Source organism: Urocitellus parryii, chromosome 3, assembly GCF_045843805.1.
Source record: "Urocitellus parryii isolate mUroPar1 chromosome 3, mUroPar1.hap1, whole genome shotgun sequence".
NCBI classification, from domain to species: Eukaryota; Metazoa; Chordata; class Mammalia; order Rodentia; family Sciuridae; genus Urocitellus; species Urocitellus parryii.
Genome location: NC_135533.1, coordinates 68,483,535 through 68,555,623, shown reverse-complemented (window position 1 = coordinate 68,555,623; position 72,089 = coordinate 68,483,535). Strand labels below are relative to the sequence as shown.

General features: G+C 36.5%; 1 protein-coding gene across 1 annotated transcript; it reads left to right on the top strand.

Moving 5' to 3' along the window:
* The first annotated feature begins 20,846 nt into the window (after positions 1-20,846).
* On the top strand, positions 20,847-65,295 carry Pnpla8 (patatin like domain 8, phospholipase A2). Its single transcript, XM_026408110.2, has 10 exons — positions 20,847-21,041; positions 26,220-27,364; positions 27,512-27,661; positions 37,106-37,257; positions 38,918-39,012; positions 40,735-40,906; positions 46,117-46,174; positions 48,148-48,342; positions 55,733-55,928; positions 63,009-65,295. The coding sequence occupies exons 2-10, from the start codon at positions 26,309-26,311 to the stop codon at positions 63,281-63,283; spliced, it is 2,349 nt and encodes a 782-aa protein (XP_026263895.2). The 5' UTR covers positions 20,847-21,041; positions 26,220-26,308; the 3' UTR covers positions 63,284-65,295.
* Positions 65,296-72,089: the final 6,794 nt, after the last annotated feature.

The following is a 72,089-nucleotide window of genomic DNA, read 5'->3' as shown; positions in this document are numbered from 1 at the left end:
TACTAAAATTTGTGATGAAAAAAAGAAAATATCACAACAAAGACTATTGAAATAGAGAAGATGATTAGAAACTATTTTGAAAATTTATACTCCAGTAAAATAGAAAACCTCAAAGACACAGACAAATTTCTAGAGGTATATGATCAACCCAAACTGAATCAAGAGGACATACACAATTTAAACATCAATTTCAAGAAAGGAAATAGAAGACGCCATCAAAAGCCTACTAACCAAGAAAAGCTTGGGACCAGACGAATTCACAGCTGAGGGGTACAAAACCTACAAAGAAGAATTAATACCGATACTCCTCAAATTATTCCATGAAATAGGAAAGGAAGGAATCCTTCCAAACTCATTTTATGAAGCTAGTATCATCCTGATACCAAAACCAGGCAGAGATACATCAAGGAAAGAAAATTTCCGACCAATATCCCTGATGAACATTGATGCAAAAATTCTCAATAAAATTCTGGCAAATTGCATACAAAAACATATTTTTAAAATTGTGCACCATGATCAAGGGGGTTCATTCCAGGGATGCAAGTTTGCTTCAACATATTCAAATCAATAAATATAATTCATCACATCAATAGACTTAAAGATAAGAATTATATGATTATATCAATTGATGCAGGGAAAGCACTTGATAAAATACAAAACCTTTTCATGTTCAAAACACTAGAAAAACTAAGAATAGTAAGAACATGCCTCAACATTGTAAAAGCTATCTATGCTAAACCCAAGGCTAACATCATTCTAAATGGAGAAAAAATGGAAGCATTCCTTCTAAAACTGGAACAAGACAGGAATGCCCTCTTTCACCACTTCTTTTCAACATAGTTTTTGAAACTCTAGCCAGAACAATTAGTCAAAAGAAACTAAAGGAATACAAATAGGAAAAGAAGAACTCCAGGTATCATTATTTGCTGAAAACATGATTCTGTACTTAGAGGATTAAAAAAAAAAAAAAACTCCACCAGAAAACTTCTAGAATTAATTAATTAATTCAGCAAAGTATCAGGATATAAAATCAATACCCATAAATCAAATGCATTTCTATACATCAGTGATGAATCCTCTGAAAAAAAATTATAAAAACTACCTCATTCACAATAGCCTCTAAAAAAATAAAGTACTTGGGAATCAACTTCACAAAAGAGGTGAAAGACTTCTACAATGAAAATTACACAACACTAAAGAAAGAAATTGAAGAAGACCTTAGAAGATGGAAAGATCTCCCATACTCTTGGATAGGCAAAATTAATATTTTCAAAATAGCCATACTACCCAAAGCTCTATACAGATTCAATATGATTCCAATTAAAATCCTGATGTCATTCCTTACAGAAATAAAAAAAGCAATCATGAAATTCATTTGGAAAAGTAAGAGACTCAGGATAGCCAAAGCAATCCTTAGCAAGAACAGTGAAGCATGAAGCATCGCAATACCAGATGTTAAACTATACTACAAAGCTATAGTAACAAACAGGGCATGGTATTCGTACCAAAATAGACATGTAGACCAATGGTACAGAATAGAAGACACAGAAACAAACCCACATAAATACAGCTATACTAGACAAAGGGACCAAAAACATACAGTGGAGAAAATAGCCTTTTCAACAAATGGTGCTAGAAGAACTGAAAATCTATATGCAGCAAAATGAAAATAAACCCCTATCTCTTACCATGCACAAAACTCAACTCAGAATGGATTAAGGACCTAGGAATTAGTCCAGAGACCCTGAGCCTAACAGAGGAAAAAGTAGGCCCAAATCTTCATCATGTCAGATTAGGCCCTGACTTCCTTAACAATACTCCTAAAGTGCAAGAAATAAAATCAAGAATTAAAAAATGGGATGGACTCACACTAAAAAACTTCTCAGCAAAAGAAACAATCAATGTGGTGAATAGAGAGCCTATCTTTCGGGAGCAAATTTTTGCCACACATGTCAGATAGAGCACTACTCTCCAGGATATATAAAGACTCAAAGACTTAATACCAAAACAAACAAACAACTCAATCAATAAATGGGCTAAGGAGCTGAACACATACTTCTCAGAAGATAATGTACATTCAATCAACAAATATATGAAAAAATGTTCAACATCTCTAGTTATTAGAGAAATGCAAATCAAAAATACTCTAAGATTTCATCTCATGCCAGTCAGAAAGGCAGTTATTAAGAATATAGACAACAATAAATGTTGGTGAGGATGTAGGGGAAACGGCACACTCTTCCATTGCTGGTAGGACTGCAAATTGGTGAAGTCAATCTGGAAAGCTGTTATGGAGATTCATTAGAAAACTTGGAATGGAAACACGTTTTGACCCAGCTATCCCACCCCTCCTTGTCTATACCCAAAGGACTGAAAATCAGCGTACTATAGTAACACAGCCACATCAACGTTCATAGCAGCTCAATTCACAATAACTAAATTGTAGTAGCAACCTAGATGCCCTTCAATAGATGAATGGATAAAGAAACTGTGGTATATATACACAATGGAATATTACTCAGCATTAGAAGAGAATAAAATTATGGCATTTGCAGGTAAATGGATGGAGTTGGAGAAGATAATGATAAGCGAAGTAAGCCAATTCCAAAAAAACCAAAGGCTGAATGTTCTCTCTGATAAGTGGATGCTGATCCATAATGGGGAGGGGGAGGCATGGGGAAAATGGAGGAACTTTGACTGGGCAAAGGGGAGGGAGGGAAGGGAGGGTGCATGGGGGCAGTAAAGATGGTGAAATGAGATGGACATCATTTACTAAGTACACGTTTAACTGCACATATGGTGTGACACTACATCATGTACAACCATAGAAATGTTAAGTTGTGCTGTAATTGGGTACCATGAATCAAAATGCATTGTGCTGCAATATATATCTAATTAAAATAAATTAATTTTTCAAATGCTACTCCAGTGAACACATCAATGTTAAGAAAATGAAACCACTTTACTGATAACAAGGAGACAGTTTTAGTGGGTCTGTACAAAAGATCAAATCAGCTACAACTATTCTCAGCCAATACCTAATCCAGAGCAAGGCTCTAACTCTTTTCAAGTCTATGCAGGCTGAGAAACACTGCCTTTTATTAAATCTTTGAAACATTAATTTTATTATACAATTTGTGAAAAAAAAAATGAGAATAAATTTCTCCCAAAGCATTGGAGAAAGGACAAAGGGTAGGGCAGGGGGAATGTCCAAGGGAAAGTCTCCAGGATGTGTCTTTGCAGGTGGGGGCAGAGGAGACTCCTGGTGGATCCAGATGTGCTCCTTCCTGGAATCTGTGTGGAGAAGCCTGAGCCAGCTGGCACACCTCAGGGTCTTCTGGCTGTCCATTGGTTCTGCTGGTATTGGCTTAGCATTTCCAATGGAACCACTCTGTTCCTCAATGCTGACCTACTGAAGCATGGTAACAGTTGAGCTGTTGAAGGCTGTGGTGATCCTCCTCCTCACCCTCTTCCAACCCCTGCAATTGTACTGTGGAAGTACCTTGGGAGAATGAGCTGCCATCTTCTGCAACCCTTGATGGGTTGGGCCTGCTGGGCACAGGGTCATGCTGAGAGGCTAGGCTAGGAGTGGGTGTGTCCCTGTAGAAAATGCGGAGAGGAATAGCAGGCAAGCTGGCACTGCCACCACCTTTCTGCCAGGGCTGCTTCACCTTCTCAGGCTGTTGTTACTGCTCACAGGACAAGGGAAGGGTAGGCTCACTGGAACACTTCTTGGAGAAGATGCTGGAAAGATGCACAGGGCACAGGCAAAGCCCAACCACCCCACAATTTGCATTCTCCCTCTTGCACTTGGAGTCCTCAACCTGGGTTCTCTGTTGCCTAAACATGAGATATGTAGCCATTGTGTCATCATATTTTTTTTATTTTTCAGGGACACCCCAGGTGTTATAGGAGTCGTAACCCATGTTGAACATGGTTGTTATAATTGAGGGATCTGGGAGGTTGGGGAGGGCATCCCCAGAAGGACTGGGTGAAGCTTCCTCGCCCTGGCTCAGCCATGGGTGCCCCATTATCTGTTCTAGGATGGGAATCTGCAGGGAATCCACCATCAGGATCTCATGGATGAGGCTCCGAGCTCCATCTGAAACATTTTGTTCTCCCCATGATCAGTTTCCTCAGCTGCTGAGCAATGTTGACCATCATTGGGTGCCTCTCCATGAGCATGATATAGAGAATGACACCCAGGCTCCAGGCTTCCGAAGGGGCCCTCATATTCCTCCTGCCAGACAAATTCAGGGAGAAGGGATAGAAGAGTACTCTAGAACCTGTTCACCTTCTGCTCAGCTGTGAGTCTGGTGCTAAGCCAAAGTCAATGAGTTTCACATTACCGTTGGCATCCAGTGCAATGTTCTCCAGCTTGAGGTCTTAAAGCATGATAGCCTTCTTCTGTCAGTTCTGCACGACATGCACCATCTGCCTGAAGAGTCTGTGGGCTTCCTTATCCTGCATGATACCAGGTTCTGAGATGAGGTAGCATAGATGTCCCCCACCTGCATACTCCTTTATAATGTACATATGTTTGATGGTCTCAATGACCTGGATCACATTTGGGTGTCCAAGCCCACCATGAAATCCGGTTCAGACAGGAGGGGGAGATTCGAGGCTATTTTTGCCAAGACCTTCACTGCAACTTCTGGGCAAGTTTCACCTTAGTGCCCAATGCCCTGCACCTCTGCCTAATGCCCTGCCCAATGTTCTGCAGAAATCCATAATGGTCTGTGAAGTTCTGCTCAAAGGAGTGTGGTCCCTGCAGCACTACACTGCTCTGACTATGCTCACTGCTTTTCCTAAAATGGAACACCATCTTAGGATGCTATCTAAAACAAAAATAATAAACCAAAGCAAATAACCAAAAAAAAAAAAACAATAGCAAAAAAAAGTGGGGGTATCCAAATCAAAAAACCAATATCCAAAGACCACAACCACCAGCCAACAACTGCCACCAACCACCACAAAATGCTCTATCTGGGAATCCAATGGGTCACCACCAAGAGATTCCTATACTTATGAACAAAAACCCAATGGCTGCCACTCTCTTATATACCTACTTACAATGTCCATGCTGAATGGACACTCTTTTCTCCTTATAAGGACACAAGCCAAGCCGAACCAGGAAGGGCCCCACTCTGATTTCCTCATAAGGACACAAACCATTCTGAACCAAGGACCAAAGTAAACATCAAAGTCCCACACATGTCACAAAACTTCTCTGCTCTAAGCACTTCTCCTAGCCTATGAACTATCTTCCATGAGAAAGGGACAGGATCTTATTTAATTTTGGATGCCCAGCACCCAGTACAGAACCTAACCCCTAAGAGGTTTTCACTTAATGTTGGTTAGTGGTTTTTTTAGGCTGATTGGTTGGTTGGGTGGATGGATGGAAAAATAGATGATGTGACAGATAAGCAAGTAGGTGCATGCATAGATAGGTAAAAAGACAGATGAAATTGTGGGATGTATGATTGTGATGCCAGTCTTGAAACTCAGGATCAGGTCCTCATTCCCTCAGTGGTGAAGATTAAACACCTGAGAAATGATGAGGCAACAGTGAGAACTAAATTTTATTTAAGAGAACAGGGAGATATATATACAGAGAGACATAAACTTTCCTCTAGACAGTAGGGGACCCAAAGGGGAGTGGGGGGTGTCTTGCCCCTTTATTGATTTTATGTTCCCTTTGTTCTCATGTCTACATTATCCAAAGTGACCAAAAGTAGGAAAGGAATCCACCTGGGTGTGATTGCTTGTGTTCAAAAGTGCATTTTTTCCCCTCCCCAAGAGGTGTTAGCACCCAGTCGATGAAAAAATTCTATCTACTTATTTCCTTTTCTTTGATAAACACCTACCTGTCCTTTGCCCCAGTTTAATTCCCTCCTCTGATTAAGGGAAATTGCAATGTCTGCTCTGGCTGCTTCAGGCTGAGAGGAGGCTGACATTTGGCATATGGTTTGGGTTTCCCTTTTAGGAATGTTTTGGGTCAATTGAGAGATCTGTTATAAAAGTCTGGTTCAGAAAGAACAGGCTGTATAATCATCTCAAAGGAGGTTGCTTCTATGACAGAAACGGGAAGACATGAGTAGTAGAATGTGATTAATACAAATAAATGTCATAGCATCGTGGAACATGTCCACGAATATCATAACAATGATGGAAACTGGCAATTTTTCATCAGGAGTACAAGAGCTAAGAAGTTGTTTCCATGACAAGACTGGTGAGGACATGGTATCTATTTGGAAATGTAAATCTTTAAGGACAATAGTCCTATTCTATAGATCTTCACAGGTAGAAGACAAAGCTACAGATGTTTATTAAAACCTCTATTAGATTTAACTTGTTAGAAATTTTAAAAAAGTCTATCAGACTTTTACATTATTACTTAAATATAGGGAAGTCCTGTATAGTTGGAAATGTTAGGTATAAAGTTTGACAGCCATAGTAGCCACTTGTACTCAATGTCTATTGGATTTATTCTCAACACCATTATGTCTATGTCCTTGTTATTATTTTGTGAAAGGAGATTTTTCCAATGTATTCAAGAGGTGACCCTTAAAAAAGTTATCTTTGAACAAAGACAAAGTATAGAAACCTCTATAATTAGATAAAATAAAACTGATCAGAAAAATATATTTATTTAGTCATGCAGGATCAAATGTGAATTCATCATAAAACCATGAGCCTCAAAATACAGAAATTAAAAAAAAACAGGAGTTCTAAAATCAAGACATAGTAATAATTAGTAAAGGAGCATGCAGAACATCTTTATCAAATCAGCATGCACTTTGGGGTTAGATTAGAGTCACGACAAATATTTAAAGAATGAGAAGGTCCTATCATGTCAGGAAAAGATTCTCAAGGTAAAAAAGACATATATTTGAGATCATTCTATTTCTCCTCCCTGTGCCATAGTATTTAGGGAAGAACTTGTTAAGAAAGCAGGTGGTAGAGTGTAAGAGCAGATAAGATAGGCAGTCCCTTAGGTCCCAGAACTGCTTGAATTTAAAAGTGACACTTTTTTTCCTCTTTGGTCTCAAACTGGTTTTGGATAATCACCTCTGTAGCTTACATTTCAGATGCAATCCTTGGAGAGAGAGCATTCTCGAAGAAGGCTAACAAATACAGTAAGCTAGTGTTTTCAGCTTGAGAGGCAAAACTTGATGCATAGGGCATTTTAACCACTTTTTTCTTTTGCAATATTAGTCTCTTAAGGTGTGGTATTATGGTTTGTTTCCTCTGGAGATCATTTTCTATTCCCCTAGTTTGTAATGAGAGAAGGTTTGGATGCAGAATATTGTAAGACATTTTCTTTTTCTGATTGTAATTAGGTCATTTCCCGGGCCTGGCAGGAGAAGAAAATGAGCACTTTTTTGAGCACTTGTGGGTCAAACTTATCCCAGTTTTTCAGTATGTAGGTTAGTGGTGAACCTGGCATAACTATTAAGAATGAAGTTTCCATGTGAACACATTTTGTTAGGGATGTCTCCCTAGATGAGCTTCTGATGGCCAGCAAACCCATTTCTCACTACCTGGTTCTGCTGGGTTTATTGCTGCTTCACTAACAAGAATGAACCAGGTCCCTGTTTTGTGGCATGACAAAGACCTTGGAGGATTCAGATTCAGCAGCAAGACTGATCTCCTTATGCCACCATTAAACTTCCAAATGTGATGACCCGTGGGGGTGGGGAACAACCTACAGTGGGCTATATCCCTCTGCTCTATGGGCTAAAGGAATCTCCAGAGGAAAAGGAGGACATGTAGTGGTTTTTAGATGCTTAACTTCCTTTCATCAGAGGAGTGAATTGAAAAAGTCTCCCAGGGGCTGGGGATGTGGCTCAAGCGGTAGCACGCTCTCCTGGCATGCGTGCGGCCCTGGTTGGATCCTCAGCACCACATACAAAGATGTTGTGTCTGCCAAATACTAAAAAATAAATATTAAAATTTCTCTCTCTCTCTCTCTCTCTCTCTCTCTCACACACACACACACACACACACACACACACACACACACAGACTTTCTCTTTAAAAAAAAAAAGAAAAAAGAAAACGTCTCCCATTTTGCAGCCAAAGAAATTCAGGGAGCATAGAAACAACAATGGGGGATTCCCTACATTCTTGTAAGGGGCTTAATATGTGAACAAAGGGAACCTAGGCATTTCCTTAGGAACCATGCCATGTAAAATGTCCCTCTCTCAACAGCTGGAGTCTGAACAGCTAGCCTCTGATTGGCAAGGAGTTGATAGGGAGGAGGGGGAGGGAAGTGCTTGGGAGGAGCAAGTGAGGAGAGTGAAGTTCACCTCATATGGAGGTGTATGTCACTGGAGTGTTCACCAACACTGCTGGATGGACCCAGTCACCCTAAGATATGCCCAGAGGAGGTCTGGGGAGAAACTATTGAGATTCACTGGGGAGTTGCTCCAGCCAGAATCTTAGAGTTTGATCCCTTTGTTCATCTCCCTGGGCATCTCAAGGCCAACTGGGATCAGGGACACTGATCCCAGTACTGCCAGACCCATGGCCTGGATAGTGAAGCCAGAATTAGATAGGCAGATAGACAAGGTCAGATCCAGAGGATGGAAGGACTGAAATGCTAATGGCTTCAGAGACCTTCCTCCACTCTTACCAAGGTAACCTGCCCTTGCATCAACCTGTTGATAAGGTAACCTGTCCCTGGGACTGTCACTCCCTACAGGGAGTTATAAACATTATTAATGCAACCTGGGCCCCCTTCCTGCTTGGCCCCTCCAGCCCATCTAATTCTCACCTTTTGGCCATCCCACCTGAGCATCTCTTGGGCCTAGTCACAGCACACAGGAAGGAGAGAGATAAGGGGAAGAGATCTGGACAACAAAGGAAGCCTAGGACATAAAAAATAGTCAAACGCCCATGGTTTGTGCTACCAGGATACCAGCTCTGGCCCCCCCTTCTCCCTCCTGGGAAAAGTCTATGTTACCCCTTTTTAAATAAACCCTCCTTATTTATTTATTTATATTCTAATTTCTTACATGATTGAAGAATGTATTACAATTTATATTACACAAATAGAACACAAGTTTTAATATCTCTGGTTGTACACAAAGTATAGTCACACCATTTGTGTCTTCATACATGTATTTAGGGTAATGATGTCCATCTCATTCCACCGTCTTTTCTACGCCCATGCCCCCTCCTTGCCCTATCAAGAGTTTATCTAATCCTCCCTTGCTCCACTCCCCCCAACCCAGATATGAATCAGCCTCCTTATATCAGAGAAAACATTCTGCATTTGGAAATAAACCCTGTTTTATATGCTTGCTTCCGTGTACTTCTCTAACTTAACATGTGAGGAAGCAGGACTCATCACCAGTAACTGGCAGTATTAATGGGAGTGTGAGGAATGGCTTTGGCAGAACCCAATATTCTTGACCCACAGTACAGGTGTTTAGGAGATAGTAGGCCATGAATCCTCATACCTGAATCTTGTAGAGTGGTGGCTTGCACTGACTGCATTTAATTAGCTGACAGGTCCCCATTATTGTCCTCCAGAAAGAAAGAAAGAGAAAGGCACACCTCAGAATGATGTGGGGTGCAGAGGAGCTTATCTTGGTGACAATCCTGGCAGAGCTTCCATTCGAAACCTGTCTTTAAAAAATCAGGACCTGGACCTTGTTATCCTAGTGTTGAAGATTAAACACCTGAGAAACCCTAAGGCAAATGCAGGAAAGACATCTTTTTAAAGGATGAGAGAGACATAGAGAGACTCCTCAGGAGAGGAGGGGGTCCCAAGCTTGTTCCCGAGGGAGTGGGAGTATCCTGCCACTTTTATAGATTTTAGGTTTTATTCTTCTCATGTCCCCTCTCCTCTTATCCTGCTTATGTGACAAAAAGGGCAGGAAGAGAACTATCCATGATGTGATTGCTTATGTTGGAAAATGTGATCCTTCTCAGCCCCATGGGAGGATGTTAATAACCTGGTATTATGGAATACTATCTACCCATTCCTTTTTATTTTATAATCAGCTACAGTTATGCTCGAATTCAGGACCCCCAAAAGACCACCAGAGACCCAAGATCGATGTAAGCAGCAAAGAGGTGTTTATTGCGAGCTAGCTCAGTCCTCCACACACACACACAGCAACTGGTGACGCTGAGAGGCCCCGAGCCCAGGGTTTGCAGTAGTTTTATACATTCTTTGGAGAGGGCAGGAACTTCACATACATCATAGCAAATCATCACACACCGCGGGAAAATCAAATAACAACTCTAAAACATGATTAGCACATTCACTGGTGGGAACAAGTTGGGTAGGGGTGATTGGTTACTACAAGAGGGGGATTTATTTGAACTGATTGGTTTAAGCCAAGAGGGGTTTATGTGCTGAACTACATGGTTTCCCAACACTTTAAACTACATCAATCACCATAAACTACTGGGAGGGTCATCTGGCATCCCAGGTATTTCCCTATCTCATGCTGATTGGTGGCTGCTAGGGGGTTGCTAAGGATCCCCACCTAGCCTGACTGAGTCAGGGACACCTGGCGCAGCAGATCTCTCCTGTTTATTTGTAGATAAACAACTTAGCAGGTGGGAATGTGCCTAGGAGGGCTCTGTGGGTCCTTCCAAGGACAAAGGACATGTCCCTTCCTTGGACAGGCTTTGCTCTCAGGTAGAGGCTGGTTTTTCACTACCGGTCCTTCACCCCAGTCTCACTGCTTGCTTCTTCTTCACAGATCTGTTTCCTGCAACAATAGTATCAGAGGTCTCAGGCTACAGACAACCAATTCCATTGCTCTGGGCCCAAGATGAGACAATATGGCAAAATGGCAAGGTAGAGGGAAGCTGCTCCCCTCATGGAAGAAGGAAGCCAAAATGAAAAGGGGCTTGCAGGGCACACCCCCAGTGACCCACCTCCTCCAGCCATGACCCACCTGCCTACAGTTACCTCCCAGTGAGTCCATTCAGAGTAGCATGGACTGGAAAACTCATATTCAAATCATAATAAAAAACTGATGTGACTCCATTTTTGAAAAACCAGCCTGTATTTCAGAGCAGGGTCTGTCCAAGGGGGTGGGGGTTGTGACCTGATTGGTCCTTGGAAAACCTGATCCTAGGCACATAAGCTACTCTGCTGAGTCATTTGTCAGTACTAGATGTCCTTGACTCAGCAAATGCAAGTTCCTGAAAAGACCAAAAGAATGCTTGAGGCCTAATTCTCAATCAGAGTGAGACAGGGAAGATACCTGAAATAGCAAGCGACCCTCCCAGGAGTTTCTTGGTGATTGATAAAATGATTAGGCAACCCTGCAAGTTTAGCATACACACTCTTGCAACCCCTCACAGCCTAAACCAATCAGTTCAAACGTATGTACCTACTGAAAGGGAAAAGTTTCTAAGCTGGAAAGCTTGAATTAAAATGTAAAAGATTAGGTATTATTAAGTTCCTCTGTTACACCCAGAACCTGAAATTCCTGAGATAGTTAAGATAATTCCCTACTGGCCATTTAGCCTAGGGCCCTGTGCAGTTTGTCACAGGGCCCGAACCAATCAGTTTGAATGTGTACCCCGCTTAGGAGTGACCAATCACCCCCGCCCAACCTGTTTCCGCCAATGAATGTGCTAATCACGTCTCAGTGTTGTTGTTCAATTTTCCCGAGCCTCATGATGGTTTGTTCTGATGTATGCAAAGCCCACCGCCCTCTCCAGAAAGTGTACTTAAGCTCTGCTTGACCTCTGCTCTGGGCTCTGGGCTGCTCTCCCTTCTTGAGTGAGCACGGAGTTCCAGCGCACTGGAATGGATCCTCAATAAATCCCCTTTTGCCAATTGCATGGAGCCAGTCTCTTGTGTGGTCTCTTTCTCCTAAGCTCCTCAGACGCTCCACCAGACCCTTACACCTACCACTTGAACTAACCAATCACCCTCACCCAACTTGTTTCCGCCAATGAATGTGCTAATCAATGTTAAGAGTTGTTTGACTTTCCTGCAGTGGGAAATGATTTGCTGTGTGATGTAGTGACACATAGAGTATCCCCAAAAACCTATAAATCCTTACTGAACTAAAGGTCAGGACTCACTCCTTGGGACCACTGCATCAGACGGTTGTGAATCCAGGCTTGAGCTTGCAATAAAGACTCTTGTTTGATTGTATCGGATTTGGCTCCTGGAGGTCTACTGGGGTCCCACGAATCTAGCATTACAATAACAGTTGCTTTATTGTAGTGGTCTGAAACTGAACCTGCAATGTCTCCAAGGTCTTCCTGTACAGTTCATGAGGCTAGGACTGCATTTGAATTTTTTTTTTTTTTTTTTTTTTGTACAGGGATTGAACCTAGGGGTGCTTTATCACTGAGTCCCATTCCCAGCTCTTTTTTCATTTTTTATTTTGAGATAGGACCTCTCTAAGTTGCTTGGGGCCTTGCTAAATTGCTGAAGCTGGTCTCAAACTTGCAATCCTCTTGCCTCAGCCTCTTGAGTAGTTGGGATTATGGGGATGTGCCATCATGCCTGGCAATTGTATCTGTTTTGACTGATATGTATCCAAGGACTACCACAATTATCAGGTATACAATAAATATTTTTAATAGATACTGGATATTTTACATGTGGGTTATCACAATTATTGCTCTACAGAACAATATGTGATGGGTATCACTGTGACCATTTTTTTGGATGAGAAAAGTAAGACTAGAGAGGTTATGAGTATTGCTGGCTATCACTTTGAGGGTGACAAAATAATATGTCTGGTTTTATAGCTCTGGAGTCCATTATTGAATAATTTTGTGATACAATACAAGAAACTTTTATAGCCTTTTAAAAATAAACAATCTGACTAGGGGTTTAGCTTAGAGGTAGACTGCATGGTTGGCATGCTTGAGACCCTGAGTTCAATCATCAGCTCCAAAAGGATATGAAAATAGTTAGTCTGGGTCAAATTGGATTCAAATGTCCATGAAAAATTCTGGTAAACAGTATATATTTTAGTTGTTGGAACTGAGACTTAAAAATTAGGTAATTTGTTCAAGTAAATGGCAAAGTTAAAATTGGAATCTAGGGGCTGGGGATGTGGCTCAAGCGGTAGCGCGCTCGCCTGGCATGCGTGCGGCCCGGGTTCGATTCTCAGCACCACATACAAACAAAGATGTAGAGAGCTAAAAAAGAAATAAATATATAAAAATAAATAAATAAAATAAAATTGGAATCTAAGTGTGCTCCACTGTGAAGCAAATGCTATTCATAGACATTCCTCAATGCTGCTGTAAGGGGGGTCTGGCGGAGCGTCCGAGGGAGAGACCACACAAGAGACTTACTCCATGCAATTGGCAAAAGGGGATTTATTGGGGATCCATTCCAGCACGCTGGGGCTCCGTGCTTACTCAAGAAGGGAGAGCAGCCCAGAGCCCAGAGCAAAGGTCAAGCAGAGCTTAAGTACACTTTTTGGGGAGGGCGGGAGGCTTTGCATACATCAGAACAAATCATCATGAGGCGCGGGGAAATTGATCAACAACTCTGAGACGTGATTGGCACATTCATTGGTGGGAACAGATTGGGAGAGGGTGATTGGTCATTCGTAAGCGGGTTACACATTCAAACTGATTGGTTCGGGCCCTGTGACGAACTGCACAGGTCCCTAGGCTAAATGGCCAGTAGGGTGTTGTCTTAACTATCTCAGGAATCTGGGTGTAACAGAGGAACTTAATAATGCCTAATCTTTTACATTCAAGCTTTCCAGCTTAGAAACTTTACCCTTTCACTGCTAGCACCTGGCAAATGTCTAACCACTCATAAATTATGCAAAGCATTATAGGAAAAGTGCCTTTGCTCTGTTGCATCTATGCATGCATTCATTCATACTGCCTATCAGTGTATATTTGCTTGCTCTGTGGCCCTACTTTTTCCCTTCTCTGCTCTGCATTCCTCTTCATCTGAGAAAAACTTTTCTCTGAAGACAAAGTCTGTGTTTTTCTAGGAACTACTGTTTTCTTGAGAAACCCAATATCCTAGGATACTATTGAGGAAATTGGGGTAGCCTACTCACAGTATGCATGCAGTCTACTCACAGTACCTCATACTCTGATCATAGATCATGATGTCCTTAAGGACTGAATTGGGATTTTGAGAAATTTCACTGGTAAGAAAAGGGGGGTTTGCAGAAGTTTTTGCATGACACAGTATTAAAACCAGTAAATTGTGAGGCTGTCCAAATAAACCTGAGCCATGTCCACCAAACCTGCCTTAATTCTGAAGATAATAAATAGAACTATAGATATTTGCTTACAAGAACTTGACAATAGGGCTGGGGATGTGGCTCAAGCGGTAGCGCGCTCGCCTGGCATGCATGTGGTCAGGGTTTGATCCTCAGCACCACATACAAAGATGTTGTGTCCACCGAAAACTAAAAAATAAATATTAAAAATTCTCTCTCTCTCTCTTTCTCTCTCTCCCCTCTCTCACTCTCTCTTTAAAAAAAAAAAAAAGAACTTGACAATAAAATTAAATATTAGGGCATTTTTACATTTTCCCCCAAATTTTAAATGGGTGACATGTTCTATGAATAAGTAAGGCAGGGAATAATTTTGTTGGGTAAAGGGTAAAATATGATTCAAGTTCAAAAGCAAATGAAAGAAAATGCAATTATTTGTGTCCTTAAGATTTAGATTTTGTGTTGTTACTCATGCTGAAATCTGAGATAAAGTTTTTCTGCTAATAAAACCGTTCTTTCTTCACTCAGAAAACTACCATATATAACTAATTTTTATTTTCTCCTTGCTTAATTCATCTGGGGTATTTCCCAGAAGGAAGTTAGATAAACTGATCTCAAACAAGACAGAGAGGCCTGGAGTACAAGTATAGATAGGAAAATTCTTCAAGGTAAATTTTGGGGTGGAAAAAGAATGGTTTTATTAAAAGATTAAATAGGAAAATAATGACAGGCCCCCTTATCTTCAAATCTTGCTTTCTTATGGTGCCAAAAGAAATCTATGTAAGACTTAAATTCTACCACATTGTTCTTTGTCTTAAAGTCTGGGAGTGATTTAGATCAACTAGAAAATAAAGTCCAAGCTCAGTTTCAACTTTCACCCAACTTTCTATCACATTTCCAATATCAGCAACAGGAAGCAAGTAGCTCTTTTCAGCACCTATTAACTCGTTACTGTTGGGAAAAGTATAAACGGCAGCCATACCCCAGAGAAATAACCCCAACATGGCGCCTAAGGACTTCTTCTTCCTACCTTCTCCTTCTCTGCAGTGGCGCGAAAATTTCCCGCCCTTGTGAACTCTCCCGCTTGCGCCAATTTCAAATGTCGCTGGCGGGGAACCTTAGCCCCAATAAGAACTAATTCCTGGGCGCGGGAGCTGATATCTGGAAGAACTTGCCAATAAACGGGTGGCCTGCCATTTATCTAAGCCCTACCATCTCCCCTTTAGTTCTATATAAGCACACAGCTTTTTGCAATAAAATTGGAATTCTCCCGGCTAAGTGTCTTTGCGTGGGGAATTCTTTCAGTTAGTATAATGCCTTTGATCTCATGAGTGGTCCCTTCTCTCTGTTAAAATTTTCTCTTTTCTCCCTCACCTTTACTGCCTCCACTACTGTCATGTACCTTGTCAACAATGTCTTTTTTTTTTTTTTTTTTTGTACTGGGAATTGAACCCAGGGGTGTTTAACCAGTCATATCCCCAGACCTTTTTAATTTGAGACAGTGTCTCACTAAGTTGCTTAGGGCCTTGCTACATTGCTGGGGATGACTTTGAACTTGTGATCCTCCTGCCTCAGCCCCTGGAACCATTGGGATTATAGGCGTGCCCCACTGTGCCCAGCAAGATGTCATTTTTTGACATTTGTCTCAAAGGTCCTCTCCCCCAGTAAGCCTTTCCTCACCCAACAGGCTGTAGGAGTTATCTATGAGTGCCTATAATATCTGATGAATATCTTCATGATACTCTTTACACATTACAAGTATAATTGATACCACCAGTTATCAGTGATGAGTTTTGCTTCCTCATATTTTGAAGTTTGAATATTAGAGAAGCATGCAAGGGCAAGCATATAAAGCAGGGTTTATTTTTAAAAGGGGTAAAATAGACTTCTCCTGGGAGGGAGAAGGGAGCATAGCTGGTATCCTGGTATCCCAAGAAATGAGGTGTTCTGCCCTTTTTATGTCCTAGGCTTCCTTTGTTGTCCTGCCTTCTTCCCCTTATCTTTTCCCCTCCTACTTACATGACTAGGCCCAAGACTAGGGCCAGGAATGCTTGGTGGTGTTACCGCTGTTGACCGGTGGTGACGAGTTCTTGCTTCCCCAATGTTGAAGAATAACACCAGAAAAGCACAAGCTGAGGCAAGGTCAGAGTAGAAATTAGAAGTTTATTAAAGGACAGCAGAAAAGACTTCTCCCGGAGGAAGAAGGGGACTCAAGAGGTGGAATCCGTGGAAGTGCGGTTGTTTCCCCTTTTTATAGTTTTGGTGATGGAATGTAGGTTGAAAGGCCTGAGGGGTGGGACACAGGTGGGCCTAATTATCACCTTTGGGATGGGATTATCACTTCTCTGGGATGTGCTATCTCCAAATCTATTGGGGCTGTTGATTAACACTTCTTTGAGGTGGACTTTGGCCTAGGGCCTTTTCAGGACTTCTTTAACATTCCATGAGTTGTCCTGTTTTCCCTGAGTCATTCTCAGTATGGCCTCCATTTTAGATTTCACTCAGTATTAGACCTATTTACCTAACTACACTGATTACCTAACTTTAAATCTGGCTTCAGTGGGATGGATAAAAGGTGGGAAACTGGTGGGCTGAAGGAGGAAGGGTAGGATGGTGCAGCCCAGGACACAATAATTAACAACTTTATACCTCCTGTAGGGAGGAGAAATTCCTGGAACAGGTTACCTTGGCAACAAGTTGGAGCAGGGGCAGGTTCTTGATAAGGGTGGAAGAAGGGCTCAGATGGAAATAACATTTCAATCCCTAACTTCCTTGGACTCAATCAAAATTAGCCCCCTTGATCAGCCCTAACTCGATTTACCTATCTATACTGACTGCCTAATTTTGGTTTCATAATTACCTAGTTTATTCCTTGAATTCCATGGAATATCTTCAATTTTTTTTATATCCAGAAAATAGTCAATGTCAGGCATATAGTACACACTCAGTAAAGATTGAATTAAAGAATCTAATTCATTCAGTATGCACTCACCAAATATTTAATGAGTGCCTAATAAATGCAAACCTCAGTGCTAAGAACCAAAAGAGATAAAATCTTTGCCTTCTTGTTGAAAGGGTAAAGTTTCTAAGCTGGAAAGCTTGAATGTAAAAGATTAGGCATTATTAAGTTCCTCTGTTACACCCAGATTCCTGAGATAGTTAAGACAACACCCTACTGGCCATTAGCCTAGGGCCCTGTGCAGTTCGTCACAGGGCCCGAACCAATCAGTTTGAATGTGTAACCCGCTTACGAATGACCAATCACCCTCTCCCAATCTGTTCCCACCAATGAATGTGCCAATCACGTCTCAGAGTTGTTGATCAATTTCCCCGCGCCTCATGATGATTTGTTCTGATGTATGCAAAGCCTCCCGCCCTCCCCAAAAAGTGTACTTAAGCTCTGCTTGAACCTCTGCTCGGGGCTGTGGGCCGCTCTCCCTTCCTGAGTGAGCCTTGAGCCTCAGCGCGCTGAATTAGGATTCTCTTCAATAAACTCCCTCCTGCCCATTGCATGAAGCTCGTCTCTTGTGGTCTTTCTCCAACGATTCGCCGGATCCTTACAATGTCTTAAACTACATAAAGCTATTCATATTCACTCTTTGTTGCTGCTGAAAAAAAAATACTACTAATTTACTGACTTAAAACAACTCAAATTCATCTGTCACATTTCTGCTGGTTCCTCTGCTATTGGTGTCACAATAATGAAAACGAGCTGACCTGTGCTTTTAACTGGTGGCTCTACAGAAAAATAAGCTTTCAAGGTTATTTCAGTTGTTGTCAGAGTGGAGTTCCTTGAGGCTATAGAACTGAGTGTATTTTTTCTTGATGGCTTTCAGGTAGAAGCCTCTCTTAGGGTCACCTACATTTCTTATCAAATTGCTCCCTGCCTTCCCCCATACCTCCCTTCTTGAATATCTCTGACTTTCCTTCTGGCACGTCTCTACTGTTTTTAAGGACCAAACAGATTAGATTAGGCCCCCAAGAATAATACAGGATAATTTCCTTTCTTAAAATCTGTAAACTCAATTACATCTGCAAAAGTCCCATTTGCTATAAAAGCAACATATTTATAGGTTCCAGGATTGGGCAAGTGCCTTTTTATTAGATGCCATCATTCAGTTTACCACAATGACCATAATTCTGGAGTATTTTGTAGCTTATCCTTCACTTGGGTAATCTGGAGAAATATTTTACAACAATATGACTAAATTTATTTTGTCTACTGCACTACGTTTTGCTTCAACATTAAAAAGACTAGAAGTTCTCTGAAGAATTATTATGAACTGATCTTAATAGAAAGAGGGATTGATATAGAGGAAGGAAACAAATCTAAAATAGATAACAAAATCAGTAAACCTTGTAAATAAATATGAGCACATAAATAAATGATACAGGAGCAATATGAATGTCTATTTTACCTAGCTACAGAAGACTATAGGGTTAAGCAATTACTGTACTTATCATTATTCCAAATATGGATAGTTTTCTGAAGGAATCGGTCTGCTATTAACACATATAATAATCTTCTATTTTTCATACTACAAATTTTTGGCGGTAAAAAGTAAATAAAATTATCTTTCCCTCTGAAATTTTGCCCAACATCAAAAAAAAAATCATAAGTGGATTTTATTTTCCATTTTCAACTTTTCAAACTAGTAACCTGAATAAAATTAAGTCAATTTAATTATGCAGAAATTTAAAGTATACTATTTGTTGGGTATTATACTAGATCCGGAAGACACAAATATATTTTCCTTACACTCCATGCTTGTATGATGCTTGCCTACATATAAATGAATACATTACAATACTGTGCAGCCAGGGCAATAGTAGAAGCAAGCACAGGCAGAAGAAATGATTTACTCTAGGAAACAGTAAGGTAAGATTTTTCTGGTTGAAGAACATATAAATCATTAGAAGAGGGAGGAAGGGAAGCTGAGCCAACAGCATTGATGGAGGCACTAAATATGAAAAAGCTCAGTATTTTTGTAAGTATAGGTGTAGCTGGAGGGTAAAATAAGAGGCAGTGAGTGGGAAAGTGAAGCCTGGAAGGCTGCAGATCAGAGACTATCTTGCCCTTTTGGTTTATTCTATGACATGCCAGAAAATATTTTTTAATCAGGGAGAATACATAATTGGATTTGAAGTTTTGAAAGATTACTCTGGTTGCACAAAAGAGACTAGGCTAGAGGTTAGTTACTAGCTGTAAAACCAGTTTAGATGAGATTGATGAGTGAGGATGAAAGCCTAAACCGAGGAAGTGAAAATAATATAGAACTGAGAAAACATGCAAGAGGTTCTACAGTGAGATTCATCAGCTTCATGACTAATTAAAGGTAGGTGGTGGGTAAGGCAGGTCAAAAAAGAAGGAGGAGGAGTTGAGAGTTACTTGGAAATTTCAGGGAAAAAAATCTGGATATTTGATATTATCTGATTAAACTGGAGAATGAAGGAAAACAAGGGGAAAGAGTATGATGACAGACTCTATTCTTATCAAACTTTAATTATGCTCCTCTGATCCCTTTTCTCAACTAGGCCTCTGCCTTTGGCCCTGGCCTCATATCTACCTAAATCCAGTTTCAGCAGGAATCCTGTAAGTCAACTTAGAAAGACTCTTCCATCCTGTAATTGATTTCTGGTCATGGGCATGCACCTTCAGCAAGAATCCTGTTAAGCCATTTTAGCAAGAATGTACCTGACTCTTGATGTCACCTCTTAGTAATTTTCAATCCACTGACCAGTCACTTTGCTCATTGACTCTAAATCCCAGCTGTCTTTGTGTTTAGATCAAGCTCAATTTCTCCCTTACTGTCTTGACACCTATTGCAGTAGTCCTATATCGTCTCAATTTATGTTTTAGCAAGGCCAAAATAGTATTTTCTTTAAAAATGGGAAAAAATGTCTCAAGTACTAAAATTATTGCCACTCTGCTCCATGTTTGAATTTGTGGTGTACATCTATTAACTACTGTGTAGCTAAAGATGTCTAGTTTATGTACTGCTGGGATTTACCAGGCATTATGATGCACATAGTCCAGCCATTTGTGCCTCAAGGGCCTAGGAAGTTGGTTTCTCCTCCTTAATTTTTAAAAACTACTATCAGTTTAACACACACTAAATTTGGCAGCTCATATAATCCCCCTTCCTAAAGGACTTTACAATAATCTTACAGCGTGCTATAGCATCGACATCTTGAGAAGGCTATTGTTGAAGGTGGAATTTAACAGTTTTGACAGTTAACACTAGACCTGCTGTGGGTTCCAGTTTGCCTACTTGATACACATAAAATGTCAGAATTCGAAAGCAGTGTCTTAACCACGGGAGAGACAGAATCTGCTAACTTCCAACAATATATGTGAAAGTGCTTTTAAGTGACATTTCGTACGGGTGACTCAAAAGCAAGTCTGGACTCTATTCTGAGATCCGACACCGCTGAAAACCTGTAAGGCTCAGCTCCAGCACCCAGACAAGACCATAATGCCAATACGCCCCTTTGCCAAGCCACGCCTCTCCGGAAGCACGCACGCGTGCACACCAGCACCTCTGCCGCGGCTTTCAGGGCTGGCGCTGTCACGCTCTATTGCGCATGCCTCAGGGCGGGGACGAAGCCGCCATTGACCAGGAGGGCAAGTGCAGGGGGGAGGCAGAGGAACAGTACGGTGTCGGGCGGGTAGACCCGAACGGCCTGTGCGTCACTTCCGCTGGGGCGGGGCGGAGCTGAGTGGGTGGAGCTCCGGCTCCTGCGCTTGTTTGTGCTGGAAGCTCAGCTGATGCGGGCCGGCCAGAGTAGATGTCAAAGCCGGGAAGAGACTAGTATCCACCGTGGCCTGTGATTGCGGCCTGCATCCCGGTAAGTGGCCGCGAGAGGATGGGGACGGGATGAGAAGCAGGCTGGTCGCTCCGGGCACTTGTCTGCCTACGGGGTCCTCCGTCTCTCTATCCTGGGCACTTCAGAGTCAGGGAAGATGCCCGGCTTCGTGGAGGTCCCAGCAGCCAGGCACCCAGTGGCAGCCGGGTCCGGAAGGGGCCGCGGGTCCCGGGGCTGATTGGTGAGCAGCGCCGCCTGCCCCCCTCTGCTTCTTCGGGTGCTGCCGCCTCGGACGCGGTTGGTTTCGCTTGTCCCTCCCTGCGCCTCTTGTCCCACCCCTGCGATTTGCCAGTTTCGCGGAGTCTGTCTCCTCTGGATTGTAGTATTCTCCAGCAGGTCCCTGGTGACTCTCAAAAACAACTTCTCTGTTTTACATTGATCTTGACTGTCACTGTATACCTCGTGCTTTCATTGCTAGATATTTCTTTTTCGCCCCACCCGTATTTGGCCCAGTCACTGCCTGCTTCTACTGCTTAAGCGGATTCAAGTGCGTGTGCTTTTTTTTTTTTTTTTTTTTTCTTTTTTTTAAAGGTGAAGCTGTGTGAATCGTATTGCAATACTTCCTACCTTCTTGCCATTTCTGTGATTATGCTGAGAGGAACCTGGTTCCACCCTAGTACAATGATAACTTTTCTAAGTGGTGACTAAGTGGTGACTCTTCAAGAGTCAGCAGAGATGTGACCTAAGGGACTATCATATAGTAGTTTTAAAAATACTATTTTTATTTCCAGGAACAGTTGTATTCTGGATCCTAATTGTTGAGATGTCAAAAATGACAAAAGTATGTTTCAGGATCTCAAGAAAAAGTCATTAAAATAATGTAATATAAAGAACCTTAAAATCTGAGAATTTTTAAAAAGTACACTAAGCTGTAAACTTAGTTTATGCTTGTGAAGTAGTTGTATCAAGCTTATTTTAGCTATTTTGTTAAATTTCTTATGCAGATTAGTGTTACTTTCAGTATAAGAACATGTTATTTCATAATTTTTATTAATTATACTTTAGTGTTGATCTTATTTTTCTGAGATCTAAAATAAAATCCTGTAAGTAGTGTCCTTTTCATTAGTGATGTTGGATGGTGGATCAGTTTCACTAGTTTATATATTCACTTGTTTTCACATGCAGAGTTGATTCAAGTACAGTTTGTACTTTGAGTTGTTTTTTTCCTTTAATTGAGACAAGGATTGTGCTGAAGCATGGACGTTGCTTCACTTGTGGAACATACATTTATAAAAAGGTCAGAGTTAGAATTCTAGGCCCTAGACACCTTCCTGTCCTGTCATTTCTCTGCTTTGAACTTTCTCTCCTATATCTTGTATTTTATCCTGTTTAATGTCCATTACTTTTTAAAAGTTGCTCCTGAATTTTGGAGGATATCTTTTCTCCCATGCTCTCTCATTTCCTTGGAGGGCGTTTCTTTCTCTTCCTAAACCTGAATGTCACTCAAATCTCTACTACACATGTTCTCTCTAAGCCAGAGCTTTGATATTTGAAACCCAAGGAATACTATAGTAGCTCTGGGAATATTTCTGAAATGTCTCAGAAGATATAATGTATATTTGCAAGTAAGCATTTTCAATAAAGAGGAGCATTTATCAGGTTCAAGAATACTCAGGTAATATATACCATAAACTATCCTTTGGTAAATCTGTGCAGTCTAATGGTTTCAGGTGTCACGCGCTGATAATTCCACATGTGAATCCACAGTCTAGGTACATTTTAATTTATATACCCCAACTTGCATTCTGTAAATCCAAAAGAAAATTCGTTTTTTCCTCATATTAAATTAGCTCTTTCCTAGTTTTTTCATATTCACAATGGTATTTTCCCTCTGTGTCTGATTTAGAACCATAAGTCAATTCTCTTGACACCTACTTCTCCATATCCCATTCTTGGTGTCACCAATCCTGTGTTTCATTATTCAATTAGTTTCCTTGACCTGTTACCAGATGTGGCTTACAGTAGCCCTCTTTTCCATTCCAATACTGTTACTTAGCCAGGACCCTTGTTACCTTTTTGGCTACATTATTGCAATGATTGCATAACATCTGTAATTCATTCTTAGACTTCAATATGGGCCTCCTCCTGGCAAATCCCTTGATTCCTTTAGTTAAAACTCCATTTCTATCTAAGCCTCTTCTTTCTGTTTATTTTTATTTTTTGATATTGGGGATTGAACCCAAAGGCGTTTCACCACTGAGCCACATCTCCAGCCTTTTTTTAAATTTAGAGACAGGGTCTCACCAAATTGCTGAGGCTGGTTTTGAACTCACAATCCTCTTGCCTCAGCCTCCATGCTGATGGGATTATAGGTGTGTGCCACTACGCCTGCTTTTATATAAGCCTCCATTGTATTTTTACCGACTCTATATTTGTTATTCTTTTCTCATTGATGATGGAACTTTGAATTATTTTCCCCATTTTTGCACTCTTGACTTAGGTTTGACTGAATTCACTCTCAAAATATTTATCTTGAATTTCTAGTGTTGGCATTTGGTAACAAGTTAAACTTGTTGATCATCCTCTAAGTTTTGTAATTTTTGCTTGATAGTCATAGTTTTCTGAGAGGAGTATATTAAAATCCCTCATTTGGATTATAAAATCATTCGCCTGCTATGGTTTCCATTTCTTTTCTTTCTTCTTTTTTTTCCCTTTATAGTCTATAGTTCTATGCAAAGTTGAAAGATACCTTTATGATAACTCATGATTATTAAATCTTTTTGGAAAGAGACAATGCACACTTCTTAATCACAGTCTAGTCTTACATTGCTCTGTCTTCGCCTCAATCTTGAACTCATCTCAATGATTAATCCTCTTTCTGACTTCCCTTCATCCACCTTGTGCATGCTGTTTTACTGAAGGCTAATTACTGTCTCCAAAGTTTTGCTTGCTTTTTCCTCTTAGAAAGTTTTCCCCCTAGATTCTCTTAATAATTTACTTCCTCACATAAGATCCTCTAGTAAAATGTCAACTCACTTCTAATTATACTTCTAAAATAGTATTCTCATGTCCTTTTTCTCTTACCTCCTGCTTTATTTTAATTCATAGCACATCTCATTCTGATGATATACATTATTAGTGGTTATTTTTTTTTTATTTTCTAAAATATTGTGTTGGCCCACAAGATTACCTGAAGTTTAATAAGTAAATGGCTCATTCTTTTTATTATTATATAGTTCCCCCTTTTTATGTTTATGTAATGCTTTTCCCTTAAATTTCCTTAAGACTGTGTCCTTTATATTGGTTTTTACATAATTTCCTCTCAATCCTTTATTTACCTATTTTGTCATTAGATTATAAGTGGGTCTCAAAACTAGCATGTAGCTGGTGTTTTCATTCCCAAAATTTTGCTCTTCCTTTTTACTTTTTATCTATGTCTTTTGTTCGCTTTATTTTTGCTTCTGATATATCTCTGAACATTTTAAATCTACTTATTTTTTCTGTATTTCTGAATCTTGGTTGCACATTTTCTTATTGGCTGCATTTGGTGATCCTCTCTGTAGGTGACAGTTCATCTCCTTGCATGTTTTGTAATCTCTGTGCTTAAATTCAATGGTAATTGTTTAGTGTGGGAGTCTAGTTGCCCTGGGCTTTGGAAGTGTCTTTACTTGGTGGCTTCAGTTGACTTGGAATTCCAGTTGTCACCAGCTGACCGGTTTCATTAGGGTCTCTGCACCATGAGGGTAGTTTGACTATATGCCCAGACCTCAAGTTCAACTTGTAGATTTCCCTCCATTGGTATGAATTTTTATCTACAAGTAGTTTAAATATATTTTATCAAGGGCTTTCCTATTAACTTGTTTTCTCACATTGTCTGCAAATCAAGTTCAGATGAGCCAAGAAAGCAGACAGGTTTACATTTTTTTCTGTCCTTTCCCATAAATGTTTTAAAATAATATGTGCACATGCAATATTATTTGAGACTACTATCTGGATAATGACAATAGGTTCTTAGTTTTGTCTTCCTCAATATCATCTTCTACCTTCCCCTCCTGTAATCTCACTAGGTCCTACAGTAAAACTGCACTACTGCACAATTTCTTAGTGTACTCATTGTGGATTTTTTACATGCTTTTGTTCTGTTTACATGTGTTTATTTGCTACCATCTGAACCTAATGCTTTCTGTTTTGGAATGTTATTTAATTATTAACTCAATTCCTTTAATAAATATAGGCCTATTCAGATTGTGTGTTTCTTCTTGTGAGTTTTGGCAGATTGTGTCTTTCAAGGAATAGGTGCATTTCATCTAGGTTATCAAAATTATGGGCATATAGTTATTCATAGTATTTCTGTATTATCCTTCCAAAGTCCATTGGATAGTCATGTTCCTTCTTTCATTTTTGAGGTAGTAATTCATGTTTCTTTCGCTTTCTGTGTCTTCATATATTTTGAGGCTTCCAGTTATCTTTCTGTTATTAATTTCTAGTTTAATTAATTCATGTGGTCTAAGAACAGACATTATATGATCTATGTTCTGTTGTTTTTTATTACCCAGAATATTGTCTTTATTGGTGAATGTTCCACATAGGCATGGTATGAATGTGTGTTTTTCTCTGTGATTTAGTAGTTTAAAAATGTCAATTATATCCAGTTGATTGATGGTGTTGTGAAACTGTCCTTACTGATTCTGTGTGTTTTCCTTTATGAGTGAAAATAACATACCTACTCTTGCTTCCTTTTGATTAGTGTTAGCATGGCATATTTTTCTAATCTTTATGTGTCTTTATATTTAAAATGGGTTTTTTACAAACCCATTGGGTTTTGTTTGTTTTGTTTTATTCACTCTGATAGTTGGTCTTGTCTTCAAAGCACTTAAAGTCTGGTGTCACATAAACTAATCAAATAATTAACAATAGGAAGAAAAAATAGCATAATATCTAAGTTGCATATTAAATTGTGTGTTATAGAAAAAAAATCTACCTATTGGGAAACTTTCCTAGATTAGCTTCTTTTCTAAACATCTTATTACTCAAGCTAAAAAGGGGAATTATTTTCTATTAGTTTAAAAGTGAAATCTGTATCAGGTATATTGGAAATATATTCTTTTTTCTTTTGAGGCAGTTTGCTAAGTATGGTTCAAATTTTATATTATACTCAATTTTGATTTTAACTTAAATCCTAATTTTTCTTTTTTTTTTTTTTTGTGTTTGCCATTTTAGGTAAGACCATGAATTATGGCATTTCTTAAATGAAGCATTCACAAATGAAGTGAGAGAATGTCATATAGAAAATAAGTGATTTTTAAGTTATGTCTTTTAGTTTGACTATAGATATATATATTTACCTCCTTAGTAATGCAAGAAGTCTTTGTGGGAAGCAGAGAAGCAAGCAGCTGCCTTTTGGGTGTTTACCTAAACATTTCTGGAGGATAAGCCATATCAGTCTACAAAGAGGTTTCCATGCCAGCAAAGTAAGATGTAAATGGACCAAAAATGAAGCTTATTCTTGGAGTAAGCACTATTACTCCCCAAGCAACCATGGTTTACATAGTGGAATTTTGAAACTCAGTACTTCTGCTCCTAAGGGACTTACAAAAGTAAGCATTCATATGTCCCGTATTAAAAGTACTTTGAACTCTGTTTCAAAGGCTGTTTTTGGCAATCACGATGAAATGATTTCACGTTTAGCTCAATTTAAGCCAAGTTCTCGAATATTAAGAAAAGTATCAGATGGTGACTGGTTAAAACAGAAAAATTTTAAACAAGCCATCAAATCTCTGAAAAAATATAGTGATAAATCAGCAGAAAAGTGTCCTGTTGCAGAAGAGAAAAGTCACATTACAGATAAAGAAGATTTAGGTAAACAAAGCCTTTTTCGTTACTCAACTAGCATAACTACAAAATTTGGAGAGTCGTTCTACTTTTTATCAAATCATATTAATTCATACTTCAAACGTGAGGAAAAAATGTCTCCAAAAAAGGGAAATAAACATTTTCAGGTCAAATCCGAACTTGATGGTGAAAAGACTCAAGAAAAGAAGTCCATATCTCCAGATCCTGGCATCCTGACTGATAAGCCAGGCTCTGGATCTTCCATAGATACTGTGGACAAGCCTGCAAGTCAGAGTGGAATGCCTGATGTTCTTCCAGTTTCTACTAAACAAAGTATTGCTAACTTTCTTTCTCGACCCACTGAAGGTGTTCAGGCTTTGGTAGGTGGTTATATTGGTGGACTTGTCCCCAAATTAAAATATGATTCAAAGAGTCAGCCAGAAGAACAGGAAGATCCTACTAAAACTGAGCAGGCTGTCAGCAAAGAAAAAACTGCAGAGGAGAAAAAACACTTATCTCTTCAGCGAGAAAAGGCAAGTGTTTTTCACTGTGATTTGATTGTGTTAATTTTTGTCAGATTTTTAAGTTTCATTTCCTAATAGAACCTAAGAAACATTAGCTATTTGTTAGAACAGTTTCATATTCTAAATATATTATGTATGTATGTTATGTCTTTGTAGATTATTGCAAGAGTGAGTATTGATAACAGAACCCGGGCATTGGTCCAGGCATTAAGAAGAACAGCAGACCCAAAGCTCTGCATTACTAGAGTTGAAGAATTGACTTTTCATCTTCTAGAATTTCCTGAAGGCAAAGGAGTGGCTGTCAAGGTAATTTCTAATTTATTTAATCTAGCTTTGTCTTGGAATAAAAATGTTAATAAACCTTTTTCAATGGAGAAAGCAAGGCCTTTCTCTTTTTTATTTTTTTGAAATTATTTGTAGTTTTGTATGTATTCAGTAATTGCTTCATTGATTCTGTGATATATATTATGCCAATGAATTCCCTAGTCTGTGATATAAATTATACTATTAGTATTGGCATCTATATTTTGAGGTTAAACATTTATAAAATAGAAGGTTAGTATCAGTATATTAGTTGAATTACCTAATAGCTGCCAAAGTTTTCTTACTTGCAGTATAGATGTTTGTACTTTTAACTACTCTTTTTTTTTAAGTTTTTTTTCCCTACCTTTGTTTAATTCATTTATTTTTATGTGGTGCTGAGGATTGAACCCAGTGCCTCACATATGCCAGATAGCCATTCTACTACTGAGCTACAACTACAGCCTACTTCTAACTATTCTTAAGACAAGATACATAATTCATATGTAAAGCGTTTGCTAGTTTTTATTTCATGGCCTCTCCATATTTGAAAGCCTAAGAATTTTAATGACCTTAGTACTAATGGTACTGGTAATCTTAAGTGAAACAATGAGCTTTCCCTTACCTGATTTTTGAAAATCTAAAATAGTGAACATAATTTAGACCTATTTAAATAGACTGTTTTTAGAAAGTTCTCTAAAATGTGTTTGAGTCTCTTTATCTGTAATAATACAATTGTTAAAATTGTATTAGAAATGTGTTAGTGCTTGTGTTTAGCTTGTCATTCAAGAAATTTTTAGTTCACTCATTCACATTTATTCTACTTTTTGACAAATCACCTTGCTGAAAAGGTCTTTGAATAATGCACCTTTCTGTAGTTTTATATTATATAACAAGTATATTATGATACATAAACTTTAATATTTCATGTTCCTAAAATTTGAGGTTGTCTTTCATATTTCAAAATATCCTACTTAAAAGACATTTTCTAAATATACATGTGTTTTTAATTGTTTCACATTTCGGTGATGTATATAGAAATATAATTACCATCTTTTAGTTGATTTGGGATGCTGTAACAATGTACCCTAAACTGGGTAGATTATATATAACAGAAATTTATTTCTCACAGTTCTGGAGGCTGGGAAAACAAGATGAGGAGCTGGCAGATTTGGTATTGGTGAAGGCCTTGTTCCTCAGTATTGTGGCTTGTTGTGGCAAACTTATGGGGCAGGAGGGGCAAGGACACTAATCTCATTCATGAGGCAAAGATCTCATGACTATCACTTTCCAAAAGGCCCTCCTACCTCTTAATTGTGTTGCACTGGGTACTAGGTGCTAGGTGTCAACCTATGATTTTTTTTTTTTTTAGAAAAAAGGAAATAGAAGGTTTATTGCTTTGCTAGCAAAGGAGAAACACAGGGACTCCTCCCAGAGGCTATAATTCCACCCTTCAGCAGGAACTGGGGTACTTATAAAGAGATGATTCAAAGGCTAGATTCCCATCTTCTCTGTTGGCATTGTAATTTCCTTGTTAATTTGGGAGGTAGTCATTTCTGAGATCTTCAGATACTATCCCCTAAGTCTGGATTACTTCCTTCCTAGCTTAGGTGAGTGCTCAAGGACAGATAACTCTGTCTAGGATGGGGAAGAAAGGTAATCCTGTTTCCCCTGAGATTAGGGAGGAGCTGGGAGAGGAAGAATTAGAAAACCAACAGATATGGAGTAGAAATAATAAATTGAAATCCTGTTTGAAATAAAGTCTATCCAAAAAAGTCTCTAAAAAAAGAAAAAAAAAGAAAACCAACAGATGAATTTTAGGGAGAGACTAATATTAAAGAACCATTTTAAACATTCAAGTATCACACACATACATTTGTAAGGATAAAGTTCACAAATTGAACCCAGATGAAGAAGCAGAATATTACCAGTGCCTCAGAAGTCTCTCTTGTATCCCTTTTAGTCAGTCTCCCAAAAAGGCAATCACAGATTAGTTTTGGCTAATTGACTTCTTTTACTCAGTGTATTGTGTGGTCGTTGTCAATTATTCATTCTCATTTTTTCATGTTTCATTGTGTGTCACATTTGTTGTAATGTTGTTGGATTTCTGAGTAGTTTTCAGTTTTAGTCTGCAATGAAAATTCTTGCTAATTGAAACTTTGGGGATTCTCTTAATGTTTCACAACTGATCTCAAATCTAAGGACTCTGCAATACCAAGAAAAAAGGGGTTTTGGAAATGGATATTCAGGTCAATTAATACTTTAGATAGTTTGAAGAAAATTATTGTTCTTCCCTAAATAATAAGCATCTGAAAACAGTGAACTCTATAAATTGCTTAAGGCAAGACAGTGTCATATGCTCTGCTGAGAACTTTCCCAGCTAAAGTTTTTACCCATTTTTTGGGGGGTGGGAGGTTAGCCAGCTTTTTATTATTGATTTGTATAGTTTCCTTATTTGTTATGGCTAGGTATGTGTGTGTCTTGAAAATATATTCTTCCACTCTGGGATGTATCTTTTTCTTTAATTTTTTTTATTTTTTTTTTTTAGTTTTAGGTAGACACAGTATCTTTATTTTATTTATATGTGGTGCTGAGGATTGAACTCAGTGCCTCACGCATGCTAGGTGAGTGCTCTACCTCTGAGCCCCAGCCCCAGCCCCTTCTGTTGTTTTTTGAGGAATGGATATTAGTCCAATTTATATTTGTCTTTGTGTTCTGTTGAATAAATTTTTTGGTTTTGTATTTTCTTCTAAAATTTTGTTTTACCTTTCCTGCTTTTATTTACTGTTTATCTAGAATAGATTTGGTTGCAGTGTGTGAGATGAGAGTTCTGCCCTTTTTTTCTAAATATACATGTCCAAGTGACACAGAACCATTTATTAAAAAGACTTGTCATAAATGTGGTCACTAATATGAGTCTGTTTCTGGACACTGGATTTTGTTCCATTGGCATATTTATGTGTTTTTGCTTTAATACTATGCTGCCTAAATTATTGTAGGTTTACAATAAATTTAACATTTGGTAGTATAAATCCCCTAACTTTGTTCTTCCTCTTAATATTACCTTGGTTATTCTTGGCCTGTCATTTCCTTATGAATTTTCAAATTAATTTATCCATAAAAATAAAAGAGAATAAAATCATGTGGAAATTGCTTTGAATCTATGGAACAATTTAGGGTAAATTTTATCTTTGTAATATGGAGTTTTCCATGCCTTGAATTTGGTATATTATTCCATTTTGGTAGGTCATCTTTATGTTCCCCCAGTATTTTCATTGAGCATCTTGCACATCTTTCATTGAATTTACTTTGTAGATATCTGTTGCTTTTTTTTTTTTATTGTTGGTCATTCAAAACATTACATAGTTCTTAATACATCATATTTCACAGTTTGATTCAAGTGGGTTATGAACTCCCAATTTTACCCCGTATACAGATTGCTGTATCACATCAGTTACCCTTCCATTGATTGACATATTGCCTTTCTAGTGTCTGATGTATTCTGCTGTCTGTCCTATTCTCTACTATCCCCCCTCCCCTCCCCTCCCCTCCCCTCCCCTTTTCTCTCTCTACCCCTTCTACTGTAAATCATTTCTTCCATTTGTATTATCTTGTCTTACCCCTCCTTTCCTCTTATATGTCATTTTGTATAACCCTGAAGATCGCCTTCCATTACCATGCGATTTCCCTTCTCACTTCCTTTCCCTCCCACCTCTCAACCCTGTTAATGTAAATCTTCGTCTCAAGCTCTTCGTCCCTACCCTGTCCTTGTTTCCTCCCCTTATATCAAAGGAGTCATTTGGTATTTGTTTTTTAAAGATTGACTAGCTTCACTTAGCATAATCTGCTCTAATGCCATCCATTTCCCTCCAAATTCTATGATTTTGTCATTTTTTAATGCAGAGTAATACTCCATTGTGTATAAATGCCACATTTTTTTTATCCATTCATCTATTGAAGGGCATCTAGGCTGATTCCACAGTCTTGCTATCGTGAATTGAGCTGCTATGAACATCGATGTAGCAGTGTCCCTGTAGCATGCTCTTATTAGGTCTTTGGGGAATAGACCGAGAAGGGGAATAGCTGGGTCAAATGGTGGTTCCATTCCCAGCTTTCCAAGAAATCTCCATACTGCTTTCCAAATTGGCTGCACCAATTTGCAGTCCCACCAGCAATGAACAAGAGTGCCCTTTTCCCCGCATCCTCTCCAGCACTTATTGTTGTTTGACTTCCTAATGGCTGCCAATCTTACTGGAGTGAGATGGTACCTTAGGGTGGTTTTGATTTGCATTTCTCTGACTGCTAGCGATGGTGAGCATTTTTTCATGTACTTATTGATTGATTGTATGTCCTCCTCTGAGAAGTGTGTGTTCAGGTCCTTTGCCCATTTATTGATTGGGTTATTTGTTATCTTATTGTCTAATTTTTTGAGTTCTTTATATATTCTGGTTATTAGGGCTCTATCTGAAGTGTGTGGAGTAAGATTTGTTCCCAGGATGTAGGCTCCCTGTTTATCTCTCTTATTGTTTCTTTTGCTGAGAAAAAACTTTTTAGTTTGAGTAAGTCCCATTTGTTGATTCTAGTTGTTAACTCTTGCGCTATGGGTGTCCTATTGAGGAATTTGGAGCCTGATCCCACAGTATGTAGATCATAGCCAACTTTTTCTTCTATCAGATGCCGTGTCTCTGATTTAATATCAAGCTCCTTGATCCATTTTGAGTTAACTTTTGTGCATGGCGAGAGATAGGGATTCAGATTCATTTTGATGCAGATGGATTTCCAGTTTTCCCAGCACCATTTGTTGAAGATGCTATCCTTCCTCCATTGCATGCTTTTAGCCCCTTTATCAAATATAAGATAGTTGTAGTTTTGTGGATTGGTTACTGTGTCCTCTATTCTGTACCATTGGTCCACCTGCCTGTTTTGGTACCAGTACCATGCTGTTTTTGTTACTATTGCTCTGTAGTATAGTTTGAAGTCTGGTATCCCTATACCGCCTGATTCACACTTCCTGCTTAGTATTGTTTTTGCTATTTTGGGTCTTTTATTATTCCATATGAATTTCATGATTCTTTTATCTATTTCTACAAGAAATGCTGTTGGGATTTTGATTGGCATTGCATTGAACTTATAGAGAACTTTTGGTAATTTCGCCATTTTGATGATGTTAGTTCTGCCTATCCATGAGCAGGGTATATTTTTCCATCTTCTAAGGTCTTCTTCTATATCTTTCTTTAAGGTTCTGTAATTTTCATTGTATAAATCTTTCACCTCTTTTGTTAGGTTGATTCCCAAGTATTTTATTTTTGGGGGGGATACTGTGAATGGAATAGTTGTCCTCATTTCCGTTTCAGAGGGTTTGTCGCTGATATACAGGAATGCCTTTGATTTATGAGTGTTGATCTTATATCCTGCCACTTTGCTGAATTCATTTATTAGCTCTAATAGCTTCTTTGTAGACCCTTTTGGGTCTGCTAGGTATAGAATCATATCATCTGCAAATAGTGATAATTTAAGTTCTTCTTTTCCTATTTTTATGCCTTTAATTTCTTTCGTCTGTCTAATTGCTCTGGCCAGTGTTTCGAGGACTATGTTGAACAGAAGTGGTGAGAGAGGGCATCCCTGTCTTGTACCAGATCTTAGAGGGAATGCCTTCAATTTTTCTCCATTCAGAATGATGCTGGCCAGTGGCTTATCATAGATTGCTTTTACAATGTTGAGGTATGATCCAGTTATCCCTAATTTTTTTAGAGTTTTGAACATAAAGGGATGCTGTACTTTGTCGAATGCTTTTTCTGCATCTATCGAGATGATCATATGGTTCTTGTTTTTAAGTCTATTGATGTGGTGAATAACATTAATTGATTTCTGTATATTGGACCAGCCTTGCATCCCATGGATGAATCCTACTTGATCATGGTGTATAATTTTTTTGATATGTATTTGAATCTGATTTGCCAGAATTTTATTGAGGATTTTTGCGTCAAGGTTCATTAGAGATATTGGTCTGTAGTTTTCTTTCTTTGAAGTGTCTTTGTCTGGTTTCGGAATCAGGGTGATGTTGGCCTCGTAGAACGAATTTGGAAGTTCTCCCTCTTTTTCTATTTCCTGAAATAGCTTGAAAAGTATTGGTGTTAGTTCCTCTTTAAAGGTTTTGTAAAACTCTGCTGTATACCCATCCGGTCCTGGGCTTTTCTTAGTTGGTAATCTTTTGATGGTTTCTTCTATTTCCTCTATTGTTATTGGTCTGTTTAGGTTGTCTATATCCTCCTGACTCAATCTGGGCAGATCATAAGACTTAAGGAATTTATCTATGCCTTCACTATCTTCTATTTTATTGGAGTATAAGAATTCAAAGTAATTTCTAATTATCTTCTGTATTTCTGAAGTGTCTGCATCCTGACCTCTCTATCTGACATTCCATCTGTTGCACCTATTACCTCTTTTAAAGTTGAGTTGACCTGCATTGCCTGTGGTCCTTTCTTTCCTTGTCTTTTCATACTGCTGGCGTTTCTTTCTGCTTGGTGAAACTGTTGTGTTTTTGAAATTTTCCCTCTATTTATTTATATTGCTCTTGTATGGTTGAAAGATCACCTTGCAGGGCAGGTAGTGGCTGTGATCCTCCTCCAATTTGTGTGATCCGTCTGTTACGCTGGCAGGCCCTAGGTCAAAGGTCCGCCTACCCAGCAGGCACGAGGGGCACCTCTGTCACTCCGCAGGTTGCTGGGCCTGACCTCCCGATGGGTCGAAGATTCGCTTAGCTTGCAGGCACTGGGGGAGGGGCCGGTTCCACCCCTCAGTTGGCCGCTCAGCCCGATCTGCCAGTGGTCACAGCCCCGCCTACCTTGCAGACACTGGGGGAGGGGACGGGCCTGCCCTTCAGCAAGCCGCCGGCCCTGTCCTACTTGTGGGTCCTGTCCGCGTTCCCTGCAGGCGCGCGTAGCTGTTCTCTCACTCGGCAGGTTGCTGGACCTGACCCGCCCGTGGTTTGCAGGTTCGCCTAGCTTGCAGGCCCTGGGGAGGGGCCGGTTCCACCCCTCAGCAGGCCGCTGGGGCCATCCGCCGGTGGTCAGGGTCCCGCCTACCTTGCAGACACTGGAGGAGGGGACGGGCCTGCCCTTCAGCAAGCCGCCGGCCCTGTCCTACTTGTGGGTCCTGTCCGCGTTCCCTGCAGGCGCGCGTAGCTGTTCTCTCACTCAGCGGGTTGCTGGACCTGTATCTATTGCTTTTGAATGATAATTTTATTATTTTTATTTTAGCATCTTTTATTAGTATTTATAATGGGAGGATCACCTCTTGGTCTTTGATCATTTCATGCTGGGACATGCATTCTAGATGTTGGACATCATGAATAAAAACAAATAATAGCAGCAATAACAACAACACTCCATAGGATCCAGATTCCTTTTTCCAGAGAGTTGATTTTGTTCCTGGCTTGGTGTTATGGGGCATTCATTCAGTTAGGGTATAACTGGGTCAAGGCTGGGTTATAGTTTGGTTAATACCCTTAGTTTTCCCTATTTGGGAGCCACCTTCCTCAGGGTTTTCAGTCGAGAGCCTCTGTGTTGACTGCCACCACTCTCATCAGTTATACAATCTCAAGAGTTAAAAAAATGGGGCTGGGGATGTGACTCAAGCGGTAGCGCACTCGCCTGGCATGTGTGCGGCCCGGGTTTGATCCTCAGCACCACATACAAACAAAGATGTTGTGTCCGCCAAAAACTAAAAAATAAATATTGAAAAATTCTCTCTTCTCTCTCTCTCTCTCTCTAAAAAAAAAAAAAAAAAAAAAAAAAAAGAGTTAAAAAAAAAAAGAAAATTCCTACTCTTGAATTCCAGAAGTCCTCATCTTAGCTTTCTCACCTTTTCATATCTCATTGTTTCAGAATTCTGCAAATGTCCGAGGGTGAGCCTTGGGTCTTCAGTTTTGTCATTCTAAACTCCATGAGACTAAATGCTCAGCTCTTCTCTGTTCAGTTGTGGCCCTTTGTCTGATTCAGGCCCAGTTTTTCCATCTTTTTTGTTTCTTCACAGAACCAGCAAGTGCCCTAAGGAAAGAAAGACTATAGTTTATCAGCTCACTTTCCAGCAGTTGTCCCTTCTTCAGATTCCTTCTTTCTCCCATACTCATTGCCTCAGCAGCTCTACGATGCCTTTAAACAGATGGTGCTTTTCTTGCATTTTATCAAGCTGCTCTAGTTTTCTTGGCATGAGCATTGATCTGTAACAAAGTGTTCCATCCTAACCAGAGAAGGAAATTTGCCTTTCTAAACTCCACTGGTTGTTTAAGTTCCTATAAGGGCACTTTGAAACTCATTACTAGTCAGGGACAAAAAAAAAAAAAAAAAAAAAAAAAACCTTTAGAGCAATAGTATTTCAGATTTGATCATAAAAAAAGAAAATGGATGATACATTGAAAAACTATTTCCTGGCCTACAGATTACACAGCAGAAGTGTATCTACCACTTAGCCATTTCCTTAAACCTGGGGTATTGACTATATAAAATGCTCCTGTGTGAGTAAGCTCAGTGTAAAACCCTAAGAGTTAAGCTCTTTTTATATTTTATTTTTTAGTTCTCGGCGGACACAACATCTTTGTTGGTATGTGGTGCTGAGGATCGAACCCGGGCCGCACGCATACCAGGCGAGCGCGCTACCGCTTGAGCCACATCCCCAGCCCCTTAAGCTCTTATCTGTCACTAACAATATGAAGTTTAATATTTAAATCTTGCAGTCCTAGTTTTATTTACATAATTATTTATTTTATTTTATTTTTTATATTAAGAGAGAGTGTCTGGCTGTGTTGCCCAGGCTGGCCCTGAACTCCTGGGCATAACTGATTCTTCTCCCTCAGCCTGTTGAGTAGAGGAACTACAGGCACATGCCAGTGCCCCATCTTAAACTTATTATTTAATTTTAATGGTCATCTTTTATCTTCTGTCTCAGTTTTATTTTATAAGTCAACATTTGCTTATATTCTACTATAAGGTCTCTTTTTGTTCCATGTGCACTATACACAACATGGTTTATTTGTTTTCTTTTGATAACAGTTTAATTTCTAATACTGAATACTATGAAGGAGTTTTATCCTCTTCAGGATTCGGACAAAATATGTATAAAATTTATGATGTTAACCTTTTGTTGTCACAAATAATATTTTTAAATTTGTATTAAGCAAGTTATATTTTCTCTAAATTTTAAACACTGCACATTTTAAAGAAGATATATGGCTAGAAGTTACTTTTTCTCTGTTGTATTAGGACAAATATATCCTAAATACATATTGATATTAACATGTCAAAAACTAAGCTATAATGTAAATTAGTGAGAAAATAATGTATACTTACACCTTTATTTTATGTGATGATCTACTTGAGTTAGTTAAAAATAATCATCCATTTTTCTTCTCGATTTGACAAAAGCAACCAAATATTTTTTCTCTCAATGTAGGAAAAAATTATTCCATATTTATTACGACTGAGACAAATTAAGGATGAAACTCTTCAGGCTGCAGTAAGAGAAATTTTGGCTTTAATTGGCTATGTGGATCCAGTGAAAGGGAGGGGCGTCCGAATTCTCACAATTGATGGTGGAGGAACGAGGTAAGGACAGAAAAATAACTTTTAAAAACCTCAGACTCGATTCAGCCTTAGGCATCAAAAAAACTGATTTGATGTATTTATATTATTCTAAAATCAAATTCTAAACTGCAATATGAAATTGAATTTTTTAATTTACATGAGTCTATGAAACATTTCAACATATGAATCACTTTTATTTTAATTTGATCTAGTATTTATATTTTATTTTGATGTTTTTAAATGTTTTTGGTAGTTCAGGAATTATCAGCCATTATTCTTTAAAAATCTTAGGAATATTTTGTAGTTTCAGCTTTCTTTTATATTTCTTACTCATGTATGTCAGTCACTAATCAATAAAGTGATTGAGTGGCTGGGGATGTGGCTCAAGTGGTAGAGCAATCGCCTGGCATGTGTGCGGCCAGGGTTCGAGCCTCAGAACTGCATACAAACAAAGATGTTGTGTCCACCAAAAACTAAAAATAATAATAATAATAAATATTAAAATTCTAAAAAAAAAGTGATTGCTAGAAAAGGAGTCTATGTCAATAACTCCCTGGTTTCCTGTCTTCCCTTACACATGCTAGTTCTGGTGTTATACAAGAAATAAATGCATTCTTTGTTCAGAAAGAGATAATTTCATTACCAATCTTCAGTCTTACTACTTTGTAAGATTTCTAGTGACTTTCTATTGGCAGAATTAAGGCACAATTTGAAACTCTAAATTTTATTATGTGGTGAGTAAGTGCTTTTTTTGTTCTAGGAATGACCTGGCCTATATCGTGTATTGGGAATAGAACTTTTCATTGAATTTTTTTTTTTTGGATATTGTCCCAATGTTGAGAATTGTCCATATGGTATATATGCCCTAAGTTGACCTATACTTCCTGGGCTATTTTTATCTTCTCACATTCCTTTATGAAGTATGTCAGGCCTTTGGCAAAGATTTAAAAATGAATGAACAAATTCAGCAGCATTAGTGAATACACCTTAATGCAGAGGTTTGTCCTAAATTTACTGAATTTTTAAAAAATAAATGAATGAAAGGGAGCTAAAAAATCTGACTGGGCATGGTGGAGCACAACTATAATCCCAGCAGCTCGAAAGGCTGAGATAGGATTGTTAGCTCAAAGCCAGCCTCAGCAACTCAGAGAAAGGCCCTGTCTCTAGATAAAATATTAAAAAAAAAAATGGGCTAGTGATGTGACTTAGTCTAAGTTTAGTGCCCCTGGGTTCAATCCCCAGAGGGTGTGGGGGAATCTGTTAAACTATGTAAAACACAAATATATAGAAGCATAGGTGACCCATTGTTATGATGAAAGAATAAACCTTTGTATGTCATCCCAAAGTTGGTCAGGTGAGGTTTTAAGTATTTTTCAGAATTGGAGTATTTTAAAAAATATCTTATCCACACATCTTTGTGTTCTAATTCAAATAGATACTAATACACATTTTTAGATGTGCTGCAATACCACAAGTTTGATACCTTTATTTAGATATTGAATTTTTAAAAATAATCCTAAATGTTTGGATGGGCAATTTTTACTAATGCTGATTTGCATATTAGTTTTCATGTTAACACATAAACTATAAAAGCAGTTGATAGGATTATTTTATTCAATGACTTGGATTTATTTTCCTTGAAATAGGAATTCTCATTTTGCTTTTGATTTTTTTCCCATAGGGGTGTAGTTGCTCTTCAGACACTAAGGAAATTAGTTGAACTTACTCAGAAGCCAGTTCATCAGCTCTTTGATTATATTTGTGGCGTAAGCACAGGTAATGATTATTAGGTTAAAGATCGTGGTTATATTATGAAATGTTGGGCATTAGTTTCATGTTTTGATGTGAATAATTTTTCAATTTGCTTAATAAACCTGTAAAGATATTTATTTTAAATAAGTTAACATTCAGAAAGATTTTAATGTGCTTTTATAATATGTTTTCAATAAACCACTATAACAAGGGCAGATTATAAATTATTGCTTTATGGTATATTCATTGTAAGGAAAGCAATGAAGCAGAAGGCAGACATTGTACTTAAACCAATAGAAAATTAAAGGTGAATACTTTTTTTTTTTTCCTCTGAGGGGAGTCTCTCAATTTGAAGATTGCTCCCTTTGTCATTTTTGTATGGATGTTTGAAGGCAGAATTTAAATTGAGAAATCTGAGAACGTGTGTGTTTAAAAAGCTACTTTTAGGGCTGGGGATGTGGCTCAAGTGGTAGCATGCTCGCCTAGCATGCATGAGGCAGTGTATTCGATTCTCAGCACCACGTAAAAATAAAATAAAGGTATTGTGTCTACCTAAAACTAAAAAATAAATACTTTTTTAAAAAGAGCTACTTTTAGCAGGACATTGGGGCACATGCCTGTAATTGCCAGTGACTGGGGCATGAGGATCACAAGTTTACGGCTAGCCTGAGCAACTTAGTGAAACCCTGTCTCAAAATTAAAAATTATAAAACAGCCAGGGATGTAGCTCAGTGGTAGAGTGCCCCTGGGTTCAATCCCAAGTACCAAAAAAGAAAAGTTACCTTTAAATATTGCTAGTTGGGTTGGACATGGTGGAGTATTCCCATAATCCCTCTGAAGTCTGAGGAAGGAGTATTGCAAGGTCAAAGACAGCCTTGGCAATTTAGCAAGGCTCTAAGCAACTTAGTGAGACCTGTTCTCAAAAAACAAAACAAAACAAAAAATGAAACACAAAAAACCAACTAAATAAATAAATAAAGAGCTGGGGACATGATCGGTGGTGAGGTACCCCTGAGTTTAATCCCCAGTAGGAGGGAGAGGCAGGGGATGGGGACCAAGAGGTGGTTGGTATATGTATAGAATTCTTCTATCTTTTTCTTTCATACCCCAAAGCTTTCTCCTCCCTTTTATCTTTATTTAAGGGTTAGGCCAATGAGACACACTAGATGGCAGTGTTTCCTACCAATTACAACTAGTACATGAAATCAGCTATTTAAAAAGAGATCCCAGAGTGTGATTTCTTTAATTACATTGACTCTAGAACCAACTTGAAAGAGTAGTTGCTTACTGAATTCGTGAGTTATTAAATATACTGTGTTCTATGACTAAATCAAAGTAATTATTGTGAGAAATATCTTTAATAACCATGATATCTTTCTTATATATATTTTTTTCTTTCTTATATATTTAATATAAAGAAATATTTTTGTATATTTAAAAATTTTTATAATTACCATCTTGAGGTAGATGTATTTTATCATTTTGGGGACCTGGTAAAGCCCTTTACATGTGTTGTCCCAATACAAGGGGCTTAGGAATTTTAGTTGTTATTTTTTTTGCCATTTTACAGGTAAAAAAAAAAAAAAATGGGATTGAGAAGTTAAGGAACTTGTCCCAGGTGACATAGCTAGAATTGACCCAGTGTTAAAGCTAGAATTTAAGCCAAGTCTATGACCCAGGAGTTCTTAAAATTATAAGTGCAGTAACATCAATGCTCATAAAAACTAAGAATTTTTTTTCTTTTAGGAGCCATATTAGCTTTCATGTTGGGATTGTTTCATATGCCCTTGGACGAATGTGAAGAACTTTATCGAAAATTAGGATCAGATGTATTTTCACAAAATGTCATTGTTGGGACAGTCAAAATGAGTTGGAGCCATGCATTCTATGACAGTCAAACATGGGAAAAGATTCTTAAGTAAGTTATAATTCTTTTTAAAAATGTTCTAATTATGTAGGTATATATGTATATATGTTTTAAAATACAAAAAATATGAAGAAGACTCAAATTACTAATACCATTAATTGGAGATAATCACTGTTCCTATTTTAATGAATCACATTGTAGTCATAAATTCTTGGGTTCATGTGTATGAGATTTGCATATAAATGAGAAAATTACCTTTTTAAAAATTTGAGACTATGTTGTACATAGACCACAGTTGCACACTGTTGTTTCTGAAGTCATTATTCTAAGCTGTTTAATAATTTTTAAATTTCTTTCCAAATACTATGAATCAAAAAGTATAAGTGGAAAGTAGAAACTTAAAATCAACTACAATCCTATTGTTCAAAGCTGTAGACCTTGCAATGTATTTCCTTCTAGGTCTTTCCTAGATTGTATACATTTTTATAAACATTTTGTACAGCTGACATTACAGTTGTAAATTAATATCTTCCCCCCTTTTTCCAATTTTATTAAAATTTCTTGACACATTTTTAAATATTACATTATACTACAGAATGTGACAGTACTGTGATTTCTTAACCATTTCCATATATGATATTTATGGGCATTCAAGACATTTATATTGCTTTTCATTTTTTGTGATTATGAACATTGCTTTGATAGAAAACTTTAAATTTATGTCCATATTTCAGAATAGACCAATAGATCAGTTTGTAAGAACATAATTATTGAATCAAGTGTTGATGTCATTTTAAAATATTCATCATTTGGAAATAGAGAATATATAAAGAAAATTACCAGTAATTCTACTAAGATCACATTTCTTTCTAGAATTTTTTACAGGTAGAGAGAGAGAAAGAGAGAGTGAGTGTGTGTGTGTGTTCATTCCTTTCACAATTTGGGGATGATAATGCACATGTAATTTGATATCTGCATTTTCATTTAGTATTTATCACAGTCTCTCATTAATATTTTTGAAACATTTTGATGGTGTTCACTCTTCCCTTTAATGAATGTACTATTTTTTTATTTTAAAAATTAGCTATTGAAAAAGAAGGATGCTTAAGATGTCATTATATTTCAAAAAGAAAGTTTCCATGGACATCTTACATCTTTACTTTAGCTTTAAGGAAAATTTCTAGAATTACAATTTTGGGTCAGAGGGTATGCATGTTTTAAAAATCTTTTTTTAAAAAAAAAATATTTATGTATCTTTAGTTTTAGATGGACACATTATTTTGTTTTTATTTGGTGCTGAGGATCGAACCCAGTGCCTCATGCATGCTAGGCAAGCGCTCTACCACTGAACCACAACCCCAGCCCATGTTTTAAAAATCTTGACAAGTACATATATATATATATATATATATATATATATATATATATACACTTATCTACCAGAATCAATTTGTATTTATCTTAGGAAATATTTTTTAAAAAAAAGAATTTTTTTTTTTAAGTTGTAGGTGGATACAATACCTTATTTTATTTATTTATATGTGGCACTGAGGATCAAACACAGTGCCTCACATGTGTTAGGCGAGCACTCTACCCTGAGCCACAACCCCAGCCCAGCACTCAACAATTTAATGTTTAAAATGTATCAGTTTGACAGTTTTTGAAACCAGTATTTCAATTGATGTCACTTTGTTTATTAGTAAGTTTCAATATTTTTTGTTTTTTGACTATTAATTTTGAGGGCAAGGTCTTTGCTTATTTTACTGTCAGAATGTGGCACACTACATTGTATTTATAACCATATATTGAAAAAGTACTTTCTAATTAATCATCTGTTTAATGAAGAAAGTTAAAAATTTTAATTTAGCCACATTTTTATAATGATTTTAGCTTTGCTTTCATACTCATAAAGTCTTTTCTACCCTGAAAGTAGGTAAATATCTACATTATTTTCTAGTTCTAAGGTTTTATTAAACTTATATTTTTAGGTCAACTGAAATTCATTTTGAGACATATTGTGAGAGGGTCAAACTGTATTATTTTCTCATTAATTTAAATGTCCCGGTACCATTACCAAATAGTTTTCCTTTTTTTTTCACTGATTTAAAACACCATCTTTATCTGTTTACATGAGAGTATAATGTCCAAGCTTTTTATTTTTCCCTTTGATTTTTTTTTAATTCTGTAAATTTAGTTTTGAGCCTTTGTATAAGGTGTTTTTAAATGAAATAATGAATCTCCTTTATTCTTTTTCATAATTCTGTTAACTATTTTCATTTAATTTTCAAAGTGAATTTTTGGTTACCTTTCTCATAAAAATCTTACTAATATTTTGATGGAAGTTAATGTGAACTGTACAGGTTATATTGTGGAATGTTGACATCTTTCCAGTTGTGAAATCTCTCCATCAATTGTTGCAAATATAAAAATGTTACTTATTTTAGGTCTTTTGCATTTACTAGAAAGAAGAACTCCTATCAGTTCTCATGAAATCATAATACTGCTTCTTAAAGATTTTTAAATAAAGATTTAAAATTTTAACATAAAATAATCACTTTACTGTGAAATTCTTTTTCATTTTGTTTCTCATGAATCTTCATATTTGCATTATTACTATTTCATTTTTGCTTTTTCAGAGACTTCTTTATTTTTAATCATAGCTTTGATAAACTTTTTATCCTTTCTTTGATTTTTCTCTTAATTGTTGTAGCAAAACAAACTAATTCTCAAAGTCAGTAGCTTAAAATAATAATGATTTAGTCTCTGATTCTGTGATTTGATTGGGCATTTCTTCTGTGCTTGCCTGTATTCAGTTTTGCTACTGGCAACTGGTAGCTCAGTTAATATGGCTGGAACAGCTGAGTCTCTCTTCACATGGTCATTTCTATCCTGGGCTTCATCTCTTTTTTTTTTTTTTTTTTGAGAGAGAGAAAGAGAGAGAGAGAATTTTTTAATATTTATTTTATAGTTTTCGGCGGACACAACATCTTTGTTTGTATGTGGTGCTGAAGATCGAACCTGGGCCGCACGCATGCCAGGCAAGCGCGCTACTACTTGAGCCACATCCCCACCCCCCTGGGCTTCATCTCATCATCTCCATCTCAGCATTCTCAGAGGGCAAGCCTCAATGCATAATCACTTATCAAGCCTTGGTCTTATCCCTTGTTTGCTGATATCTCATTGCTTGAAGCTTCTTAAACCAAGGATCTGTGTTGGAAAGGGCAATATATAAGGACATGGATTCGAGGAAATGTGATTCACTGGGGGCACTATTGTTATACTCTGCCGTACCTATCCACTGGTTCTTTTGTTTGTCATGACTTTTTAAATCTTGCTGTTTATTGAGAACACTTTCGTGTTTGTTTTTTCCTATGATGATGACTTTATGTTATTTTGTGGGTACTATTTTGATTATAGAATCAGTAGAATCTGAGATTGCTAAGAATTTTTTTTTCATATGTTGGTCTTTCTGTAATAAGCAATTATCATTCCTTTCTCTTCAAATTTATATTCATAAATCACTAAAGCATTTTAGCTCTTTTAGTAAACCAAGGTTTAAACAACAATAATAAAGTTTGAACTTTGCTTGAAAGTGTGAATGCCCCCAGAATTTCTGTTCCAAATATATATCAAGAGTCTGTAGAACAGTAAAATTGAATTGATCTTCATATAGAAGAAACATATAGATCAGGTTGGGAAAGATAAGGATCTTGTTCATTTTGGAAAGTATTACACTAGTACACTGATGTTTATAAAAGCTTGTAAAGGGTAAATCACCAAGCAGTTTGTAAATATTATGCTTATTTGAGATTTACTAACAGTTGAGAAACTTAAGTGTGATTTGAAAAAACATCATTAGGAAAATACTACTTAGAGGAAGATTGATAAAGCCATAGTATTTGCAAAGCAGAGAGAATAATCTTTAAGACTGAAAAAAGTCTACATTGAAATTAAATTCCCTTGTAATGGAATTGTAAAAATTGCTGCCCATTAATTCAAATACCAATTGAGATGTTTTTACAAGCAATTTTTATAACATTGGCTCTGTGTTACCCACTAAAGCAAGTTTAATGTCTAAATGTAAATGTCTTGACCTGGTTTTTAGGTAAGTATACTGTATAAACACTTCTGTAGACTTTTTAAATTTTACCCTTGGAATTGAACCCAGGGGCACTCTACCATTCAGATAAAACCTTTTGCTCCCACCACTATTTAAAATTTGTATTTGGGACTGGATCTCACTAAGTTGCCCAGGCTGGGCTTGAATTTGTGATCCTCCTGCCTCAGCCTTCTGAGTCACTGGGGTTACAGGTGTGCACCACTATACCTGGCACTCCTGCAGTCTTAACGAAGCTTCTATATCCTGGCAGCAGGACCCTGAAAAAAATAGATCTATTCTATTTTTATGCCTTTGTTCTTTATAGGTACTGGCTTTTAGGATGTTGCCATCATTCAGTATCTCTCTCAAACTACACTCTATCCTATATTTATTTCTTCACCTCAGAACTATACTTACAGTCTGAATCAGAGATTAATAAATCACTGCATATTGTTTCTTGTGCATTAATTGGATTGTAAGCCTCTTAGGGGAAATTGTTGTACTTCTTTTTGTTCCTTATAGCACCTTAAGAAAGCCATCTGCAAATAATTTCATAGTGCATGTTTTGGGCTGGGGATGTGGCTCAGTGGATGTGGCTCTTCTGTTGCTCTTGAACTCTGGTCTTTCATGTTTTCCTTCCTTGTGCAGTTTATCAACTATGTGCCCCTTGTGGCAGCACTGTACTGGGCACTTTGGATGGATTCATAAGCAACCACAGACATGGAGTTTATAATCTATTCATGCAATAGTCACACAGATGAGATATATTTTTCTGAAATAAGATATGTGAAACACAGAAATGATTTTCTCTGCTTGGCATGGACAAGGCCCTAGTTTGATTCCCCAGCACCGCCAGGAAAAAAAAAAAAAAGGGGCGTGTTTTGCTGGTTGTGGTGGCATATGTCTGTAATCCCAGCAGCTCAGGAGCCTGAGGTAGGAGGATCACAAGTTCAAAGCCAGTCTCAGCAATTTAGTGAAGCCTCAGGCAAATTAAGGAGAACCTGTCTCAAAGTGAAAAATATAAAGGGTTGGGGATATGGCTCAGTGGTTAAGCACCCCTGAGTTCAATCCCTGGTACCATTAAAAAAAAAAAAAGTACTTGTTTTCTGATTCTTAAAGAAAATCATTTTGATGTATATTATTTCTTCTTTTTTAAATAAAGGGATAGAATGGGTTCTGCACTAATGATTGAAACAGCAAGAAACCCTACATGTCCTAAGGTAAGTGTAGTGTATTATCTTAAATAATACCCATTTCTAACAAGGTCTGACAAAAGCAGTTATTCTGAGGGCTCTTTTGTTAAGGAGAAAAATTCTAAGAAATTTCTGCTAATAGATTTTATTCTTCTATGATGATCTAGGATGTGATGATTAGATCTTTTGTATATCTAGTAAAAGTATTACAAAGGTTTAAAAACATGAAAGTCTGAGACTAAAAATAAGGAAGAATTATTTTATAATAATTATTTTAATCAAATTTAGGAAAGTTATAGCATTTCCTCCCCTAGATTTTAAAGGATAAAATCTATATATCATATATAAGCTCAGTATAGCTCCCCATTTATTTATTTGAAGTTCAATGACCTGAGTATTACTTGAGTTTGTTTTCTTTAATAATACTTGCTTGATTAAGGAATATAATTTATGTGCCTAAGAATCCCATGCAGCTTATATGTATTCTCGGATATCAAGGTGTAATAAGAAAAGTCCAATAGATACAGCTCCTCTGTTGCTCTTGAACTCTGGTCTTTCATGCTTTCCTTCATTGTGCAGTTATCAACTATGTGCCCATGTGGCAGCACTGTGCTGGGCACTTTGGATGTATTCATAAGCAACCATATAAACTCATGGAGTTTATAGTCCAGTAGAGCAGTTTAGCTATTCATTCAATAATCACGCAGATGAGATATATTTTTTCTGAAATAAGATCTGTAGAACACAGAAACAGTTTTCTGAAAGCACACATTTAAAGGGATGTAAAAGAAGGCTACTTTGAGATCTTAATGTGAAGGCTGATGAGTAGGAGCATTTCTGGCAGAGAGACAAAGGGAATGGGCTGTGCAGGAGGAGTCATAGACAATTCCAAGAACTGAAAGAGTTCCTGAAGACTACAGCCCAGGAACCCAAGGGCAGCATGTGCGGATAAGGCTGGCGCAGTAGGCAGATCAGACTGTGTACAGGGCCTTATAGGCTGTGATAGCTCTTTTGGAGAGGATCCTGGGATGAACTCTGTGCCTCTTGCTTCTTTCCCTGTATCTTCAGGGCTCCATTTCTATTCCACAGAAGTTGTTGACTTTGAATAAAAGAATAGACTGAATAGAAGGAAACTTTAGCCATATTAAAAAGTGCTTCATTATGATAAAGGCAGCAGTCATCTATACATGTTTTAATCCAGTTTTACCTGTAATAATTAGAGAAAGACCCTCTGATCTTAAGTGCATGACCAACTCTTAACCAAAGCAACCTAGAGACAGAGTTAGATTACTTATAGGAATTCAGGCTATGACTTGTTTATTAAATAGCAAAGCAGATGGGTCCTTGGCAGGGCTTGGCATAGGACACTAAAAACTTTGGCCTTGGTATATTTCTGCTTATTAAGTTTGTATTGCAGATCATCATACAACATATTTTACATACATTCAATGTACAGCCATAAAATCTGAGACATGTAGTGATTGGTGTTAGAGTTTTTTAATAAAAATTATCAGCTACCAAGTTTTAATAACAAATAAAAGCCCTAGGAGTTTGTGTAGTGTTGTTTCAGCTTTACCAAAGTCATAATGCTTTCAAAGAGCACAAAAACAAAGACTAAACTTGTAAATAATATTGTGAAAATAGTGTACTTATTAATCTTTAAGTAGTTTTTATTAATTGTTAACTTCTGCTATGCCAATTAACACATAAAAATCGAGAAATGTATGCCTTCTTGAATGTCTTTAAGTCAAATCCAATTATATAGTCAAAGATATTTTTTGTTATTATTCTAATACAATTCTCAGAATGGTCTCAGTTCTTACATCTATTGTGCCATAAAGAAATACCTAATTTAAAATTTTTGCTGAACTTTAAATTTATGCCACACATTGATCTTTTGGAGAGTTGTAGATTGTTCATTCATACTACTCAATAGTATTTAACTTATAGATGCTAAATATTGCTGCTTACAGTGGTACTGTCACTTTTTATTTCACTAGGTAGCTGCTGTAAGTACCATAGTAAACAGAGGGATAACGCCAAAAGCCTTTGTGTTCAGAAACTATGGTCATTTTCCTGGAATCAACTCTCATTATTTGGGAGGCTGTCAGTATAAAATGTGGCAAGCCATTCGAGCCTCATCAGCAGCTCCAGGCTACTTTGCAGAATATGCATTGGGAAATGATCTTCATCAAGTAAGTTGACTTGTATGGCTATCTTTTATAATTTTACATGATTAAAACAATCAGCATTTATTAACTGTCACTGAACTTTGTAAGACTCAACCAAGATGACTTCTTAAGGTTTTTATATTTCAAAAGATGTGCAATTCATTATATTTTTGTCTGTCTTAAATTTATAAGTCTTCTGCCTTGAATGTATAATTTAGGAAAATTTTGAAATATTCTATACAGTGTGGTTTAAAGCCAATTATGATAATTTTATTGATGAAAAATGTGGCAGTATGTAGCTTTTCAAACATGAAATTAAATATGAAATAGATTCCAGCAAATGCAGAACCCAGTCTGACAATTTTGGAGAGTATAGTTTAAAGGATACTTAAACATTTATTAAGTTAGCTATGTACCAGACACTTGTTTAATTTTTTTACATGATTGTCTCATTTAATCGTTACTACTTATGAGACAACTATTTCCATTTTACAAGTAAGGAATTGGGGTCTTAAAGGCTGAGTAATTAGAGTCACAACTATTCAGTGATAGGATACTACCTATAATTATAGTTTTAAATTTAACTTATTTGTAGAGTTAAGTATTGTTTCTGGTCATTCTTTTTATGTAGTCTCATGTACTTAATTTCTTTCTGTCAGGTGTTTCCCACTATTTGTGGGATGCTTAAGTTTTTTGTTTTTGTTGTCGTTTTCTTTTTTTTTTTGGTAACAGGGATTGAACCCAAGGGCACTTAACTACTGAGCCACATCCCCAGTCCTTTTTATTTTTAATGTTGAGACAGGGTTTTGCTAAGTTGCTTAGGATCTTGCTAAGATGGTGAGGCTGGGTTTGAACTTGTGTTCCTCCTGTCTCAGCCTCCTGAGCTTCTGGGATTACAGGCGTGTGCCACCACACCTGGCTTGGAATACTTACTCTATAATTTGTACCTAAAAGATAAAAAATAAAACCAATAGCTTTTAAGATGGTAATTTTTATATGATGTCCCACTTAAAATTAGTCTCATTATATAGTCTGTAATCTTAACTTTCCTCTCTAGTTACTGAAGTTTGCGTGTTCTCTTTACTTAGTAATTACCTATCTCTTGGAAAAAAGTCTTAATATTACTGACAAGGATTTTCAGGTAGCATTACTATACTTGGATCTTTATGAACTATATATTGGCTATAAAGCTTTGAAATTTCTAATGCATAATTCTAATTTACATGTGTTATTAATAACTGAAAATTTTTATCAATTTTATTTTCTCCTATGTTTTGATAGAATAGCTTAGATATATTCTAAAATTTTATGGTCAACGATCCTATTTTCTTTTTAATTTTTCTGAGAGTAATATCATAATCTTTGTAGTCAAGACATTAAAATAGGATTTCTTTTGTCTTTTAAGAAGTCACTTCAAACCACTTCTTACTTGGTCAAATCTGTCATTGTTGAATTATGTAAGGCACTTCCCTTCTTGCCTTTCTTTTTTTTCTTCCACCCCCTCAGGGCAGCAAGTGATGGCTATTGAATTTCTTTCTAACATAGATTTCAGGATTTATTGGTCACAGTAAATGTTGATTGTAATATGTAGCTTGCTGTCTTTAACAACAACTTCCCCCTTTCTTATTTTATTCTTGCCATATCACAAGTGGAAAAATAACTTAGACAATGTATTTAAAATACACAGAAGTTATAGCTGTAAGATGGTCATTATGGTAAGACTTCTCAGTTACAACAAATATCAGCAAGAATTTAAAGTAATAAATTTGGATACCTGCATTTTGGGACCAAATGTTTTCAGATTTCAAAAGAAGTTATCTCACCCAGCTGGGTGGTGCATGCCTGTAATCCCAGCAGTTTGGGAGGCTTAGGAAGGAGGATCTCAACTTGAAAGCCATCCTAAGCAATTAAGGGAGGCTCTAAGCAACTAAGTGAGATCCTGTCTCTAAATAAAATATTTTTAAAAGGCTGAGAGTGTATCTCATTGGTTAAGTGCCCCTAGGTTCAATCCCTAATTAAAAAAAAAAAGAAGTCATCTCACTTGCCCTCTTTATTGCTGAAGGAAAAGTAGTTCAGATGTTTAATTCAGTCTTTCTTGCATATGTGTGTTTGTATGTGTGTGTAACAAAATAACTCAGTGGATCTTTTTCTATATCAGATAGACTAGTGATATTTCTTTTCATGCTTCACCATTTTTATTTTTTAACTCTTTTTTATATCTATTTATTTATTTTTTATGTGGTGCTGAGGATCGAACCCAGTGCCTCACATGTGCGAAGCAAGCGCTCTGCCACTGAGCCATAGCCCCAGTCCTGTCATTTTTATATTGATGAGCAAACCTTTCAGTTTATTTTGAACTACATATTTTAAAAATTGCTTAAATAAATTTTTGTAAAATACATAACCACGTGGACAGAGGTTATACTTTATACTTTCATGTAAATCGTTAGCATCCAGAAAAATTGGCACACTTATTATATATTCCAATGAAATCTGAATCTAAAAAACCTATTTAATAGTTTTCTTATTATACATTCTCTTCTTCCAAGAGGGTATATTTCCCCTCAAAAGACAACTAAAAAGATTGATAAGAACATTCTAAGCTAGGCGTGGTGGAGCATGCCTTAATTCCAGCTACTCAGGATGTGAGGCAGGATTACAAGGTTCAGGCCAGCCTGAGCAATATAGTAAGATATCTCAGTTTCATTAAGAACTATGGGTTAGTTCAGTGGTAGTGCACTTGTCTACCATGCATGAGGCCCGGGGTTCAGTCACCAGTACTGAAAGAAAAGAAATGAATATTCTGAAGTGTGAGTGATCATGATTGCTTAAACAAAGAAAAAATTCAAGCAGAGTTCCTGCCTCGTTCTGATCTTTAGAAGTTTTCAAAGTTAAAACTAAAACACAATACTTACTACAACCTTCCTATCCTAAAACTTTTGAATAATTATATTCAATTATTTCTAATCTCATTTTTAAAATCCCTTTTAACTGTCATGTCTGACATATGTCTTATTTTAAGTTACTTTATATCCTTTTTGGAGCCACGTAGAATATAAATTATAGGTTAATATTCTATTTGAGCAGTTATTGAAAGTAGCTCTATAATTAAGAGGTATGAGTAGATGGATGGGAAGATTTCATTTTCTTTTGACTATAAAAAGAAGAATATTATTATAGTACTTATAAAGTGTGTTACATGTTCTAGAAAATGGTAGAGTAGGAAGAATTCTTTTTGAATAGGCTCCAGTTACTCCTGCCTGCCAAGTAGTAGCATATTTTTCTTGAAATTGTATTTTTTTACACAAAATTATCCCATATCTCTTTATCTTTTTTTATCTCTACCTCCAAGGTTAAATTGTTCATTCCTTATCTTTAAAGGAAAAATCTGATACATTGACTTATGCTAAAGAGTTTTTTGGGGGAGCAGAGGGGTCCTGGGGATTGAACTCAGGTTTTTGCATATGCTAAGCGTGTGCTCTACCACCAAACTACACTTGAAGCCATTACACTGAAGGTCTTGATGATAGCTTCTAACATATCATTCCTCTTTGACTTTGTTAATATTTGAAAAGGTTATGTTCAGAGGTTAGGATACATTAACCTTTTTTAAAAAAAAAAATTCAATACAAATGTTGCAGGTAAAGAATATTTTTAGCAGAAAGAGCCTGCCCAACACCTGCAAAATTATGTCTGTGCTGGGCCACAACTAATAATTTCATTGTAACTAAACATAAATGTAGTGAATGCTGACTCAGTGCTAGGCATTGTACTAGCTGGGAAGGATATTAAGGTTTTTAATAATAGCTTGCATATTTTTTGTGCTTCCTGGATCCTGTCCTCAAATAACTCAGGCTAGAAAACTATAAACATGGTTATAAAATGAGATGATATAAAAATCATACTAATAAAAATATGTACAGTGTTGAGAGTAATTAGATATTTATTCTGTCAGGGTCATCAAAGAAGTTATAAATTGAATTGATGTATGAAGAATGAATAGCCGATTGGGAATAGAATGAGATTGGCAGGACTGGAGATATAGCACAGTAGCAAAATTGCTTACCTAGCATGTGTGAAGCCCTGGGTTCATCCCTGGTCCTACAAAATATGAGGTGGGAGGGAGAAAGAATAGCGAGGAGAAATGGGGAATGATTGTTTAATGAGTTTTGAATGGTAAAAATGCTTTTGGAAACATTACAAACAAAAATTATAAAACATTGTAACTAATGCTACTGAATCATACTCTTTAAATTGGCCAATTTTATATATAATTTACTACAATAAAATTTAAACTAAAATGAAAAGCTGATATGATTAAGAGTTATTGATATTGTCCATTGGTTCCTGGCAAGTGCCCTGATTTATGATATGAAATGATTAAATGTATATTAAAAGTAAAAAAAAATCTTTACATTTTATGCTATTAAGCAAACGTACAGTATATAGTTAAGATGCAGGCTTCTGTGTTTTGTAGAAGATAATTAGTAAATTACTCCATCAGTTCATTTTTCCAATCCTCAGCACCTACCATTGTGCCTGGCATGTACTAAGTCCACATTAAATAAATAATCATAATTATAAATACTTGAGTCAATGGAAAGGCTAAGGAAATACCATATATATAACAGCCTAAGGACCTACCAGTAGAAGAGGTGTCTGACAGGAGTAAGTTAATATAAGAAAAGCTTAAGTCTAATCACCACTAGATGAGAATCAATACCAAAAATCGTAACTATTGTACTTCTTGATTAAAAAGTGGGTAAAGTGTAAGGAACAGAAATTTACTTTGAAAAATGGCTAGTGAAACCATTAGAAAACTGGCAGTTTTTAAATTTGGGATTGATTTTGCTGTAATCAGTTCTTGGTAAACCTTTTTTGCCCCTTCTGTCTTTTTTTTTTTTCTTCTTTTTGTCTATTCTAAACCTCTTAGCAGACTTTTATAGTAATGGGAAAGCATTTTGTTTTAAATATCCATTTGATAAATTACAGAGTGTAATAAACATAGACTTTAAGGTAAAAATTGTTTTATAAAAAGATTTTTTTTTGCTAAATTATAATTAAATGTTTCCCCTACCATGAGATGAGTATCATTCTAGTGTCCTATTATTTAAAGGAAAGGAAAAAGTTGAAAGATTAAATTTAAATTCATACTTTAAAAAGTCTTTAGGAAATAATTATTATTACCATCATTTGAAGAATTTAAGTTGATTTTTTTTTTACAAAGTTCAGCAGTACTCATACCCAACTAATGTATGACTTTCAATAGATTTATAAAGAAAGCTAAATTTAAAAATAGTTACTTTTAACTGGTGGATTAACTATAGTATATCTAAGCAATGGCATTACTCAGCAGTAAAGAGGAATGAATTACATGTTCAACTATATGGATAAATGTCAGAAGCATTTTATATGATAGAAGTCAGACCTATAAGGGCACTACTAAATAATTTCATTTATTTTGATAATCTGATTTGTGACCTTGAAGAGTAAATGAATGAATAGCATTTTGAGGATAAGGGGATTAAAAATTGAGACTCTAAGGAGTTATAAAATATGTTGAAGTCATATGGGGGGTGATGTAAAGGCTTGAGAGTGGAAAGAAATCTATGAACCAGATGCTGACTTCATTCACCAAATGAGTGACTGTAGATTAATATGTAGAATATAATGAGCAGCAGAGCCTTTAAGAAGCATTTTTCCAAGTTAATTTTCCCTAGTGATCTAGAAGAAATAGTAAATCAGATACTACCAGTCCACTCCCAACCCTAAGGTACCTGGGTAGTAATATCAGGAAAAGACTTAAGTCAGAAAAGAAGATAGCACTTTCAGAAGAAGGTGGGATTACACCGGGAGTTTAAACTGTGGAACAGTTTGGTAAGAGCACAGGGGAGGGTTTTAGGATGTAGGAAAAGAGGAGGGCTGCATGAGTGGGACGGAAGAAGAGAATGGAAGGCACAGTGGAGTTTAGAATGGCATGCATATTTGGTCTCTGCTGTTACTTGGAGGAAAATGGGCCTAAGGTCCAGAAAAACTTGTTCCACCATCCATGGTGATTGGTTTCAGCAAATGCAGGCGTAGTTCATGGACTTCAAACTCAGTTCACATAATGATCGCAGTCCCTAAAACTATAGTCACTAAACTTTTTGGCTAGCCACTGAGTACAGAGGTAGTCATTTAGGGTTTTCTTAGTGAACTGAAGCCATGTACTTGGTACCAGAGAAAGTCAAAGGCCTACTTCTCGTTTTCTTTTGACACTGTCAAGGATTGAATGGTGGGTATCACACATCCTAGGCAATCACTTTACCAGTGCTACTCCAGGCCTACTTCTCACATTCTTAACTTGCTCTGTGATACATTTAGTTTAGGATTTTGCTCTTTGCTGTTTATTTTCTGTCATGCTACTTGGACTTTAGGAGTGATAAGCATTTAACTGCATTACTAGATGTATATAGGAAAAGAGCTTGATTAGTCACTTAAACTACTTAAATCAGACATCTTTCCCTAAGTTTTAAGTAAAATAGCTCAGTGGTAGAGCATTCGCCTAGCAAGTGTGAGGCCCTAGGTTCGATCCTCAGCACCACTTAAAAATAAATAAAATAAAGGTATTGTGTCCAACTACAACTAAAAAATAAATAAATATAAAAATTTTTAAGTAAAATATATAATATTAATAGTTTAGCATATTTTAATATAATCGCACAATGCATCCTGTTATAGTTTGTCTAAATTTTAAATACTTTTATTTTGCTGAATTTTATAGTATTTTAGTAGCATATTTTACATTCTTTTCTTTTGAATTCTTTAAAGTAATCTTGATTATTGGTAAATGCTTAGAAATATAAAGTATGACCTATTTTGTTTAGGTTATAACTGCATTATCTTGGATATAATACCTTGAAATTGTATCATTGATAAAATTTTAAATAATTATCTTGTGAGAGAAGAAAGTTTCAATTGGTAGAACCATGGTTCTCTTCTGTTAACTTTTTATAGGATTTACCAAGAATGTACCATTCGTTAACCACCAGTTAAAGACAGTGTGTCTTTAAAAAGTAGTTCAATTCAGTATTGGGGGAGGGAGTGGGGGAAAATATGCAAAGCAGTCCAAGAAGTTGTTCAAATGAGAAAGGAAAGCTTAATACAAAATTTCCTCATGAGGTTGGTGGGTTTGCAGCTAATTTTACAGCTGTGATATATGAAATAAATTTATTTAAAAGAACCTCTTGTTGTTAAATACTTTGGCTTATTATATAGTTCAGTTTTCCAAATGTATACATACCAATCTGTTTAAAATACAGTTTTTGTTTTCATGTTCATAACCTGTAATACATACCGATCTGTTTAAAATACAGTTTTTGTTTTCATGTTCATAACCTGTAATTTCACTTATTTTTTAACATGTTTCTTACAGGATGGAGGTTTGCTTCTGAATAATCCTTCAGCATTAGCAATGCATGAGTGTAAATGTCTTTGGCCGGATGTCCCACTAGAGTGTATAGTATCCCTGGGCACTGGACGTTATGAGAGTGATGTGAGAAATACTGCAACATACACAAGCCTGAAAACCAAACTTTCTAATGTTATCAACAGTGCTACAGACACAGAAGGTTAGTTTGTTTGTGTGTTACTTCAAGATACTTCAACTTAGAGTGATTAGTTTTTGGTAGATAGAACATGTTGATCTTAACTTCATATGAGTGTTGTATCTATATTGTGTGCCTAGGAAACACATGGGAACAAGTATTTTGTTTTCCTTTTTCCTCACTTTTATTAGAGTTACCCTAAGTAGAGAGACTGCTTTCCACCTAGGAACTGGTGCTCTCTTTGCTTCCTTAGAATTGGAGGAATATCACAAAAGCCTGAATGGAGATTCTTTAGCCAGTTAAGAAAGCAAAAATCACAAAAGGAGTCAGGTTGGTTTGAATGTACACATAATAATATTGTGAGAGTATTTATGGAATTAGATTATTAGTGATGTGGAGGCAAACTGGAATTAAATAAATTATTGCTTCCTTTCTTCCTGAATCCATTTAAAATCCATCTAGCATGTAAATCAAATTACCTTCCTCTTCAAAACCCCTTAGACTTTCTATAACATGTGGAACAAAATTCAACAGCCTCTGTCTCTGAAATTTATCATACATCCTATAAGACCTAGTATATCTCTTCTTCCTCTCAAAGCCACTCTTTGATTCTTACTATTCCTCAAACTTACTAAGAACCCTTCTGCCTCCGGGCCTCTGCAGATGCTGTACTCTCTTTGTACAGCACATACCTGGGTATGTGCTTAACCCTTACTTCATTCAGGTCTCTACTCAAATGTCATTTCCTCAGAGAGACCTTTCCTGACCACTTGCCCAGCTTCCTACCACTTACCCTGCTTCTAGTCTTCTTTCTTTTGTTTGTTTTTGTTTTCCTCTTGGAACATTTGTTTTGTTATGGAGATTATATATATATATATATATATATATATATATATATAGTTTACTTATTTCTTAGTCCCACAAGTATGTGAGGCAAAGGGCTAGAGATGTAGCTCAGTGGTGGAGCATTGCCTGCCATGTGTGAGGCTCAATGTTTAATCCCCAGCAGTTTGCTTTGCCTTACCCCAGTTTACCATTGACTCCAGGGCATGGCATGTACTGGGCAGTCAGAGAGTATATTTTGAATTTCTAGTTTGAATTTTGGTTTTACATTCTTTGTAGTACTGTTTTATTTTTATGTGTGTGAAATGCGTTATTAAATTTAGAGGATTATCATTTAACATTTTCTTATTTCTAAGATGTCATTCTTTGCATATCAGCATGTTATTGACTGTATCATTAACCTAAATGAGGATTTTCAACTCCCCACTAAGGTCTTTTATCTTTAAATGAAAACCAACAAAAAAATATAAATTCTTATCATCTGAAATTTTATTGTTACATTAATAGGATATTGTTTTTTCCTCAGCTTTATTATAATTGACAGATAATACTTAAGGTATACAACATGGGTGTTTTAATATAAGTATACCTTATGTAATAATTCGCACAGCCAAACTAATTAATGTATCCATCGCTCACAAGATTACCATTTTGTGGGATGGGCAATGAAAACACTTAAGATTTACTCCCTTAAAAAATGTAGAGCATACAAGATATTATTATTAACTATAGTCACCATACTATACATTTCATTTGTAGAACTTATTTATCTTATGAAGTTTATATTCTTTGATCAACATCTTCCCATCCCCAGCCCCCAAGCACCTACCATCTTATTCTCTGTTTCTCTGGGTATTTTAGATTCTATATATGGAGTGATATGCAATATTTGTTTTTCAGTGTCTGGCTTATTTCACTTGGTATAATGTTCTTCTGGTTCATCTGTCTTATTGCAAATTGCTGGGCTTATTCTTTTTTTAGGCTGAATAAAATTCCACTGTGTGTGGGATAAACAGTGGTTATTTCCATATATTGGTAATTATGAGAAATGTTGCAGCAAACATGCAAATGCAAATATCTCTTCAAGATTATTATGTAAGGGCTTGGGTTGTGGCTCAGTGGTAGAGTGCTTGCCTTGCATGTATGAGGCACTGGGTTCGATTCTCAGCACCACATATAAATAAATGGTTAAAATAAAGGTCTATCAACAACTAAAAAATATTTTAAAAAAAGATTCTTATTTATTTCCTTCGGATATATATCCAGAGTGGGACTGCTAGATCATATGGTGGTTCTAATTTTATCAGGGATTGAACTCAGGGGCACTCAACCACTGAGCCACATCCCCAGCCCTATTTTGTATCTTATTTAGAGATGGGTCTCACTGAGTTGCTTAGCGCCTCACCGTTGCTGAGGCTGGCTTTGAATTCACAATCCCCATGTCTCAGCCTTCTGAGATGCTGGGATTACAGGCGTGTAACACCATTTCAGGCCTAATTTTAGTTTTTGGAGGAACCTCTGTGCTGTTTTTCATATGTCTGCACCAGTTTGCATTTCAACCAACAGTACACGTCCACATCCTCACCTGCACTTGTTATCTCTTGCCTTTAATAACCAACCTAATAGGTGTGAATTGGTATCTCATTGTGATTTTGTTTTGCATTTCTCTGATTCAATAAAATATTCTTGCCATTAGCCATCTGCCGAGACACAGCTTTTTTAAAAAACATTTTTTTTAAGTTGTTGATAGACCTTTATTTATTTATTTATTTTTGGTGCTGAAAATTGAACCCAGTGCCTCACACACTCTAGGCAGGTGCTGTACCACTGAGCCACAACCCCAGCAAGAGACACAGGTTTAATCAGCCAGCTTCATAATACTTAATTTAGTACCTCCTGTAAACCATGTTGTCAGCCCTTGTGGAATTTTCTAGAAATATGAAATGCTGCTTCAGTGTACTTACACTCTAGTTAATGATACAAGTATGTGAATAGTGTAATAATGTTAACTTTGAAAAAGATGTGGTAAGAATTTTATTGAGGCATATAATTACTGATACTAAATTGTTATGTACCTGCAAAGACAGTAAATTCATGTGGTTCAACTTCGTATATAATTAATAGGGCCCAGATATTTCCTTTTACCATTAACAATTGGACAAAACGGTAGTTTTCACATATTAGATTACAGGCAGCATACAAAAGGTATTTCTGAGAGAAGGAAAATGAATGAGGTAATCATCAAGATTACCCAGCTTGCTACCTGAAGAGTTTTTATACTTAGCACATAGAGGGAAAACTCAAAACAATAGATCAGTCTCTTGGAGTTCAGTAAACAGAATTTGGAGTTTAGAGATGTAAAGATGTCTTGTATTATAATACAAGATACCACAGAGAAGCAACTACATAAGGAATAAATAGTGGACCAGAGATAATGCAGGAGAGTCCCTTTGGTCTTTGATCAAGTACTGATCTGTGCATGCATGTGAGGAAACTACTCAAGGCAGAGGAAAGATCCACCAAAAAGGATTAGAGAAAATAATACTTGGAGCTCATGTGGAACCAGAATAGCTTGAATTTCCATCAACTAGATTTTCATCAATGAGAAAGGCCTTGTTATACACAGGATCTGTGGTGGAGTCCATAGAAGTAGTAATAGCATCAAATTAGTTCTAGACTAAGAAATGCTATAGATCCACCCTAGGAAAGCTTAAAAAAAAATCAGATTGAGTCCAACTACCATCAAAGCTTAAAAGAAACCCTAAACACACACACACACACACACACACACACACACAAATACACATTTAATCCAATTAACATCATCATTGTTTGACCTAAAAGCCAACAATATATGAAGGAATTCAACAAATTCCCTGTATACAGATACGTAAAACCCAGAATGTCAGGCATTCAGTAAAAAAATGTGTAGGCATACAAAGAAGCAAGAAAAGACAGCCCTTAACCTGGAGAAACCCAAATAAAATTGGAACAGACCTAAATATTAAACCAATGACAGAATTAGCTGACAAGGATATTATAGTAGCTATTGTAAGTCTTCTCCTTGTGCTTAATAAACTGGAGGAGACAATAAGAAAAAGGTATAAAATGCAATATCTCGAGGTAAAAAAGCAATATCTCAAAATATGTACTTGCAGTTCTCCATAAACACTTGCAGAAAATAGAAGAGGAGGGAATATTCTCTAGCTTATTTTAAAAGACCAGAATGAATTACCCTGATACTAAAACATTATATTCTTAAAACCCCAGAAAAACTCCAGTCACTATTTCTCATTAATATGCATGCAGAAATCCATAAAGTATAATAATAAATCTAATTCAGCAAATATATTAAAAGGAAAATACATACAATATGCACAACAAGGGTTCATTTCATGAATATGGGATTGTTTAACAATCAAAAATTAGTGTCATTCACCATCTCAACTAAAAAAGAAAAAACATTCTCTCAGTAAATGCAAAAAAAATCTGATAAAAATCTAACATACATTCAGATAAAAACTGAGCAAATTAGGAACAGAGGGAATTTCCTCAACCTGAAAAAGGGCATAAACAAAATAATAGAGCTAGCATCATATTTAATGCTGAAAGACTGAATACTTTCCCCACCTAAGACCAGGAACAGAGTAAGAATTCTGTTCTTACCACCTTTGATCTTGAGCAGGTTAAGATTTTTAAAATAGAACACAAAAAGCATGAACCAATAAAGTCAACACTGTTCTGGAGGTTTGTTCCAATGCTATAAGGCAATAAAGGAAAGACATGAGAAGTAAAATGGACAATATGGTTGTCTATGTTGATAATCCTAAAGGAATCTATAAAAAAGCCACTAAAACTAAAATTGAGTTTAGCAAGTTTAAATTACAAGGTCAATATGCAAAAGTCAATTGTATTTCTGCATACTAGCAATGAACAATTGGAAACTGAAATAGATATGTACATAGATCAATAGATATCATTTATAATAGCATAAAAATATTAGAGCTGGGATTGTGGTTCAGAGGTAGAACACTTGCCTAGCATGTGTGAGATACTGGATTTGCTCCTCAGCACCACATAAAAATAAATAAATAAAATAAAGGTAATGGATCCATCTACAACTAAGAATATATATTTTAAAAGCATTAAATACTTAACTACATAACAAATTGTGCAAGATCTAAATATTGAAAACTATACAACATTACTGAGAAATTAAATGCCAAAATAAATCAGTAGATACACCATGCCAGTGACTTAAAAATCTCAATATCGTTAAGGTATCAGATCACAAATTGACCTGTAGACTCAGTGCAGTTCCTATGAAAATCCAAACTGACTTTTGGGGGGCTAAAAATAAACAAATACTATAAAATATATACAGATGTGCTGGGGTTATAGCTCAGTGGTAGAGTGCTTGCCTGGTACATGTGAATCACTGGGTTTGATCCTCAGCACCTCATAAAAATAAATATATAAAGGTACTGTCAATCTATAATTAAGAATTAAAAAAATTTTTAAAAGTATACAGATGTTTTTCAAAGAACCTAGAATAGCCAACACAATAGTGAAAAAAGAAGAAAGTTGGAAAACTTATCTTTCCAATTTCAAGACTGTAAGACTATAGTTAGAAAGGAACTACAGTATTTGAAGAGAGATAGACATGTAGATTAATAGCATATAACAGAGTTCAGAAATTGATTCATTATTTAAATTCAGAAGATTTTTGATAACGATGCCAGGGTAACTCAATAAGGAAAGATTTTTAACAGATGATGAGACAATTAGATACCTGAGTCCAAAAAGTTGAACTTGACCCTTCACACCACATACAAAAATTAATTTGAAATAGATTATTAGACCTAGTATGTAAGAGCTCTAAATTTCTAGATGGATATGCTGGATAAGATAATTTTTAAATATGTTTTTGTAAATTGACACAGTATCAAACACAGTTCAAACACAGTTTGAACAGTTATAAATGGACACAATATCAAACCCAGTGCCTCACAGGGCTTCACACATGGTAGGTAAGAACTCTACCAGTGAGTCACAATCCCAGCCTTAGAGAACATCTTAATGATCTTGAGTAGGTTAAGATTTTTAAAATAGAACACAAAAAGCATGAACCAGTAAGAAACAACAGTTAAATTAGTACTGCGGTTCACCAACTTTGCTTTTCAAAAAAACACTTTTAATAAAATGAAATGTCAAGCCACAGATTGAAAGAAAGAAAATATTTGTAAAACCTTGTGTGCGTGAATGTGTGCACACGTACATGCAACATGAATGAATATCTAAAGAACATAGGCAATTCAGTGGGGAAAATGTGGGCCAAAGATTCGAAAAGAAACTTCATTGAAGAAAACAAATGACTAATAAGTGCATGCATGAAAAGCTTCTCAGCACCATTAGTCAGTCAATGAAAATTAAAACCACAAGATATTGCTACTTCTAGCATGTCAAAATGGTATGGCCATTTTGGAAGACAATATGGTAGTTCTTAAAAAAAAAAAGTAAACATACACTTTTACCATATGACCCAGGAATTTTGTTCCTAGGTTTTTACCCAAGAGAAATGGAATAATATGTCTACCCAAAGACTTAAGTGTAAATGTTATTGCAGGATTTTTCCTAAAGCTAAAAACTGAAGAGAGCCACAATAAGAACTGAGAACAAAATCTGATAAAACTATATAATGAAACACTTAACTCAGCAATAAGAAGAACTGTTGGTATATGATATACTGTGGATGAGTCTCAAAGCATTTTGCCAAGTGAAAGGAAGTAGACAGAGAACTACAGAATTAGGATTCTGTTTGTATGAAATGCTAGAAAAGGCAAAGGGTAGGGGAGAACCAGCTGTTAAGGAACTTGAAGGAATTTGGGGGGGTGGGTATTGAAATGCCTTGTCATGATTCTTTGCTGTTAAGCTTGTCAAATTATATATTTAAAATAGGTATATTTTATTGCATATAAATTATACCTCAATAAAGATGATCCTCAAAAATGTTGGAAAGAGAAAAGAGAGTATTGGAACAAGTATCCTAATTTAGCAGAATGTATATGGTATTTGGGGAAGATGAATTTCATTTTGAAGTTCTGTTCATTGTTATGAATTTTATATTCCTACTGTTTGAGTAATAAACAAATCTTTGTAATGGACCTATAAGGAAGATAATTTAAATAATGATGAATAGGTCATTGTAGAATAACTCATCTTCTCTTACCCACCTTTTACCCTCCTTTTCTGTTTTAACAGAAGTCCATATAATGCTTGATGGCCTGTTACCTCCTGACACCTATTTTAGATTCAATCCTGTCATGTGTGAAAACATACCTCTCGATGAAAGTCGAAATGAAAAACTGGATCAGCTGCAGTTGGAAGGGTTGAAGTATATAGAAAGAAATGAACAAAAAATGAAAAAAGTTGCAAAAATATTAAGTCAAGAAAAAACAACTCTGCAGAAAATTAATGATTGGATAAAGTTAAAAACTGACATGTATGAAGGTCTTCCATTCTTTTCAAAATTGTGATGAGTGTATGCGTATGTTCTGAAAAAGAAAGCCTATTCAGAAGGTCTGCCAGATTCAGTAAGGAATTGTGGTTCAACATCAGTTAACTTTGAAATACTTATGAATTCTGGGGAATCCTGAAAATGATAGAGCTTTGAGGAGTTTGCACAGTACAGAAATATGCTTGGTTACAGAATTCAAATGGGAATTAGGTTTTTAAAGATGTTAACAGTTAACTAAGCTTTAGGAATTTTATTATTGTGCTAGTTTTAATAGATGTTGGTGTTAAATTGTTTGTTTGAGAAATCATTAATATACGTGCCAAACAAGAAACTGAGAATATCATATTATCCTTTATATTTTTGCCTAGTCATCAAAATCATGTTGAATTCACGTGATCACTGATTTTCTTTCATGTAGGAAAGTTAATTTCTCCTTACACTTACATATTTTTTCATTAGCTGCATTCTGCAATCCTTTTACTATGCTATCATCTACATAAATGCAGAAAATGGAATTTTCTCTGTTAAAATACTTTTACATTTTAAATAAGAAATAAGTAGATACCGTTTTCTATTCAAAATTTGCTTATTTCAACATTGTTTGGTTAAAGAAATAGGTGATGTTCCAACGAGCCACCTTTTCCCCCTGAAATTTTAAGATGATAAATTTGTGTTTACTTTTCTAGATTTAAGTTTATCATTTGCTGTTACAAAATTGTTTGAAGTTACTGAGAAAATAGTTCTATCATCAACAAAAATAAATTACTGAAATAATCTATTATTAAAGGGTAATGTCATTTTAAATTTTTTATTGTTCACAGTATAGCTCCCCATTTCTTATAGCATTTGAACCCACCTATGAGCAGTAATACGTAAACAAACTTTTAGGCTTCTTACTTCATTAACTCCTTCATTAAATCCTTCTGGATTTCACAAAAGTTAAAACATTGCCTTGAAACGTTGTGCCAAACAGATTCATTTTTGTAGTGTTATTTATTTGCCATGTAAATCATGTCTAGATTTCCCAAGAAAAATAAAAGTAAGAACCCTTTGCTTTGTACTTATAAGCTAAAGCTTACCCTGTTGCCCAGATTGTCATATTGCTGCTTTTTAACATTGATTCTCAGAAGCAATGAGACATTCTAAGAGTGCTGGGAGGAGTTGGCAGTATGGATGTTAATGGTGTGTCTGCTGCACAGGCCTTCTGTGACTTTGAGAAAGATGGACAATGTCTCTGGGCTTTAGATATTTTACTTGCAAAAAGAGGAAAGCTAACTCTAAAATTTTGTGACATCTAAATTACTTTGTTTTTAGGCACAGGATAAGTAAGCTTCCAGTGACTGCTGAAAATAATGTAAAATAGCCCTTTCAGATCACAAATATATACAAACTTTTATACAACTAGGACAACTTATAAATGTAAGAAAATACAGATGACTGGAATTATGAATATTTGGGGTGAATTCTTTGTTATACAGCAAATTTCAAGCACAATAAAGTAATATTTACAGTGCATGTTTTTATAAGGTCACTCTTTCTGCAACCTGACACACTTCATCTGTTTTGCAGCTGATGTTTACTCTCAGTTCCTTGTTTGTGCTTGGCCAATTATTTTTCTCTTGAAAGGGACAATACACAAGTGAACTCTGGTCGTAGCTTCTTTCTTCAACCGCATAGCATGACATCTACGTAGTAAGTACATCCAGTTGTGTGGTGCACTAGTTTTCAATTGTTCCTGTCCCCATTTGTACTTGAAACTGGTTATCTGAACAACTGTGTAATTCACCTGAGATAACCTGCATTTTATAATGAGGCCAGTGCTTTCTTTGTTGAAAAACAACCCAAAAAGAAGATTCTGTAAATATGCAAGAGAAAGATAGGAAGAGATATTCAAATGAATTTCTAATCCTATACAATGACTGCCATTCTCAAAGAAGCAATGAGGAATAATAATCTGCTTTATGAAATGTAATAAATCCTCCAACTCAATTATATTGAAAAATAGAATAAAAATTATTTTGATGCTCAGGCCCTCCTGGCTGTCTTATTTATTATTTCTGTAATAAATGGTATACTGGAAATATTTCAGTTCTGTTCTTGCTGCAGATATTATTATTTATTAAAAATAGTTCCTTAGATGGAGTTGTCCCTAGAGGCACAGAGGCTGCATGGGATTTCCCTTAGTGGGTGGAGAGCACCCAAGCTGGGTTATAATTATACTGTGTACTTCTTCCCCTCCTACACCACATTTTTATCCAGGAGAAAACAGATGTCAAAGGAATCTTTTGAGAGGGAATGAAGTCACAAAAAGCCTGCATGCAGTCTGAGGGGACAGAGGGGAGCCTTTCAGCTTTGTTTTGATGATAGGGAGGAGCTCCCTTTGAGCTTTTTAACCCCAGAGAGTAGTTACAGTCCCCTCCTTTTCATATATGATGGAGTTGCTTATTACTGAAGCACCTCGAACCCCTAAAGTTCAAATCCCAGAATTTTACCTAATGAGCTTTGCCCTAGAAACAGTTGTACTCAGTTTAGAATATTTCACCAGCCTGAATGTCAGTAGCGTAACTAATAACATAGGTACCTTTTGAGTGCTTACTGAGTACTGGTAACTAGGCTAAGCAGGTTTATAGTATTAGCATATTTCATTGTCATTACAAGCCTGTGACATGAATATCATTATCCCTTAGAAAATTTTGCCTGAGATGCCACAGACAGAAGTGGTAGAGCTAGGACCAATCCATTTCCTTAGCCCCGCGTCTGTTCCTCTTTCCTAAAATATCCTTCCTGGAATTGAAATGGACTTGAAATCCATTTTACTAAACTGAATCTGAAGTGTTGAGTTTAATGGACAAAAAAGAATGTACTCCACTCAGTAGATGTCATTTCAATCTTTTTGACCTCAGAGTTGTATTTTAGGGGAAAGAAATTATTCCAACTTAAATTACATGGATACTGCTCCTTAAGTCTTTGTTTAAAGTGGTTGTCTATTGGCAGTGGTTTTACCCATCTCCCTGAAGGATTTGCAAATCTAGATCAGGGTAGGGGGAGGAGAGATTTGCCTTGGGGAACTACTAGCATTTAATACTCCAGGAGTCAGAGGAGGTAAATATTATGTAATGCACAGGGCATAGGACAGTCCCTTCCAATGAAGAACTCCACCCCAAACACTAACAAATGCAAGTAATAACATTTCTTCTTCCAGATATTGAAGACTACTTTGCCCAAAGTTAGGATGCATGGATCCTTTATAAAATTCCATTTTGATTCTATTGTAACAAGAATTCTTTTTGTATTTATTGCTCCTTGTTTACCTCTCTCTCTCTCTCTCTCTCTCTCTCTCTCTCTCTCTCTCTCTCTCTCTCTCTCTCTCTCTCTCTCTCTTGCCAAGTTTAAATACAACTGAACTGTTCACTTAATTTTACTTATTGAAGCAAATCTATGGTAATTACTCTTTCATGACTAGGAAATAGAAAGGAGGGGGAGCACATTAAAAAAACAGTTTGTTCTGTTGCTGGCAGGAGCTATCCACCATCCAAAAAGATTCATAGAGTACAGATGTCCTTGGGCTAAACAGTTTGCATGTGTTGGTCCAAGGTTTGATAAATGTGTCTCTCATAAGTCACACTGATTACTTTGTTTATTATAATCTTCATTCAACTGATGTGAGCAGATTAGAATTCATCACACTCTACAGATATGTTATTCATTTGAATAATTAGTTTATTAAAAATAAAATATTGACTGTAATGTTGACTTACTTTCATGATAAAAATCTTCAGCTTAATACAGATTCATTTCTTGTCTCCAGGCAACATAGATTGTGAGGTATATTTGAAAGATTCAATCTGATTTAATATGAGCAGTTTACATGATAAGAATCTACATCACATTTAAATTCCTAATTTGTGTTATTAAGGTGAATTTCAAAGATCAAAATAAATGGACCTACTTTATAGAAGAAAAATAGTAAGTCAACAGCTGTTACTTGGTACTAGTCTTTCTTTTAGTATACACTACTACTATTAAACATGATAAACAATCTGAAAGTCCATCCAGTTATTTGAAAAGGAAGGTGATGTCATCTTATTTATATTGTGTGATTGTGATCCAAAAAAAGTAATTTAGTATTATTTTAATTAAATTGGTCATCAAAATAATTTTAAAAGAATGTGCATTTAAAAACAATCCAAATTCCAGACATTGTTGCCCATGCCTGTAATCCCATAACTTCAGAGGTTGAGACAGGAAGATTGCAAGTTCAAGGCCAGTCTAGGCTGTTTAAGGAAACCCTGTTTCAAAAAGAAAGCCGAACCAGGTGTGGTGGCCTGTGTCTGTAATTCCGGTGGCTCAGGAGGCTAAGGCAGGAGGATCACAAGTTCAAACCAGCCTCAGCAACTTATCAAGGTATTAAGCAATTTAGCAAGACCCTGTCTCAAAATAGAAATTTTAAAAAACGATTGGGATTGTGGCTTAGTGATTAACCCCCCCCCGCCCCCACCCTTGTTCAATCCTCTGTACCAAAAAAGAAAGAAGGAGGGGCTGGGAGGTAGCTCAATGATAGAGTACCCCTGTATTCAATCTCCAGTACCACACACAAAGGTTTTTAAAAAATCTGTATTTTGATCAAGCAGAACAGAATATTATATGCCAAGATCCAAAATACACATATCCTTAGTATGCACATATGAATCTTGCAAAGGGAAATTTTTTTATTATTCATATTGTTTTGTAATTGGGTCACATCTGGGGAAAAAGTGTTCTAAGATAACAGTTTTCAATTCTCAGCTTTTGTATTTATTGTAACACATATGAGCATTACAAGCAATTCTTAACAGTCTCTCAGATTGAAAAAATTAATCAAGCCAGGCATAATGGTGCATGCCTGTAAGCCCAGTGACTTGGGAGGCTGAGGTAGAAGGATCACAAGTTTGAGGCCAGCCTCAGCAACTTAACAAGACCCGTTCTCAAAAAATAAAAAAGCACTGAGGATATAGCTTGGTGGTAAAATGCTCCTGGGTTCAAACCCCAGTAACAAAAACCAAAACAAAATGTTAAACAAAGACAATTTAATTTTACCTCTATCTTTCAGATGTAGTCTTAAAAACCACATTTTTTTCCTTTAATGCCACTAAAATTGAGCCATTTAAAACCTATTCTATCCCTCAGTCATTGAAACCACATTTTGTAAATCACAGGTGCTGTTATTTTACTGATTTTTGAATGAACATGTTTGGTATCAGGGTATAATTAATCCATACACATCTAAGCATGCCTTAGTAGTAATTTCCTGTGATGAATAATGTGAAAAATGCTGTCTGTGGACACTTAAAACTGTTGAAGCAGTGGAACTTTAGACTATGTTGGTATATAATACAAATACCTATATTTATATGCAAATAGAATGTAATAAGGAATTATATGCTACAAGGGTTTTGGTGACTTTAGACGGCATAGAATTTTGTAATGCAGGCTTGTATACCATTCTCATTGTTTTCAGTATGGGAAAATGGTGATGTCCTGATCCTTAGACAACATGTGGAAACTTGCGTTGTCCAGTTCATCACAAGCATAATCCTCAGTGCAAATAAGAATAAGAATTTGACACCAACCCTATTTTGAGTAATTTTCACAACTAGATTGTTACCTGGAAAGAAAGAAAAAAAGAAGTACCTTGTATTCAGAAGAAAGCCAACATAGCAATCATATGAAAATGTCTGTAAAAGTGATGATTTCAATTTTTAAACATATAGCTGAAACTATATGAAAATGAAGAAAATATTCTCATTGGCCAATACATAACTGAAATACAGGTTATTTTTATCTAACTAGATTATGCATTCCCATTTCAATTTGCCATATGCTTCTTAGTATTATCTCATAGCTTCTAGGACACTGCTACATACATTATATGAATTCGTAATATTTTTCTTGAGTTGTGCTTTATTGAATCATCTGCCTTATACCATTATGAGGAGATAGGAAAATCAAAAATGCTTTAAAAAGTACTTTTTGAGTTCATTTCTTTTTAGAGTCTGAAAAAGGGACTTGCTTCCTGTGCTAGTAGGTAGAATCACAGCTGAGATCTGTTTCCTCAGGGTGAGCCAGGACCCTTTCTAGACTATTAAAAAAATAAAATGTGCAGATCACAGGGCCTGTCATTTCCTTTCACCTAGTACCTGCAGTAAACATCATTCACACCATTTGATGTCTCACATCTTGACAGAGACTCATGCAGCTCTTCTGGGCACAGAATATAAGCCTTCTTTTGTTTGAAAGGTGAGCTTTTTCTCTATTTGAGTGATATCTGCTTATTCTAAGACCATATTCCTGTTCCTCATCACTGCAGCCTAACTTGGGATCTTCCACATCTTGTCAGGTTGAATCTTTCTCTTGGGCTGCCTTGCTGCCTAGATCCTTCCACACATTCTCTTAACACATGGCCAAGTGGGTTCTACCTTCAGTGAACAACTATAGTACCACATCTATACATCACATGTATAATTGTAGTAGCCATTTTCTTTCTAAAACAACTTCCTTGTGTTGTATTCTTATAACTATCCTGTAGCTTTGGCAAGGCCAGCAGTAATTCCACAAAGAATTTGTGAAAATTATGGTACAAAGAAGGCCAAGGTCTGTGTGAGCTCCTCATTACCTTTGATGACCTGCGTGTTCAGTTCCCTGCTCACACCTCTCCAGTGCTTTCCAAAAAACAGTTGGACTTTGTTGGGGGTTTTAATAGGTTTTGGTCATGGTGGTAATTTGTGTTCCTTCCCAGTCATTACATATAAAAGGTGTATTTCCGTGAGACTTGCTTTTATTTTTATAAAATGGAAATAACTTGTCATCTAAATGACATTTGTTAAGTGCCATTTGTACCATTAGTCTGCGTCTGTATGGCATTTTTGCATCTCAAAGAGTTTATCCTCTAAAGACACAATGAAGATCTAGGTTACAACAACAACAACAACAACAACAACAAAAAACAACCAAACAACAACAAAAACAGGAGATATAGCTCAGTGGTAGAGCATTTGCCTCACATGTGAGGCCATGTGTTTGAGCCCCTGTACTGCAAAATGAATAAATGAGTAAATAAATAAAAGCAAAACAGTATCTTATATTGTAGAAACACACAAACAGAACAAAGTATGTTACATTGATATCTTTTTTTATATGTACTTTCTCTAAAGCTGCTGGTCATAGCTCACGGGAGGTAATAGGTTTTGTGTTAAAGGTTTTGGGAGAAATTTAACTGGTTCAAAGTATGGCTTTAGAGACAGAATTTTATCATTGAAAAATGCAGAGTTGTGAACACTAGCAATGATATAGGTCAAAGTGCCTGAAATCTAGTAGGTAATATTAAATATTATCTTTGTGTTCCCAGAAATTAATGTATGGAAGGAAAGTGCCTTAAATTAATAATTTTCACCGAAAGATATAGTTCTGAAAGCAAAGTGTGTGCTTCTCAAATACAGTGTCTCAAATGCAGTCTAACTTTGCCTCTCCTTTTTCCCTTCTAGTCTTTGAAAGGATCATGGAATCATTTGATATGACCTCTGTATTTTTTGCATTGCCTTTTGTTATTCTGTTTTATTGTACCATGTAATGTACTGCCTAAACACATTAATACTAGTAACATCCCTAATCTGAAAATCTGATATCTGAAATGTTCCAAAATCTGAAACCTAAAAATATTGTTTAAAATTACCTTTAGGCCATATGTATAAGGTATACAGGAAACCTAAATGAATTTCATGTAAACTTGGATCCTGTCGCCAATATAGCTCATTCTATATATGCAAAAAATTCAAAATTCAAAAACAAATTTGAAATCTGAAACAATTCTTGTGACAAGATTTTCAGGTAAGAGATGCTAAATCTGTATTATAGTTTGAGGATAAAGATTGAGGATCTAGATAATGCCTACTCTTGTTTATGTGAAATAATGTCTTAGATTTTAGAGATCATTGCTCATACAGCACATGAATTTGTGCAGTCCATGTTATTTGCTTCCAAATAATTTAAAAACCCTTGTTTGTGAAATTAATTTGAAAATGAAACACTAACCATAAACTTAGAAACCATCCACTGCATATTGTTTAAAAAGTTGCTGTGCATGGTGGTGCATGCTTGTAACCCATAGTTTGGGAGGCTGAGGCAGGAGAATCATGAATTCAATGCTGCCTTAGCAACTTAGTGAAGCCCTGTCTCTAAATAAAATGTAAAAAAAATTGTTAGGGATGTGGCTCAGTGGTTAAGTGCCCCTGGATTCAATCCTGGTACAAAAGAAAAGAAAAAAGAAATTCATTGCTGTTGTCACAAAATAGTATTGTTGACATTGAGCACCCATATTACTTTATAAAAATTTGGACTTTCAAAAAATGAGGATTTAATCAGAATACTTTATCACATATGTGCCTGTGTGCAATAATAGGCAAAAGTTTACCAGTTTCAAAGTTTAGTATTGTTTGTTTTTATTTCTATCTTTAGGTCTTTTTATTTTAAAATACCATGTATTTCCAAAAAGAACTACCAAAAGGCCAAAGTACAGAAATTCTTTTAGTAAGCACGTAATCTGTCACTACACTGAGTGCTTCCCTTATTATAAGGTCAAAAACTACAGTGCATTCTATCTCTGGGCCATTTTTGAAGATCACCAGAATGTGGAGTCCCCTCTACCCCAGAACACACTTCTGAGACATGCAGTCTCTAGGCTTTGAAGTAAGAACATCAGCTGCCTCAGCTCTAAAGGTCTGTGCCAAGGCTGAACATTCAGGTGCCACCACTGCCTGGCCTAGGGCATGACAGTAAAATGGGGAAAGGAA

Bases quoted from the DNA above. Each gene is read 5' to 3' on its own strand.
- Pnpla8 (XM_026408110.2), top strand. From the start codon at position 26,309: ATGTCTTTTAGTTTGACTATAGATATATATATTTACCTCCTTAGTAAT. The intron at 27,662-37,105 runs GTAATTTCTAAT...CTCTCAATGTAG, and splicing joins GCAAAGGAGTGGCTGTCAAG to GAAAAAATTATTCCATATTT. The intron at 37,258-38,917 runs GTAAGGACAGAA...TTTTTCCCATAG, and splicing joins ATTGATGGTGGAGGAACGAG to GGGTGTAGTTGCTCTTCAGA.